General features: G+C 46.5%; 2 protein-coding genes across 2 annotated transcripts; one reads left to right on the top strand and one right to left on the bottom strand.

Annotated features, from left to right (window-relative positions):
• Window positions 1-21,304: 21,304 nt before the first annotated feature.
• PCBD1 (pterin-4 alpha-carbinolamine dehydratase 1) lies at window positions 21,305-27,016 on the top strand. The gene is made up of 4 exons (XM_071438467.1): window positions 21,305-21,571; window positions 24,865-24,996; window positions 25,324-25,404; window positions 25,914-27,016. The coding sequence occupies exons 1-4, from the start codon at window positions 21,569-21,571 to the stop codon at window positions 26,010-26,012; spliced, it is 315 nt and encodes a 104-aa protein (XP_071294568.1). The 5' UTR covers window positions 21,305-21,568; the 3' UTR covers window positions 26,013-27,016.
• A 694-nt stretch (window positions 27,017-27,710) lies between these two features.
• SGPL1 (sphingosine-1-phosphate lyase 1) lies at window positions 27,711-60,703 on the bottom strand. Its single transcript, XM_071438466.1, has 14 exons — window positions 60,568-60,703; window positions 50,496-50,661; window positions 48,059-48,126; window positions 45,816-45,963; window positions 44,466-44,545; window positions 42,994-43,122; window positions 35,812-35,900; window positions 35,019-35,124; window positions 34,493-34,591; window positions 33,603-33,752; window positions 32,403-32,641; window positions 31,747-31,893; window positions 30,772-30,892; window positions 27,711-30,688 (listed from the first exon to the last, which is right to left on the bottom strand). The coding sequence occupies exons 1-14, from the start codon at window positions 60,595-60,597 to the stop codon at window positions 30,548-30,550; spliced, it is 1,713 nt and encodes a 570-aa protein (XP_071294567.1). The 5' UTR covers window positions 60,598-60,703; the 3' UTR covers window positions 27,711-30,547.
• Between the last annotated feature and the right edge of the window lie 5,254 nt (window positions 60,704-65,957).

Raw genomic sequence — 65,957 nt, forward strand, 5'->3', positions numbered from 1 at the left:
TCTGTGATAAATGCAGAAGCACATCTGATGGAATCATAAAATATCCAGAGCTGGAAGGGGCCCACAAGGATTATCAAGGATTATTAGCTGGATTATCAAATCCTGCACAGACACCCCAACAATCCCACCCCATGCCTGAGAGCATTGCCCAAATGCTCCTTGAACTTTGGCAGGTTTGGGGCCATGACCATTCCCTGGGCAGCCTGTTCAGTCTCTGACCACCTCAATTCTGGACACAAACATTTTGCAGAATAGCCTGAACTCCTCTGTACTATCAACATAATCCAAAATATGGACCAAAGTGGAGCTGTAGCAAAGGAGCAGCACCACAGAAACACACGTGGTTTACTTCTCAGCTGCCCTCATGCAGATAAATTTAAATCCTTGCAAGTGCCTTAGAGACAAGGGGTGGAGGAAATGGCAGCATCAGGATCCTGGGTTGAAAACATTTACTGCTGGCTTAGGCTGGAAGGTGTGGCTGGGGGTGTGGGTTCTATCCCCATCTGTCAGAGCTGGGGCAGTTCTCTGCTGGTCATGGGGCAGTTTTCTTTATCTCTCCCACAGCCAATCCTCCCTCCAGGAGATCTCTGCTGTCTATGGGCCATTAATTATTAATTATCTCTGTCCATGGCCACTGAGTGTCCCTGCATGGCTGATCCAATTCCATCATCCCATGGGGAGATGCTCCGCCCAGGGGAGGAGCCAAGCATTCCTACCTGGATCCAATCTGAGGTGCTGGGACACCCCAGCAGCCTTTGCCCAGGGCATTGCCAGAGGAGCAGCTTCTGCTGCCCTGCATTGCCAGAGGGAGCCCAGGCCCATCTGCAGCAGCCCTGGAGCTGCAGAGGAAAACTCCCCCCTTGTGCAGGATCCCTGCTCCAGCAGAGCCACAGCTGGCACTGCAGGAGGGCTGAGCCCCCATGGGATGGGGCTGTGCCACCCCCCTGACACACAGGGGGACAGGGCCTATGATGACTCTGGCAGGGCTGGTTTGTGCTATTGCATTTGTACTTTTAGTTTTCTTAATAAATAGCTGTTATTGCTACTCCCATATCTTTGCCTGAGAGCCCCTTAATTTCAAATTTATAACAATTCAGAGGGAGGGGGGTTTACAATTTCCATTCCAGGGGAGGCTCCTGCCTTCCTTAGCAGACACCTGTCTGTTCAAACCATCCAATGGGACATGGCCCTTTTCTTAGGGATGCACCCATGCTTTGGGGAGTGGAAAAAAGGCCTGAAGGTTTTAAGTTCATAAGAGCACTCTACGCCTCCACACACACCAGCCCAAAGCTCAGGATGATGCCAAACCATCCAGCCCGCTCTGTTCCCCTGGTGACCTCCAAACTACAAAACCTGAGGCTGTGCCAACCCCCCAGCTGTGAGCCCTGGCAGCCCCAGGACAGGAGCACAGAGCCCTGGGAAGGGGAGGCCTCCCCCAGTGCCCCAGCCCAGGGCTGAGTGCTGAGCAAAGGGGGTGTCTCTGCCCCTCCCTTTCAGAAACAAGAAGTAGAAAAGAGGACAAGGCTGCCATTATTATTGTTATTATTGAGGTTTCAGAACCAGGAGGGATGGGGGAGGCTGGAAAATGTCACAGGCTTCTTGGGGACGTGACACAGGCTGGCTTGTGGGCAAATTAACACGACCAGAGAACTGGCTCAGGCTCATCAGGGTAATGAAATGTGATATCCACTGGAGGAAGCAGGGGCAGGCACAGCTCCACTCTGCTGCAGCAGCGATGCCCCTTAGACAAAAGACTCCCTGGTGAAATGCAAAACAACTCTTGGACAGAGTGTATTCAAACAGGATCCAAGGACTGCAAACCCAAAACCTCCCCTAAGCAGATCCCTTCTGTTTATTTCTGGGCTGCACCAGGATGTGCCTGAGAGTGTTTGGGGAGCAGGCACTCAGCAAACCTGCCATTTTCCCTTTCTCCTCCCTAACTGTCCTGTTGTTTAGGGTCCAGACCAAAAGGTCTCACCCCAAAAATCCTTGCTGACTGCACAGGTACAGGCCACGTTCATCAGCCACAGGTTCTTTAAGACTGACTTACAGCCACTGCTGCACCACTCAGGGAGGCAAATCCACCTGGCAAACAACTCTGCCCATCCAGACACTTGTTTCCTCCTCCAGATCAACCCAAACCTCATTTCCTGTGAGGACAGACAAATTTCAGCTGCTTTTACACTCTCCTGTTCAAGACCACTGATTGTTAGGATGGTCTGTGTCATCTCAAGACCAGCAAGGAAATATTCCTTGCTAACAACTGGGACTGCCACTCCCACCTCTTCAGAAATGCTTTTTGGTGCTGTCCCTGCCTCTGATCCCATGGCACATCCTTCAAACAGCTCCCAGCCCTTGTGGCTCTCTCCAGGCTTGCAGAGGAACGCTTGTCTTTTGAGCAATTGCAGTTTTTCTGTAATTCAACCTTCTCTCAGGGCCCTCTGCCTTGCCCTTTCCTCCCCCCATCTTCTGTCATTACAACCAGGTTAATTTTTCTAGGAGCGGGATTCCTGGAAAACACTTCCAGAGGAACTTCAAGGAGATCCTAGGAAAGGTTCTCCAAAACAGATCTATTCTTGCCCTAACATGGCTTGAGCATTGTACACACACAGAGAGAAGGAAAATTCCCACTATCCTATGGATAACATCACCTGAGAGCTCCTCTGCCAGTCTGCTGCAGCTCTGAGTAAAAGGGGAGAGGGAAGAGAAACAGGGATCACAGCTTTATCTTCACTTTTCACACTTTCCTTCACAGAGGAAATGCTGCATTAAGGTGTTGGGTGGAGGATAACACATCCCACACTCCCCCTCTCAGCTCAAAACGTGAAGCCCTCTGTTCCAAAACCCCAAATTGCTGCACTCGGGCTGGTGAATAATTTGTTAAATCATTTCTTTGGTGCTGCCTGGACTTGAATGAATTTTAGTGAATCCATATCCAAAGATGCCAACCCTTGTCCCTGAAAGCCTGAACTGCTGTGACATTCTGTTTGCCTCAAAACCACGTCCTGCCTGGGCCTTGATACCAGCAACACACAGGTATTTGCTTCTCCACACAGCTTGTTTTGGGGTTTTTTTAGGGCTTTAAATAAGCTGTTGCAAAAACGTTGACTTTGCAAACAAAGTTTCCACACGGAGCAATTTGTCTGCTGCGTGGCACCTTAATTTGGATGTGTGTTTTGAGGAGGGTTCAGCAGGCAGCAGCAGCCAGGCTTTGGGAGGTTACATAAATCAGTGCATTATTCACGTCTGTGTGTGCTAACAAGGAATGAATGCCTCCCTCCCTCCCTTCCAGTTAACATTTGTGTGTGTCACAGGCACTTCTCCCTCTTCAGGATCTGAGCACAGGAATTGTCACATGGAATTACACTGATAAACCACCCAGTTCGGTGCCCTCTCTCCTGTCACACCCCACACCAGCTGCCGGGGATTTAACTGATTTAAATTGACAATGATGGAACAGCACCACCACCAGGGACAGATTTCCTTTGCATTAGGGGCCCCCTCCTTTCTTTCTGTGTTTTGTCATGTGGATTTTCCTCCTGCCTCACATACCTGGGAATGCTGTACATTGAGAACATTTGCTGTGGTTTTTTGGGAGGGACATAGCAGTACCAGCCATAAAGATGTTCTGAGGGCTGGAGCACCTCTGCCACGAAGATATCTGAGATTGTTCAGTCTGGAGAAGACTTCAGGGAGACCCAAGAGCCCCTTCTTGTGCCTAAATGTGGTTGTATAAAAAGGAGGGAGAGTAACTTTTTACATGGGCTGATAGTGACAGGACGAGGGGCAATGGTTTTAAACTGACAGAGGGAGCTTTAGATGGGATATTAGAAAGAAACTCTTCCCCATGAGGGTGGGCAGGCCCTGGCACAGGGTGCCCAGAGAAGCTGGGGCTGCTCCTGGATCCCTGAAAGTGTCCAAGGCCAGGCTGGACAGGGCTTGGAGCAACCTGGGATAGTGGAAGGTGTCCTTGCCCATGGCATGGGGTGACACTGGATGAGCTTCAAGGTCCCTTCCAACCCAAACCATTCCATGATTCTATAAAAGAGAAGATCTGAAAGAGGGTTCAGATTCTCCCTATTTCCTTTGCTCGTTCCTTTCCCTCAGTTGTACAATGCATCTACTTGGTTTCCTGCTGGAAAAAAAAAATTAAAACATGACCTGGGATAGCGGAAGGCACCCCTGCCCATGGCAGGAGGGTGAAACAAGATGGTCCTTAATGTCCCTTTCAACCCAAACCATTCTGTGACTTTGGAGTTCTGCAGTCTGGCACATGAACTGAGCGAACAGCTCTTGATTCCTGCACTGCCCCTCAGCTGCAGGTGACCATCACCTAAACCTCCCAAAAAGAGCTACCAGTGACTTGAGCACCTCAATTACTGTTCTGTCTCTTCTGCAAATGAAATTTGTCTGGCTCTGCATCCCCAAGACGCATCACTGATGGGAATTCTCCATCCCACTGACAAAACCTTTCCTTGATGTCATGGTGCTTCCTCATTGCTTGGAAACCTGCATGTGTTTTGCCCTCCTAATCAATTTTTATCAGTGGCTTAGTGCCATTTGCCCTCCCCTGATGCTCCCAAAAAAAGCCATTCCCTCCAAGCTGGGCAGTGCTGTCCTGAACTTTTGAGGACACAAAAGTTCTCCATCCAGATCCCCAGAACTATACATACTTGGTGTGCTCTGTTCCTTGCAAATAAGGAAAACATCTTGCTGGGCTGGATCAAGCATTTCCCAGCAGAAGAGTCCTTGTGTCACATTCACATTCTCTGGAAAAATCCCTTCGCCCAGGATTTTTCTCCTGGGAAGCTGAGAAGCCTCAGAGAAAAAGGAAAACCATAATTATCTGATTTGCTTCTCCTGTGTTTTGCTCATGTGGAATGTGTTTGGAGATTGTTTCGTTGGATTCTGCTGTGAGTTGTTTTCATTCTTTGGCCAATCAGGGCCAAGCTGTGTCAGGACTCTGGAGAGAGTCAGGAGTTTTCATTATTATCTTTTTAGCCTTCTGTAAGTATCCTTTCTGTATTCTTTAATATAGTTTAGTATAGTATTATTTAATATAATATAGTATAATAAAGTAATAAATTAGCCTTCTAAGAACATGGAGTCAGATTGATCATTCCTTCCTTCATTGGGGCACCCCACAAATACAATATCCTTGCAAGTAAAGCAAGCTGAGGAAGGACAATTAGGAAGTGGGATGCTTGCTGTGGCAGGGAAGCCTTCCCTTGCCTCTGAACACGGTCAGAGCCTATCTCCCCAACATTCTGTCAGTGCTGGATCTCACTCCCTGCCTGCTGGAGGGCTCCAGGCAAGGCACCAGCTCCCACAGACACATCCAAGGCAAGGAAAGAATTCCAGGCTCAGCCCAGCTGGAATTCTTCCTCCTGTGCACCAGGCATGCACACAGCCCTGTGACCCAGGTGAACAAACCCCACAATTTGGATGTTGCAGGGATCCCACAGCAAGGAGGGGATGGGGATGGGGTTGGGCTGCCTTGCAGAGTTCAGCTTTCTCCCTCAGCCAGGAAATTTGCAGCGTAATTAAAATGAAATGTTGGTGTCTGTGTTGCACGTTGAAATATTGATGGAGGGAGGCATAAAGCATTTTATGAAGGGAGGCTTCCATTCTGTGATTTACTGCCCCCAAACACAGCTTTCACAGAACCTACTTGGGAGGAAAAGGGGAGAGATGAAAGAGCAATAGGGGTTTTATCACTGCAGGAAATGGGAAGGGAATTGGGCAAAGTTAAATATGATGGATTGAGATAGTCTTTGGCTCTGAGCTTCACACACAGCAGGGGCTCACTCACACCTGGAAAAGGTCCTCTGAAATCTGTGGATATCTTTCCCCCTTTCCTTGTGCCATAGCAATGCTGGGAAGGGGCTACACTGCTTTTAGCTACAGTGAAGAAGAGGTCAAGCCCTGTTTGTAATGAGATTTGCAGTGAAGTACTCACAGCTGGGTGGGAAGGCACAGGAAGGGCTCCCCATCACCTTTACCTGCCACTCTCTCATTATTCCTCAGCCCACCAAGCACAGCCAAAGGGACTGTGGCTCCATCCTTGCTTCAAAAAGGGGAGGAGGAGATATTTAGAGAGTATTTAATTAATGACCTAATTACAACACAGGCTAAGACAGAGGCCTTTGCTGTAGCAACAGCAGCAGCTAGCACTACCTGACATGTATTTGCCACATAAATGAGTGATAAATTTGCTTCCAGGGTGAGAGAAACCCCAAATCTGAGTCCAAGATGAGACATGCACAGAAGCAAGTTGAGTCTGTGGGTTGTGGCACCCACGCTCCCCAGTGCCAGGCACTGTCAGGCCCAGCTGAGGTCATGCACAGAGCCTGGAGGAGCAGCTCAGCACACCCAGGTGTGACATAAGGTGCCCAAATGCTTCACGTCAAGGGTCTGGGCTGGTTTGGGCTCAGCCCAGCTCCCCCAACTGCAATATTCTCTTGCTACTCAATGCAGGAATAACCTTGTCTCATCAGTTTTAATGCCCATTTCTTCCCAAAATGAAGTTCATTAGACTTCAGCTTTACATTTTCTACCTATGCTACTTTCAAGTTCCATTTCCTCTGCTAAGCTGAAGACCTTGGCTCTCTGAGCTGACTTTAAACCATTGAATTTTGACCATACCTTTGAATCCAAGTGTTTACAGGTACAGTTTTGAACCCCTGGCACAAAGCAACCGTTGTCCCACAAGCTGAGGCAGAAGAGGAAAAAAACAGAAGCAAAACCAATCAGGTTGAATATTCAAAGCTGGCTGGGTGGAAGAGCCTTTACTAAGTACCCATCTTGTGAAAATACATTCCATTTTAAGGTTTCAGCCTGTTTTAACATAGAGGTGGGATTCATCCAACAGGGCAACTTCCTTGCAAGATGAATTTTTATATTCCATGCTCCCTTTACAAGTAATTCACTCAGAGCCATGCAACAAAACACTTTATGAAGCCCCTGGATTTACTGGCTCCTCAGCAGAAAATATCAGTGAGAGGTCTGTGGAAAATTAAATATATGCACATATTGAGAAAAACAGTAAGTGATAGATACCACTCAATGAAGTTTTATGTGACCAATTGCTGTTGGTGGATGGGTGATTTAAAGGTTGCATTAAATATCTGAAGCTTTAACTAATCACTGTATAAATAACTTACAGTGGTGGCTCCAGGAAAACCACTGATTTTCATCTTCTCAGCAGACCCACATCAACAGAGGTGGATTCAAACTAAGATCTACAGGAGGATGGAAAAAAAATAATAATTCCAGGAATGCGACTGGAAAACCAGAGAGCAAAGCTGAGTACAGCAGCCTTCAAGGAGCAAAAATAAATTTTTTGTTCATCTCCAACAGCCAGAGTGCCACAGGGAGCAAGGCCCAGAAGGTCTGAGAGAGACAGGGAAATTCTGCACTGCACAATCCCTCCCTGGCTCATCCATGGGATTGTTACCAGGAGACAAATCCACCACCCCAGGACATTCATGGGGGATTGGAGGATCACACTGCATAACCCAAGGGCAGGAGACAAATTCAACATCTCAGAAGGCCCCACTGAGTCCTTTCAGCTCTTCAATTTGAATAATTTTAATCTGACAAAAAGAGGAATTGCTTCAGGGCAGATTCACCTGGCAGGAAGGAAATGACACAACTTCCCAACATGACCAAGTATTTGCTGTGTTGCAGGAACATTCAGGAAATAACCTCATGGATGAGCAAGGACAGCAATTCCCTCTGGTTTTGGGGAGCAAGGGTGAGCACGCAGCCATGGCTTCCCAGGAGAACACCAGATGTTTGCCTGGGTCAGGAAACACTTCCAAAAAGCGTAACTCCTCCTTCCTGGTGTTGAGGTTGTGCAGAGCTTTGGAGAATTTAGGGGTACCTGTGTGCAGATGTGGCTCCACCACTGGCCAAGTTAATTGTTAGGGGTAGGAAGGTAATTGGGACATGGATAAATATTCATCCTCACTTTCCCTCCTTCGTGGCCCCAGAGACATTCTTGGATTCCTTACAAATAATCATACATTATTTACCACCTTTAAAGAGCATCCTGTCTCCTTTTTCCCCCAAGGAGGGTCACTTGGGATGAGGAGAGGAGCTGAAGCTCCTGCCTGCCTTCTCCTTCAACCACCACACAGGGGCAGGGAGGGGAAGAAAGAAAAATATCATAACCTTGTCTCAATAATTTTAATTCCCATTTCTTCCCAAAATTATGTTCATTAGACTTCAGCTTTACATTTTCTACCTATGCTACTTTCAAGTTCCATTTCTTCTGCTAAGCTGAAGAACTTGGCTCTCTGAGCTGACTTTAAACCATTAAATGTTGACCATACCTTTGAATTCAAGTGTTTACAGGTACAGTTTTGAACCCCTGGCTAAGGAGAGGATATCCCTGGATAAGGAGAGGAGCCAAAGCTCCTGCCCACCTTCTCCTTCAACCACCACACAAGGGGCAGGGATGGGAAAAAAGAAAAATATCATCAAGGTCAGTTTTCACAGGGATGAGGAAGAACAGTGCCCTTTCACTGTCCCTTTTTGGCTCCTGCTCCTGATGCTGAAATCCAAGAGCTAATGAAGATAGATGGGTTCATCCATACTGGTGGGGTCTGGATACTAATGAATATTATTTAATGGTCAAGGGCTGTCACGGGGCACATTGATTAATTAGCAGAGTTAGGAGGAGAGTGACTCCAGCAGCACATCAGCTGCTAAGAATAGAACCCAAATCAGCCAGGATGCAGAGCCAAAAGGATGAGGCAACTGCAGGCTCACAGCTCACCTTCACCACCAGAAACAAAGGCAAAAACTCTTCCAGGTGGGTTTTGTGCACCTCCCACTGTGACCATGTTCACAGGGGTCCAAGGATGAGGGAAGAGATGAGGATCTGACTCCACGTTTCAGAGGCTTGATTTATTATTTTATGATATAAATTATATTAAAACTATACTAAAAGAATAGAAGAAAGGATTTCATCAGAAGGCTAGCTAAGAAAAGAAAAGGAATGGAATGATAACAAAGGCTTGTGTCTTGGACAGAGAGTCCAAGCCAGCTGACTGTGATTGGCCATTAATTAGAAACAACTAAAATGAGCCAATTCCAGATGCACCTGTTGCATTCCACAGCAGCAGATAACCATTGGTTACATTTTGTTCTGAGGCCTCTCAGCTTCTCAGGAGAAAAAATCCTAGGGAAAGGATTTTTCATACAATATCATGGCCACACTCCCAGCTCCTGCTAGGAGATGTGCTGTTGCAGGGCCAGGTGTCCCCAGGGAAGTGGAGGTGACTGACCCATGACTGTGGTTGTGGGAGGTTGTCCTGGATTGCCAAGCAGGTTGTGTTCTATTTGCCATCTGTATGGCAGCTGTCTTCTGTTCAGGGGGCAGCTTTCCTTATCTCTTCAATAACTGGGGACACATCTGCTGATAACAGCTATGGAATGTCCCTTCATGGCTGATAAGAACTACAGCATCCCATTGGGAGATGTGAGCCCAGAGGGAGGAGCCAAGCATTCCTACCTGGATAGAATCTGGAGATTCTGGAACACCAGCACAGCTTTTCCACTGGATTTCCCAGAGGAATAGCAGCTGCCTCTTGCCCTGGATCTTCAGAGGCAGAGACTGCACCTTTCTACAGGATCCCTGCACCAGCAGAACCACCCCTGGCACTGCAGGAGGGCTGAGCCACATTTCCAATGGGACTGCTGCCAACACCCTGACCCACAGGGTGTCAGGCTGGGTTCTGACTCTGTCAGTGTTGGTTTGGTTTACTGCATTGTTTATTTTATCTTTTTATTTTCTTCCCTATTAAAGAACTGTTATTCCTATTCCAATATCTTTGCCTGAGAGTCTCTTAATTTAAAATTTATAACAGTTTGGAGGGAGAGGGTTCACATTCTCCATTTCAGGGGAGGCTCCTGCCTTCCTCAGCATACTCCTGGCTTTCCAAACCAAGACAGAGGTCAGGGAAGAGATGCTCCTTTCCCAAAGGATCTGCTGCTCTCCTTTTCTGCCAGGGCATCTACACCCTTTTCAGACCTGACAAGGGACCTCAGCACAGCCCCTCTTTGTATCCTCACAAGGTAGGTAGTTGTAAAGTTTTACTCAGAACTGAGTCTTAAACACTCTAAGGTCTCAATTTCTCTTTGCTTCAGCTCCCTGCCTCTACAAAGAAACCTCCCCCACATCAATTTCAAGCATAATCTACTCAAAACATGAAATCTTTTTCCCTGTGTGGCTACACAGCCTAGGAAAAAAACACAAGCAACAACCCCACATAACAAGCAGCCTGTTATAGAAGTTTTCTACGCTACTGGAAAACAAACCAAGAAACAAATTTACAAAAGTGACCCCTGGGAGAGGAGAGCTGCACTTAAGAGAAGCTTCCCAGGTGTCTGGAGGAGTGCAGGGAATGATGAGGAAACAGCTCTATCACACGTACACACATTTGTTAGAGCACACACTGACACAGCTGGGAGACACTGACAGCTCTGCGGAGTAAGACTAATTTCTAAGCACTGAAAATCATCTTGGTGGAAGGCTTGGGAGTAAAAATTATCCAGCCAATCTGACAGAGTGGTCATAATTTTGGCACCTAACATCTCAGTCATGCCTGAGCCACAAATTATCTTTCTGCCTCAGCAAAAAGCAGAGCTCTGCATGGTTTTTGTTAACATGGCAGACTTGACTGCTTGCTACAGAGGCTTGGAAAGTAAGACAAGTGGGTTTTGCACTGTGCTTACTGCCAGCAAAGACAGAGGCAAAGAGGGGAAAGATCCTGGCCTGTTCCCCACTTTGCTGGTTTCCCACGAGCTCTAAAACAGCCTTTCTGAAGCTCTGTAAGGAAAAACCACAATTCCATGCTCTAAAGCACAGCTAAATCTCCCACCAGTGTAAACAGAAGCAAGTGAAATAAAAGCCAATCCCTTAAATAAACCTGGAGTATATCTCAAGCTGTCCCTCAAATTTTATCAGAAGATGGTGCCACAAAGACAGCAAAAAAACTTCTCCCCAACTCCTCCCTCCTTCTGGCAATGAACACCCAAAACATGGCCCAGAACCACAGCACCTACAGTGACATTTTTCTGCTTTGTAGCCCAGAGAGCAGCAGCTTTGCAGCAGGTATTTTACAGCATCAATTAATAAAAGCTATGCACCACTAATCAAAACAGGAGCCTGCTGCTGCAGTCCACACCTGAGCTCCAGACACAGCAATTCAGATCCCAAATTTTGCTGTGCTGATGAGGTGGGCTCTCACTCCTTCCCTCTCTGTGAGCCCCACCTGTGCACAGGAGAACTCCAGTGGCACCAGGAGGGTGCCCAAAACTGAAACTTATTGAAAAGCCACTGCATTTCAAGCCAAGCTGGATTTGCCCACAAAAGCCAGGCTGAATTTCCAAGGAGCTCCTGGGGTGAGACACTCTCCAGTGTCATGGATCAGTCACACAAACCCTCAGTTACCTGCTTGAGAAGGCAGAGCAGCTGCAGACAGCAGGCTGGAGTGGATCAGAAGAGACAGCTGAGTTATTGCAGAGCTCCCTGTGGCCTCAGGCTCTGCAGCACCTGTATTTATTTTCATGCTGGGCATTTGTTGCAAACTGCTGATCAATACCTAGAGAAAACCCTTCCTTTGCTGAATGATGCTGCTGCTACTGCCCAGAGGTTGCTTTTGGATCCTTGCTGCCATGGTGGTCAATATCACATCTCCCACTTGCCCTGGAGCTGTTCATCCTTTTTGTTATCACAACAGGAGCAGGAGTTTGGGGAGTTCCTGTGTTTTGTTCTCCCTCTTCTTCTGCCCTTGGCCACTGGGTCTGTTCCTTCTTTGCTTTGCAGGCAGTTTGTCCAAAGGCACTGATGATACATTAGAGGTGGGTTCCCTGGAATGGGCTCCCAGTGGAAACCCTCCCATGCCATGAACAAACCTGTCTGCCCTGTGGGACACACTCCCCCTCCTCTCCTTCCCTTTGTGGGGACCTCTCCAAGGACAAGCACCTTCTGAGGGGCTCAGGGCAGAGAGAAATCCTACAAGACACAGAACCCCAGCATGGTTGGGCTTAGAAAGGACCTTAAAGCCCTTTAAGCCATGAGCAGGGACACCTCCCACTATCACAGGTTGCTCCAAGCCCTGTCCAAGCTGGCCTGGGACACTTCCAGGGATGGGACAGCCACAGCTTCTCTGGGAATCAGTGTCCCCACCTGTCACAGACATTCTTTATGGAAAATCCTTTCCTTAGGATTGTTCCTCCTGGGAAGCTGAGAAGCCTCAGGAACAAAATGCAAACAATGGTTATCTGCTGCTGTGGAATGCAACAGGTGCATCTGGGATTGGGCTCATGTGGTTGTTTCTAATTAATGGCCAATCACAGCCCAGCTGGCTCGGACAGAGAGCCGAGCCACAAACCTTTGTTATCATTCTTTGCTATTCTATTCTTAGCCAGCCTTCTGATGAAACCTTTTCTTCTATTCTTTTAGTATAGTTTTCATGTAATATATATCATAAAATAATAAATCAGCCTTCTGAAACATGGAGTCAGATCCTCATCTCTTCCCTCATCCAAGAACCCCTGTGAACACCGTCACACCCACACTCAGAACAATTTCTTCCTAAAATCCCATTTAAATCTTCCTAACATGTAAATTTCCCCCTTGCAGAAAGCAGCCAGCTCTGTCCCAGCACTGTGACCACCCTCCCTCCCTCCCTCCCCACGGTGCCAGGGGCAGCAGCAGCTCCCTGTGAGAGCTCTCTCTGAGATGCTGACCCAGGACAGCTGGTGCCACACAGCCCCAGGAGCTCCCAGCACGGGGGATTTTCTGCTCTGGGTCAGAAACAGCCACCTCCCTTTCTCCTTCCTCCCCTCCAGCTCCAGCACTTGGGCTTTGCAAGGTCATGAACACTGAGGAGTCATTTCCACTGCTCAGACAACCTCCAGCAGCCCTTCAGAGGGATGTCAGCAGAAGCCCAAGAGCTGGAACAATCCACCACGAGTGACAGGTGCCTCCTTTTGATCCCAAAACCCTTCCAAGCAGGACACAGCTGTCACAGGGGGCAGCAGGGCTGGCTGGACTCACTCACAGCTCCATTTTGGCTGGCCCTGGCTGTGAAGCAATGACACTTTGTAGTATTTCATCTCTCCCTCCTCACCATGCCTGCCTCAGGAATTCTTTATCCCAGATTTTGAAGCCAGCTGCTCTGTTATCTAATTTGCTACCCCCAGCAGGTGAGGCACGGTGGCTTTTTGGGTTCTCAGGATTGCCACTGCACAATTTTCCCATTAATTTTGATCCTGCTTTGAACAAAGAGTGCAGACAGCATGGTCCAGTGGTCCTTGCCACTAATAGCAAGAACAAGCAGAGCACAAGGATTCAGTCTGTGAGAAGCAGCACAAAGCTCATTAGGCTGGGGAGGAAGAGAGGAGGTAATGTAAATAAGAGAGTAACCTCATCAAAAGAGTATGTTTAATGCTAACAAAGAAAAAAAAAAAATCAGTGCTGCACCTGACATGAATACCATGAGCTTCCAGTAGCAGGTTCTGCGTTAGGAAAAATGCAAAATTTGCCAGTGTGTCTGCAGCAGCTCCACATCCACCACACTCCATGCCTGGGTACTTCCAGCAGGGCACTTCCACACCTCCCCTGCTCACCTCCCACCCTCCTGGGCTGGCTACAGATGAAGCTGAGCACCCAAGCACAGTCCCACAGACAATCTGGGAGAGACAGGCACACCCCCAGCCACCAGCCCACCATTTATCACCAAAAACCCCACTCTGCCTGCTCTCTCAGCCTTGATTGGAGGGGAAAAAAAACTACTATGAAAACCACCCTAAGGCAGATTTAGGAAATAAAATCCACAACTCCACCATATAGCAAAGCTCCTGGAGTTGGCTCCTATCCCTTCTAGCACCTCATCATGTGCCATGCCCATAAACCGCTCTTCTCTCTCCAAAGAAATCTCTGCCTCAGCAAATCTTTTCTCCTCTCACCTTCTCCTGGGTGTTACAGTCACTCTTTCCTTCTAAACCATCCCCAGGTGTTAAATACCTCTGGAATCTCTGAGCAACTCTCCTCACCTGGCTTTGCAGCCTGACATTTCTGGTTCTGATCAGAGGGCTTGTTTGCCCAAAAGCTTCCCTGCCTTCTCTAATCCTACCCCATAAAACATTTGCACAGACAGATCTCACCTTTACATCCACACCCAGGGCCCCTCTCCTGTCCCCTGACTGCTTTTGTCCTGCAATTACAAAGTTGGGAATAAAACCCCAGGACTTGAAAACAGAAATGGCAGCCAAATGATCTGGGGACAAGCCTTGAGCAAATAGAGACCTGCAAGCTGAACAGGGTCTCTTCATCAGCAACTGCAGTGATAGGACCAAGGGGAATGGTTTTGTGAAAAATATGTATTTTATGATTGGCCTTTCGCAAATATTAAAAATGAATATTGTATGTGTTGTGTTAGAAAGTGATGCTGTGTTAATTCTTTTAAGTGGTGTGTTCAATATAGTTTTAGGTTATAACAAAATGTTAAAATAGGAACTATGTATGTGGGATATTTTTTTAAAAGAAAGGAATGAGGTACTCCCACCAGATAGCAGCCACAGGACACCCAAATCTTTCAGAGAAAGAGAATTTATTGCTCCATTATCGAGTTCTTCCTGCCTCACTCAGCCCTGAAGACTCAGTCAGGATTCAGAGGAAGAAGCTGACACTGCCCAGACAGAATCCTGGGTTTGAATGGAATTTATGCATCATGGATGAGGTGTATGAATATGCAACAGGCTGTTGCTTTTAAGGGTTAATCCTCTGTTAATGTGGTCCTTTTTCGGGCTTATTTTGCCCAGAAAGAGGCACCTGGACTGTCTGTAACTCTTTGTTTCTATTGTCTCATATTGTCCTAAATCCTAATTGTCCAAATTTTTATTACTCTAATTATATTACTATTTTTATAACCATCTTATTACTATTAAACTTTCAAAATTCTAAAAACAAGTGATTGGCATTTTTCACAGTTTTAAACTGAAAGAGATTTCGAAGGGACATTGGGAATAAATTCTTCTGTATGAGGCTGGAGAGGGACTAGAACAGGGTGCCCAGAGCAGCTGTGGCTGATCCATCCCTGGCAGTGCCCAAGGCCAGGCTGGACAGGGCTTGGAGCACCCTGGGACAGTGGAAGGTGTCCCTGCCATGGCAGGGGTGGCACTGGATGGGCTTTAAGGTCTCTCCCCACCCAAACCATTCCATGATCCTCAGAGCCACCCTCAATGCAAGCGTGTCCCAGCAACACCAGCGATGTTCCAATGGCTTTGGGACACCCCAAAGGCTCTGGAAACGCCTCTAGTGGGAAACGATCCCGAAGGTGCAGCTGAAGAGCTGCTCCACAGAGCACTCCACGCTTTCCCAGGGCTGCCAGAGCCAGGAACCTCTCCTGGTTTTTGGAACCAGGTGGGATTCTGAGAGCTCTCACTCACCCTGTGCCTGTGTTTCAGGAACATCTCCTGCATTTTCCAGCATTTTCCTGACCCCTAGTGACAGGACGTGGCTGTACAGCAGCTGCTTAACACGCAGTGCCAAACCCTCCCTGGATAAACAAGGAACAAAACTCAACATGGGAAAACGCTTTCCAGATCTGTCAAGATACTCACTGTGAAAAATGTGTATTTTCTGATTGGCTTTCCACAAATATTCAAATGAATATTATATGTGTAATGTTAGAAAGTGATGCTGTATTAATTTTGAAGTAGTGTATTCAATATAGTTTTAGGTTATAACATAAGGTTAAAATAGAAACCATGTATGTGGGATATTTTTTTTAAGAAAGGAATGAGGTAGCAGCCACAGGACACCTGAATCTCTCAGAGAAAGAGAATTTATTGCTCCATTATCGAGTTCTTCCCGCCTCACTCAGCCCTGAAGACTCAGTCAGGATTCAGAGGAAGAAGCTGACACTGCCCAGACAGAATCCTGGGTTTGAATGGAATTTATGCATCATGGATGAGGTGTATGAATTTGCAACAGGCTGTTGTTTTTAAGGGTTAATCCTCTGTTAACGTGGGTCCTTTTTTGGGCTTATTTTTCCCAGAAAGAGGTACCCAGACTGTCCATAACTCTTTATTTCTATTGTCTCATATTGTCCTAATCCAAATTGTCCACATTTTTATTACTCTATATTACTATTTTTATAACCATCTTATTACTATTAAACTTTTAAAATTCTAAAAACAAGTGATTGGCATTTTTCACACTCACTCACCCTCTGCCACCCCTGCAAATTTGCCAGAAAACCCAACCTGTTCAACAAAGAAATTTGGGCTGAAAGTCAGGAAAGGAGCTGAATGCATACAAGGAGCTTCTTCCCTCGAGCTGGGCTCAGCTGTGCCCAGGGAAGCAGGGAGTTCCAGGCCTAACCCACCAGCAAACCAGGCCAGACAAGGCAGTTTGGATGGGCTCCCTTCCCCTGGGACAAACACATCCTGTTGCAGGACCTGGGTGACCTTGGCAAGGCCACAAACTCTGTGATCTCAGACCATGGGGCAGCCTCCTGGGAAGCAGAAAGCCCTGTGGCACAGGGAACATCACCTGCCAGAGCCCTCGTGTTTGGCTTCGAGAGCAAACACAGAATGCAAACAGGATTGTTCTGTCCCGCTCTGAGCTTCCTATTCTAAGCCATTCCAGAACTGGCTTGGAATGGGAGGTGACTTCCAGCACCAGTTTGACACAGGAGAAGGGATTGTTAGGAAAATTAATCCACAAACATCAGAGGTTTATGTCCAAAAAGGACACAGAGGAGTCCTGTAACTTTATATGAATAAAGGGAGAGGCCATGGGGCATTCCCTGGGGTCTCTCAAGTTTTTGCAGGACACAGCCTCCTTTTTATCCCAATTTCCCAGCCACATTTCCCTTCTCTCTTTCCCCATTGGCTGAGGTACTTGGAAGGTACAGACTTCCCAAAACACCTGATACCAAAGATATCCCTCTAATGTATAACCCTCCCTTTTAATTTTTAATTCCTATGGAATTTAGGGGGTTTTTTTCCCCATTGTTTCTTTCATCTTTCAATGTCTAATTTCATTGATCAGCAAACCTAAAGTTTATTTGTAAAAGCAAATATCTTTTTCCATTCATCAATCAGTGGAATCCTTCCCATTGTTTCTTTTATCTCCCAATGCTGGTTTTATCTACCAGCAGACCCACAGCTTGTTTGGAAAGACAAATCTGCCATTCCTCTCAGTATCCATGGCAAAGCACTCTTGGATACCTGGGACTCAGGTTTCCATCATCATCCTCCTCTGGGAAACCTCAGAAACAGTCATGAATATGGTGAATCACATTTCTTTGTCACTTGTCCCTGTGAATTCAGACAGTCTTAGGAAAATCAAAACAAAATGTGCTCGGTTCTGAATTATTGCTGTTCTGATGTAAAGGCAGGATCACATTTCATTGTTACACAGGAGTTGCATGGATTTAAGAGCTTCCCAAATACCAGATAATTCATGAGACATCCCATTAAAATGAGTATCCCAATTAGCACAGGGAATAGGAAGTGAAATTAAGCAATTTATCCAAAGCCACTTGTAAACTGTAGCAAAACTCAGATTTGGCACAGAATTCACAGAATGACTGGGTTGGAAGAGACCTCCAAGAGCATCTGTGTCCATCCCAGCCCCAACACCTCAGCTAAACCCTGGCACCCAGTGCCACATCCAGGCTGTTTTTAAACACATCCCTGGGCAGACATTCCAGAACTTTATCACCCTTTCTGGAAAAAACTGTTTCCTAATATCCAACCAAGACCTCCCTTCAATGAAACACTGCTCTCTCCTATATGCTCTGATATTCCTGCAAGCAGGAATGTCAGAAAGCACCTCACCTCCCCCTTTGGGACTCGTGTGTTTGACATATTAGAAGTGGTTATGCCATTTTATTGCTGTTTTTTCCATCTTATTTTCCATGCAGGGTACTCTGCCTGAGACAAAAGAAAGACCTTAGCCTGGTACACAGTGTGAGCAGAGCAAAGCCCCAGTTTCTGCCAGCCTCCAATTTATTTTGATCATTGCTCTGAGAGCCTCACTGGTTTAGATAAAACACTGCTACAAGAGGAAATCTTGCACACAATTAATTAATGATTCATTTCTGTTTATTGGGCCCTTTTGTCAACTTAAACTTGTCACACCTGCCATAAATCCCCTCCAGTGCTAAACAAGCTCTTTAATTAAATCTATTTTGCCATGAGAGCAATGTTTCAGATTGCAGGTGATGAAAGAGTTTGGGCCACCCTGGTTTAAAACACGCTTTGAGGCTCAGCCTCTCTGGGCAGCCTGTGCCAGGGCCTGCCCACACTCACAGGGAAGAATTTCTTCCCAACATCCCATCTACCCCTGCAAAAGCAAACTTTGAGATTGGAGACAGAATACTGCTCACAAGCAAAGCAGCTGTCAAGGTCAGGTATGTTTTGTTAACTTACTGACAAAATAAGAATTTCAGTAGTGAGTGATATGTGACCTCCCTCCAAATATGCAGAGTCCTGTTCACATGTGGGGTTAGCTGCCACCAAAAGCAGCACAGCTGTCAAACAGACAAAAAGGAGAGGGGGAAAGAGCAAAAATCTGTTCCCAGTAAACAGGTTCACCCCTTGCACAGGCTGCAAACTGCTCTGAGCAAACACCTTGCCCAACACCCCCCAATTAATCATTAAACACACACCTAAAGGGTCCCATTTCAGAAGGGGAAATGAAAACTGTGCAGAAGGGGAACTTAGAGACTCAGGAGGTGGAGTCAGCCAGGGGATTCCCCTGGACACAATCCCACAGAATTGTGGGATTGTAGAGTGAGCAAAACCTCAACTGCCCTGTTGTTGTTTTTTAGGACCACACCATCCCTCTGCAAGAGACCCTCCCATGAACTTGGCACTTCAGGCTGGATTTATCACCCAGGAGAGAAAATGCCAGTACAAAGGAGCTGAGCAATCAGAGGGCAGGACAAGGAATCCTTTTTCTCCTGGTGTTCTGCACCTCCAGGGAGCTGAGGTGGCCAGCAGTGGCTCTGCACTGGCAGCACACGTGTTGCCAAGGGAAATAGGATCAGTTAACAAAATCCAGTGAAAGCAAAGCCAGATAACATGAGGGATTTGCTTCCTGCCCATCTCCTGATCAATGGGGAGGCAAACAGAGGCACTGCCACCTGCCCACTGCTCAAACTATTTTATTTACAGGGGCTCTTCTGCTGGGCTGTGGTGAAACTGCCAATCCTGCATGTCCAGCTCAGGCCAAGAAAATATTCTGCTGTCCTTTCCCAGCCCTATGGGCAGCCCATCCTCCTGATTTCATTGCTGGAAACCTCAGAGAACACCTCCTGCTGCCTTCCACAGAAAAGCTTCCAGCCCCAAATCTGCACACAGTTATTTTCTTCTGAGGTGCTTCATTGCTCTCCAAGTCTTTTCTCCCTGGATAGACACTCAGGATACAAAAGTTGGTCATTTTTCCTTTTCATTACCCTGGCAAACAAACCTACAGAGGGAAAAAGTTTAAAAATTTAAAATTAAAAAAAAAAAAAGAATAGAAGTATTTGCTTCCCTCTAACTTGCCTGCTGGAAAAACAAATCATCTCTGCAGAACCCACAATCCCTTACAGCAGAAAACAAAATGTGCACAAGAGTATATACAAGGGATGTATATCATGCTGCACTAAAAAAAAAATTAAATAAATAGCTCTGGAATTAGTTGCTTCAGAGGTGAAGAAAGCCATGAGGGAATAGCAGGGGGCTGAATTTCTGTCTGCCACGTACAGCAGCACAGTAAAAAATGGTCAGCACTGGAAAACTGCCCATCATATGAGTGGGCTGAGCAGACAATGAGCTGCAGGACACGGGCACAAATCCATCTGGCCTGGAGAGGAAAATGCCAGGGAGCAGCACTCAGCATCCATGAACTCACCATTCCCTGAGCAATGGCAGAAAATGCCTTAAAAACGCTGGGAAATGTTGTGTGGGGCATTGCTCCTTCTTCTGCTCCATTTGCAGGGCTCTCAGTCAATACAACCCGGGCTAACCCGGACAGGCAGACGGTGATTAGCAATATAATTAGAGTAATACAAACTTGGACAATACGAGATAATAGAAACAACGAGTTACAGACAGTCCAGGTACCTTTTCTGGGCAAAATAAGCCCGAAAAAGGACCCACGTTAACAAAGGATTAACCCTTAAAAGCAACAGCCTGTTGCATATTCAGACACCTCATCCATGATGCATAAATTCCATTCAAACCCAGGATTCTGTCTGGGCAGTGTCAGCTTCTTCCTCTGAATCCTGACTGAGTCTTCAGGGCTGAGTGAGGCAGGAAGAACTCGATAATGGAGCAATAAATTCTCTTTCTCTGAAAGATTTGGGTGTCCTGTGGCTGCTATCTTGGTGTGAGTCCTTTCTTTAAAAAACTATCTTACATAGCACAGTTTCTATTTTAACCTTATGTTATAACCTAAAACTGTATTTAACATGCTACTTAAGAGAATGAATACAGCATAACTTTCAAACATAACACATATAATATGTATAGGTCTATGTATACATATAATATATTTATACACATATATACACATATAATATATGTATACACATATACATATATTATATGTGTATATACATATAATATATGCATATACATATATATACACATATAATATTTATATACACATATAATATATGCATATACATATATACACGTATAATATATGCATATACAGATATATATATAATATATGCATATACAGATATATACACGTATAATATATGCATATACACACATATAAAATATGCATATACATATATACACATATAATATATGCATATACAGATATATACACGTATAATATATGCATATAGAGATATATATACATATAATATATGCATATACATATATACACGTATAATATATGCATATACAGATATATACACGTATAATATATGCATATACACGCATATAAAATATGCATATACATATATACACATATAATATATGCATATACAAATATATACACATATTATATGCATATACATAAATACACATAGAATATATGTATATACAGATATATACACATATAAAATATGCATATACATATATATACACATATATATGTATATACATATATTCTATGTGTATATATATAATATATGTGTGTATATATATACAATATGTGCAAATATGTGTGTGTATATGTATATATTTATTAATTTACACATATAAAATGTATAATTCATTTGAATATTTGCAAAAAGCCAACCATAAAATATACATTTTTCACATGAAGGGAGCGACCCTCAGGAGCGGGCTGCGCGGCTCGGGGGCAAAACCCATCGCGGCTTTGTGGTGCAGGGCTCCCAGAGCCCCCGTCCGGCCATGCCCCGGTGCCCGAGAGGCCCCACAGGCAGGTGGCCGGGGCTGGGGGTGGACCCGGTGGCCTCGCCCCGCCTCCGGCGGCCCGGAGGAGCCGCGGCCCCGGCGGGATCCGGCGCGGCGGGAGCGTCCATCCCCCGGCGGGCACGGAGCGTGCAGCATCACCCCGCGGGCACCGGGAGCCATGGTGAGTGGCTGCTGGGCAAGCCGGCTGTTCGCTGTGCCTTGGCCGAGGCAGAAATGCGCCAGCGGCAGCTGGAGGGTGCGAGGGGAGGCAGGAGGAAGGGGAAAGGAGCGAGCGCTGTGGTTAATCAGTAACGCGGCAGCTCCGCCGGCTCCTGCTGCTTTTGCAAAGGCAGCGCTCGCTCTCCAGGCTCTTCGAAGGGGGAGGGAAAGGATCGGCCAGGAATGACCCCCTCCTCACATTCTGTAGGGCAAGGACGACCCCCGCGTGTGCTCCATCTGCACAGCCCCACAACACGCCCCGGCCGGCTGGAAATCGGCTTTTCCACCGCAGCTAAAGAGCCTCGTGGAATACAGCATTCCAGGGCTGCCCCGTGTGCCTTCTCCTAGGTGGAAATTCTACCTTTCATTGGGGACAAATTGTTCCCTGCGAGGGTGGGCAGGCCCTGGCACACGGTGCCCAGAGAAGCTGTGGCTGCCCCTGGATCTCTGGAAGTGCCCAGGGCCAGGTTGGACAGGGCTTGGAGCCTCTTGGGATAGTGGAAGGTGTCCCTGCTATGGCAGGAGGCAGAACTGGATGGGATTTAAGGTCCCTTCCCACCCAAACCACTGCACGATTTGATAAAAGGGAAGATTTTAGAGCAAAGAGGGCCCAAGGGCAGGTTGGACAGGGCTTGGAGCCACCTGGGATAGTGGAAGGTGTCCCTGCCCATGAACTGGATGATCTTTAAGGTCCCTTCCCACCCAAACCATTCCATGGTTCTTTAAAAGGGAAGATTTTAGAGCAAAGAGGGTTCAGATTCTCCCAATTTCCCTTGCTGGTTCCTTTCCCCCAGTTGAACAATGCATCTACTTGGTTTCCCGCTGGCAAAAAAAAAAAAAAAAAAAACCAAAAATTAAAATCCCAGCTTTTTGGCAGTTGAGAACCAGCAGAGGAAAACAAAATAATTTCATTTCCCTAACGAGAAGAGTGTGTTTTTAAGGAGTGAGAGCACATGAAAGCATTGACATGCCCTCCTGACAAAAGCAGCAGGCTGGCCCATGTCCTGGGCTGGAGAGGGATGGATTGGAGCAGGATGGAGGCAGGGGGTGCTCCAGGCAGTGGGTTTGCCCTCTGACACAGCCAGAGGAGTTGGCTCTGGGTGCTCTGGGTGCCAAACCTCCCGCTGGTGCTGGGAGGAGCTGGGCTGGAAAAAGCCCCGGGGGCCATCCTCCCACAGAGTCACGACAGAGAAAAAGAACAATTACACCAAGTCCCTTTGTTGCTGTGCCCGGGGAAGGCTGGTTTGGAACCCAGCCCCCTGCATCCATACCCCTCTGCTCCAAGCTACAGCCCTCCAGCTTTTACCTTTCCTCTTTTTAGCATTGATATGGAGAAGTTTGAGCCCCGATCCCAAATCCTGGTACAGCCCTTGCCCTGCTCCCTTCAGAGCCCCCGCGGGTGGCTCCCTGCCAGCAGAGCCATCCTCTGTCCCCACCTTATCCAGTTGCTAAGCTACCTGTGCCCGGCTTATCTCACCATCAGCAGGGAAGGGCAACGGCTCCGGGTTTATTGAGCTCAGTCCTGTTTGCTCACTGCCTTCCCTGCCAGCACAGCGTTGACATTTGGGGGGTGGGGAGGGGGTGACAGAGCCAGGGCTGCCAGGGGCTCATCCAAAATATGCAGAGGCAAGGAACACCCTCCCCAAAACTCCTGCAGCTGGACAGGAAGCATCCCAGCCCCAGTGACTCTGGCACTCTCCATTCCATGCAGGGATACACAGGTAGGTAGGCACCCACACAGCCACGGGAATGGGGTGCCATCATTCCAGTCTTCCCCAAAACATGCAAGAGCCACCCACAAAACCATCAGTTTCACAGCTGGTGCTTTGGTTTTGTGCAGCCTGTGAGCAGGGAAAGCACAGGAGAGGATGATTTGCCTCAGTTGCCCAATGCCATTTCTGAGCATTGATGCCCAAGCAAAGCATCTCAAGGGGCTGCTGATCAAATACCCACCAAAATACTGAGCCAGATTTCTCAGGACTCATCTCCAACTTGCCACACTTGGCTCTACAGCACACAAAGGAAAATAAATTGCAAGGAGCTCTTTATCATCACCAGCTGGAAAGATCAACTCACCCAAACCTGCCAGGGCTCAAGGAGTGTTTGGACAATGCTCTCAGGCACATGGTGAGATTCTTGGGGCTGTCCTGTGCAGGGCCAGGAGCTGGAGTTTGATGATCCTTGTGAGTCCCTTCCAACTCAGAACAATCTGTGATTCTGTGAAAGAATTTTAATTGCCAGAACATGACATTTCAGAGAGCAGTGCCCCTTTGCACTCACTCCTGCCTTCCCACTGAGCCAGAGCAGAGCTGGCTCAGGCAGCCCCCATCCCCAAGAGCTTCATTTTAGTTTCATCTCTGCCTATAAACACTCCTCAAAGCCTGAGGAGTGCTGCTTCCCCACTACCACCCCTTAAAAAATAAGTACCAGCAGCTCTGCCCAAGGCAGAGCTCAACCACAATCCCTCCCTCTGCCCTTTGTTCCTCACAGGCTGAAACAGCCTCTTAAAATCCATTGTAATATAAAGGAGAGGGGGGAAAAGGAGCTGAACTGCAGCTTAGTGTGACTCATCTCTGATCCACAGCACTTCTTTCTCCTCAAAAGCAAGCTCCCAATAGAGAGAGGAAGAGAGAGGGAAAGAGAGGGAAAGAAAGAGAGGGAAAGAAAAAAAGAGAGAGAAAAAAAGAGAAAAAGAGAGAGAGAAAAAAAGAGAGAGAAAAAAGAGAGAGAAAAAGAGAGAGAGAAAAAGAGAGAGAGAAAAAGAGAGAGAGAAAAAGAGAGAGAGAAAAAGAGAGAGAGAAAAAGAGAGAGAGAAAAAGAGAGAGAGAAAAAAAAGAGAGAGAAAAAAAAGAGAGAGAGAGAAAAAGGCCCTCCTACTTCAGGAACTCTAAAGCAACTCTCAGATCAAGAAATGATCACAAGAGCTTCTGCTTTTTAAGCTGTTGATTGTTTTTCTTTTTTCCCCTGAAGATTATATGTAAAAGAAAATGTATTTTGGAGTTTAACTTCATCAGGTATCATTTTTTAGTACCTCAGGCACTGTGGGAGGTGTTGCAGGTGAGAGGACAGAAGGGGCCAGCTGGACTTTGTTGGTACATGCAGGATGTACTCCAGGCAGGGGGCAGAGGACACTGATATTCCATCCCTCCCACCCACTCTGCAGCTGCAACTCCACAATCCATGGATGCCTCATTGCTCTCAACATCTGCTTCATCCCTTTTCTGCCACACTGACCTGCTCCTCTTCCCTTTCCAGGCAGGCAAAGCCCACAGGCTGAGCACAGAGGAGAGGGAGCAGCTGCTGCCAAACCTGAGAGCTGTGGGGTGGAACGAGGTGGAAGGCAGAGATGCCATCTTCAAAGAGTTCCACTTCAAGGACTTCAACCGGGTATGAACATCAGGGGCACAGAGTTCTGCACACTGGGAGTCCCCTCTGCAAAGCTCAGCCAAAGAAAGCCCTCTGTGTCTCTCCTGAAATGGAATGGCTGAGCAAAATAACCTCCCCAAGACACCAAAGGGCTCAACCCAGCACAGTTTGTCTGAGAAACACTCCTCAGGAAGAGGAAAACCCACAGAAAACTCCCAGAATAGCCCAGGCCTTGCATTTGGTTGGGTTATGAAGCCACAGGGAGTGTAAAGTTATTAGTAATGGGAGTGAAAACCAGTATGTTGCAGGGTAAATGGTTCTGAATTCACTTTCCTTCTTACCCTGCAGGCCTTTGGCTTCATGACCAGAGTGGCTCTACAGGCAGAAAAACTGGATCACCATCCTGAGTGGTTCAATGTGTACAACAAGGTAAGGAACACGATGGTGAGGACAAAGCAGAGCACTTCAGGGAGCAGCTCCCTCTTCTGAGGGATAAAACAGGAGCAGCAAGTGCTGTTCTCATCAGCAGGACCTTTTCCCTCAGATGCTATTCCCATATCACAGCCAGCCTTCAGCTACTACAGATCCTTTCCTCCTCCTTTTATCCCGTCCAGCTGAGCAGTAGCTGCCAAAGGCTGGCACCAGCACTGCTTATTAAAATCTGTATCAAGCAGCAGCCACAGGAAAAGCTTCTGGGGAAAAGAGTGAGTTGAAAATGAGCACAGGTGGCTGCTGTGACCAAGGCAGGGGTGGCAGTGACAGCTTGTGGCCAGCACGAGCTGCAGAGAGGAGAAAAACCAGGCAAAGTGCCAGAGCGCCTCTGCCAGCGCAGGGAATTTTGCTAACAAGTTTGGAGCTACTGCCTCATCAGATGCAGCACTGAGGGAAGCAGCCCTGCTGTTTCTGTCCACAACTTTGAGCCTGTCTGTCTGCCTTAGGTTCACATCACCTTGAGCACCCACGACTGCGGGGGTTTGTCGGAGCGAGACATCAACCTGGCCAGCTTCATCGAGCAGGTGGCAGCTTCCCTCTCCTGAGCAGGGATCCACCAGCCAAAACCCCACTGTGCCACTGTGTCCTGCACCCAAAGCCTTTTCCCACTTCCAAGCTAGATCCTGGATCCAGCCAGCCTGACACCTCGGCAGCCCCCCCAGCGCAGCTCGGATGGATGGAGGCACTGCTCAGGGTGCACGTGTCCATCTCTGATCTTGCACATTCCATCCTCAAACCCTTCCTTAGCCATGTGATCCCACAGCCCCAGCTGCTGAGCCTCTTATCTGAGCCTCTGTGATATGACAGTCATATCAGAGAGTCACGGGATGGTTTGGGTTGGACAGGACCTTAAAGATCACCTCATTCCACCCTTGCCATGGCCAGGGACACCTTCCACCATCCCAGGCTGCTCCAAGCCCCATCCAACCCAGCCTTGGACACTGCCAGAAATCCAGGGGCAGCCACAGCTTCTCTGGGCACCCTGTGCCAGGGCCTCACCACTCTCACAGCGATTTCTTTCCAATATCCCATCTAAACCTATTCTGTGTGAATCATTTCCCCTTGTCCTGTTACTACGTGCTCTTGTAGAAAATCCTTCTCCGTGTTTCTTGTCGGTTCCTTCAGGCACTGGAAGGCTGCAATGAGGTCACCCCAAAGCTGCTTTTCTCTGGGCTGAACAATCCCAATTCTCTCAGCCTTTGCTCATAGCAGAGGTGCTCCATCCCCTCTGATCATCCTGGTACCTCCCCTGGTACAGGTCCAACAGGTTGATGTCCTTCCAGAGTCAAGTTACACCAGTAAATCTGTCCAGAGCCTGCCCCCATCCTGCCCCTGTTGTTGCTCCTTACCTCCTGGAATGTGCTTAAAACTCATTTTGTGACCCCTTTGGCTTGTCTGTGGCCAAGCAGCAAGGTGCTGTGCAGTTTGTCATTGCTGTAGCCCCTCTCCAGCAGTATTACATCAGGCACGTGGTCTCACCCCGACTGGAGCCAGCCTTTCCTGGGATACCAACTGAAAATGTTTACAATAAACATCTCATTGAACCTGGTGGCTCTTTGCAGAGAGGCCTCACTGACCAAATGACACCAACAGGTTTCCCTGACTGCTCTAAAGAAAGGTGCTGCTGCCACAAAAAACCTTCACACAGAAATGCAGGTGCCTTCACATCAGAGTGACTGGGGTCTGAAAGACTGAGAGAGGATCAAAGCCAGGGCAGGTAAAAACTGCTTGTGTAAAATCACAGCCAAGGCACAAACACAGGGAAAGGACAACCAAAAGGCACAAAAGCAGCATGGCACCAGGGCAAGGGCTGCTTAGGGTGGAATACTTCCCAAAATGGGGTTGTGGGTGGATTTGGTGGGGCAGGATCTCCATGCTAAAATGAACAATTTCATGTGAAACCAACAGCATTTGATTTCAGCACCACAGTCTGGGGAAAAACACTACAAACACCCAGTTCAAGTCTCTTTTTCTTTTCTTTTTTAAACCCTTTTAAGTTCTACAAAGTATTAATAGAAAATCCATAGCTCTTAACTTCCAGCATCCTTGAACATCACACACAAGATGCAGACACGGACACCACCTTCATTTTGACAGAAGGACAGAGCAGCCCTCAGGCAGAGTTAGTAAGATTCATAAACCATCCTCCCTGCCACAGACCAGGCTGTGCATGAGCAAATTCCAGGTTCACATTCATTCAAACAAGCACTGAAGCAGGAAAATAAGAGCTCAGTGAGCCTAAATAGCTAAATGCACCGTTTTAATACAAACCAGGGCCATTTTCACCAGCTCTCCAGCTATTTCAGCCTCCAGTTCAACCAGGGGCAAATCAGAGCAAAGCAGAAAACTGCCATCAGATCAACTCATCTCATTTGTCCATTAAAAAGTCCTTGTGGATTTATTGGGCAAGGTATTATTGTGTTGTACGCAACCCTTCCGCTCCCCTCTCCCCCAAGTCATCAGAAAAGTGCAGATGAAATCCATGGCATGAAGACACACATCTCTTCTTGGTCCATCCCATTGGATATTCTTCATTCTAGTACCTAAAAACAGGTGAATCCCTTGGGAGTGCTTTGTACAAGCAACAAATTGAGTGTCCCGCTTGGAAAAGCAGGAAATCCTGCAGGAATTCACAGTGGCAAGGATCCCTCCAGGTCTAAAAGTACCGTCCAGTTTCAGATCATAATCCAGTTCATCAAATTCTTCTCTTTTTTGTCTTTAAAACAACCACACAGCCTGTAAATCTCTTTTTCCAGGACCATTTGGCATGATAAAGTGGATGCAGATTACATGTTAGGTGACAAGGATGAATAAAAACTACACACCAGGGAATTACAGTGGCCTACTCCTGACCACAGGATTACATTTACAGTATAGGACAAATACACATGGAACAATTAAACCCACAAATATTATTAATGAGCAAAGCCCAGAATAGAATACATTGACTTACAAATAACATCTTCAAATACATCCAAAAGTGTGAAATGGAGCACTGATCTGTTAGATCCACCTACTTCCTGGGAGGAAAATGCAACCAGGGAAGGAAGAGAAGGGAGTTTTGCTCTCCTTCAGCCCACCCCAATCCACCCCTTCTTTCTTTTAAAGCAGAAACAAAAAGAGTACCTCCGTTTTTTTTTTATTTTGTTCTGTTAAATCTCGGTTCCAAAGAGAACCATCACAGTAGCCAGACACTGAAGACTGTCTCCAAACTCAGAGATACAGTAATGGTCACATTGGCAAGACCTTGAGAGAATAAATAGGTCCAATACAAACTGCCAGAGCTGATATCACCATCAAGAGACTCTCAGGCAATTCAATGATTTGAAAAGGGCTCAGAGACTTGCATGAAGTCATCAAGCTCAGGGCAGATGGCCAAAATGCTTGTGTCTCCTAGCACAGGGAATAAAGCTGTTGGAAAGCCAGGATCCTTCCCACAGTGCCTGGGCTGGTTTGTGCAAGAGCTGGTCAGTGACCTTCTCATTCCTTTAAATTCCTGTGCTGCAGCCAGGGCCAGCTTCAGGCTAACAGGCTGGAGCAGAGAGATGCCTTCAGATGCCCCGCACAGGACTGTGCAGACACAGCATGAAGTCTTCACCCACATGTGGGATTCTGCCTGGGAAACTCTGCTCCATGCAAAAAGCTGAGAGGAAACATGGGAAAGCCCTGCAGGAGTAACTCCAAGGCTACTTGAGAGATTCTGGCTTGTCCTTGAGGCCACAAGGCTGTGCTGGGAAAACCCTCTCATCCTAAAAACAGCGGGGAAAAATACAAAGGCTGAGCCACGTGCCCAAGGCTGGAACAGCTCTGACTTGCTGCATCCTTTCCCCTGTTTCTCCCAGCATCTTTGTAATACTGTGAAGGGACTTGGCTCATTACAACTACTATCCTACCTAACAGGCAAGGGTGCTTCTTCCTCTGAGGCCAGCCTGCCTTTGAGGTTTGTATTCAGAATTAGTACCATGAAGAAACGACCACAACCAAGGTCACGGTCAAACAGCTGAACCCTCCAACCCTCCCTGGCCTGCCATAAAAAAAAAAGCCAGAGAAGCATCAAGGCACAATGGTGAATGCCCTTTTGAGAATGTGCCTTAAAAGAATCAGTGCAAAGAGCTGAGATTACTGCTATTACAAAAGTCACCTTTTGATACTAAAAGACCGTGGATAAAAAAACTGTCTGCGCACAACGTCCCTGGCTGTGACAGGGGCCAGGGCTGGCTGGCTCTGCTACAGCATCCTGAGGGGACAGTGTAAAACCTTCAAGTTCTGAACAGTGAAATGAGCTTTGCACCTCCCTCCAGATTTGTGCAAGGGAAAACAGCACTCCTGGGTGGTCAATGCATGTCTTCTACAAGAGGCAGGGGAGCAGAACAGCCACAGTGTACCCGGGGCTTTCAGTACCTTCCAGTTCCTCTCCCTGTGCCACCTGCTTGGTTTCTACTTCTGCTGTTGTTCAAGAGATTCCAGAAAAGGAGTTTGTGTTGTCTTTTTCTCCCCCTCAGCAGATATTGATTGCAGTCTCACTCAGATTTCAAAGGGAGGCCATGACTACCTTCCCTCTGCCAATTTATCAGTTCTGCATTACACAGATATAAGGCTCCCAGCAAGGTCTGTTAAATGCAGCAGCTTACAGCAATACTCAAGAGAAAACAAAATTTCCAATTTACTGTCTGCCATTAGCTTCCAGGAAGATTGGAGCCGTGGAACACAATGTGAGAACTCAAATTTAACACTTGGCTGGACACTGGCTGAACACCAGGTCTGAGGAGGAGAGACAACATGGAATGAAGGGACACGCAGGATACCTGAGGAATTCGGAGCTGTGGAATGGACATTCAATTCACCATCAACAGCCATGATGAAAACAGGCAGGGGGGAGGGAGGAAAAGCCCTAAAACTGAAATTGGGCATGAAAACAATGCAGATTTCAGAAGAGACTAAGACAGGGAAGGAATTCTTCCAGATCAAGCCACCCTCAGACCTGCAATTGTAGGAACAAAGGAACTGCAATCTCTTTCCCTAGGAAACCTTTGGAACCACCCCAGTGCTGGCTGGCAAGGCACAGATTGTTGCACTACAGTCAGTGGTGGCTGGGAGAGCCATTCATGTGCTTTTCAGTGCTGAGAACATCCGTGCTGTAGAGGCCATCCAGGTAGGCCTGGGAAATCTCTGCCACCAGGCTCCTGTCTGGGACGGACTGTGCCATTCCATAGATGGCTCCCTAAGCAGAGAAGAGAAGCTGTTACACAGGAGAAACACCCTCAGCCCAAACACCCCCTCCTCACTGTGTGCTGGCCTCCTCACCATGCCCGTGGTCTTGGCATTGAGGTCCTTCATGATGTCCTGGATGCTGTCCCTGACGTCCTTCAGGAACTGCTCAGCCACGCCGGGCTTGGTGTGCAGCTGCGTGATGCAGAGATGGATGCTGGGCAGGCAGGGCAGAGGGCACACATTAACCACCTCCAGTACACACAGCTCCCTCTTTTCTGAGCCCCCAACAGCAGCTGAGCCCTTCTGTGGCCAGTGATAACTGGGTATCTCCTTGAAACAGCATTCCCACTAAGGGTAATCCCTGCAAAATGCTTGCTAGAACCAGCTCCTTCTTCCTTCCTGACTTCACAATTAGGTTAAAGTTTCTCACCTCATTCCAGGTACCTCTGGTGAGAAAAATGCAGCTGCCTGCAAGCACAGGGACCCCTGCCATCATTTCCCTCTCCTTCCTCCTCAGCTTCTAACCCATCACCAGAAGGAAGCACCCACCTCTGAGCTATCACCTCAGGCTCTCTGGACTTTGCTTCACATGGTCACTCACAATTTTTTTTGGGACCACTGGCCCCTTCCGCCCACAAAAGCCCAATTTCCCACTTAAGGAAAGTCTCTGACAAAGATTAATTTTACATTGAAAATGATCAGCCATTGACTGTTGTTTTGATTTCCTTCACCTTCAGCGGGCAGGAGGAAGACAGCAAAAAATCAATAAATCAATCTACAAACCCTCAGTTAACTAAACATCAGATAGAGCCTTGGTTATTTACATTTTTCTGCTTGTATTAGACAGAGGTAAATAGAAAGTCCTCTGCCAGGCTCATTAAAATTACTATTACTTTATCTCCACTGCTGTATCATGGCAATTACAAGAATGATTCCTGCTCTGCAGAGGAAAATTCTACATACAATTTAGCAGCTATGGACAACAGTACTTGGTAAATCACAAGAGCTACACGGCCTGAAGTTAAGCATCTTGCTAAATACATCACTCCCTGATCTTCACACACTCACCTTGGTGGGAACTGTAGGACATTCAAGTTCCATCCTTTTGCAGCTAAAAAATTAGATAATCGATAGATGTCAAAAGTGTCTGAGCCAATGGACAGGACAGACACCTCTGGCTTCCCAAAAATGAAGATGCTGTCGATTTTTCTCAGCCTTGAAAAGAAAGAGGAGAAAAGAAATGACTGATCAATGTTACAGTATTCAGCCATTCTGTCCACCCAGCTGGAGCCTTAAAGGAAAAGCTACAAGAGGGAAGAGATGGCAGCACATTCCCACCCAAAAATCATGCACCCAGCCCATGCCATTGGGGCTTGCCAGAGGAGCTGGGTTATTACACACCCTAAAGTCAAGTAAACCCAGGAAACAATTGAAAAGAGAGAAGACAGAAAAGCAAGGGAAGACAGAAAATCAGCTTCTCTTACATAGCCACCCAAGCACCCCAACAAGGAGAAGTACAACCCTTCTTTTGTCCTCCCTCCAGATTCCCCTTCAGCCACGGCTGAGGCAAAAGGAATTCTCAAAGCCAAGCTGAATGAAGGTGCCTGCACCCCTCAGCTATCTGGGCACAAATAAATGTTCTCCAGAACTGCCCAGCAGGTATCAGGGAAAAACAAACCAAAAGCAGTTTGGGAGGAGGGGTCCAGCAGGATCCAAACCCTTACTCTGACTCCAGGAATCGAGCTGTTTTAATGATCCTCTTCGTGGCCTCAACGTAGCCCGACTCTCCAATGTGCAGCAGGGTTGCCCAACATGCAGCTATGATCCCACCAGGCCTGGAGCCTGCCACGGAGGGGGAGGCATAAATTCCTCCTTGCCAGTCAGGGGCTATGAAGAACTGGTACTTCCTGTACTCCTTGTCACTGTAGAGCACCACCGAGGAGCCCTTGGGAGCGTAGCCATACTGCAAGGGGCACAGAAAGGGTTAGAAAGCAGCAAGAGGGCACAGGAATGCATCCAGGTCCTCACCAAGATCCCATTTGTTGATGTGCTGGAGAGCAGAAGGCTCTGCAGAGGGCTTGGGACAGGCTGGATCCATGGGCAGAGGTTCAGCAAGGCAAAGTGCAAGGTCCTGTCCTTGGGTCACAGCAAGCCCTTGCAGCTCCAGGCTGGAGCAGAGGGGCTGGAAAACTGGAAAGGGCCTTGGGGTGCTGGTGACAGTGGCTGTACATGAGCCACCATGTGCCCATGTGGCAATGGCACCTGGCCTGGATCAGGAATAGTGTGACCAGCAGGATCAGGGCAGTGATTGTCCCTCTGTGCTGGGGGCCCTTGAGGCCTGTGTCCAGTTCTGGGCCCTCCCAGCCAGAGAGCCCTGGAGGGGCTGGAGCATGTCCAGGGAAGGGAACAGAGCTGGAGCCCCAGGAGGGGCTGAGGGAGCTGGAAAGGGGCTCAGCCTGGAGCAAAGGAGGTTCAGGCTCTGCACAAAGGATCTTCTGGCTCTGCACAACTCCCTGCCAGGAGGGGACAGCCAGGGGGGGTCAGGTTCTGCTCAGAGAAAACAAGTGACAGGACAAGAGAAAACAGCTTCAAGTTGTGCCAGGGGAGGTTAAGGTTGGAAATCTGGAGAAGTTTCTTTGTGGAAGGGGAAAAAGGGGCTGTCAGGGTTGAAGGGGCTGCCCAGGAAGGTGGTGGAGTCTCCATGCATGGAGGTGTTCATGGAATGACTGGATGTGGCACTCAGTGCTCTGCTCTGGTTGATAAGGTGGGGACTTTGGCACATGCACAAAGCACATGAACAGAGCAGCCCCTACCCCTGCACCTCAGTGCTCCTCCACACACCAGGGAAGAAATGCCTGAAGGCCAGGATGGCAAACAGGAATCACAGCTCAAAACTGAAAGCCCTGGAAGACCCTTGTCCTCACCTTGTGGGTGTCAGCAGAAATGCTGGTCACACCTTCCACACGGAAGTCAAAGGGACGCTTGAGGGGGAACCCTGCCTTGTCCATGAAAGCAATGAGGAATCCACCCAGGCAGGCATCCACATGGAAGGGGATTTTGTACTTCACTGCAAGCTGTGTGGGAACAAGAGATCAAAATGATGTGGCTGGAGCAGCCAAACTCCAGTCACCAAAACATATTTGGTATTTCACAGTCAAAGGTTCACTGAACCCTTTGAGAACATCACACCACTCTCAAGTTGTGGAGGACAGGAGATGTGGAAGGGCTGGCTGTTTGTGAGATGCCTTCTCCTGCCTTCCACACACAAGAAAAACAATTGGCAAACACAGCAAGCTACCAAAATGCCACAAGGAATGTAACAACATTGTCTGAAAAGAGTATCCACAATAAAATAAAAGGGTGTGAGCCAAATGAACAGAATGTCAGAGGCCCTGGCTGGTCACATACAAAATAAATAACTGGAGCACAGAGAGGAAAGAAATCAAGAGGTGTGTTCAGAAAATAAGATCCCAGCCCTTTGACTCCTTCTCCCTCAGCAGCAATTTTGCTACAACCAGCAGGTCATAAATCAAAGCCTTTTCACCAGGTGAGCCATTTAGGTGTTCTTTCCTTTCAGGTAGCAAAGAATTGAGAACTTCTGGTTGGTCTCACAGTCACACACTCCCCCTCAGTCCCAACTGCATCCTACATACCCTGCTGCTGGCAAACAGCTCATTTGAGGACAGTAATACCTTTCCAGCCAGTGGGATCCCCCCACCAAATTCACTGCTCAGCATCCTGGAACCCCTCCACCCTTCTTGTGCTGGTTTTACTGCTACAACACACAGGTTCTTACAGGTAGGGGTAACCCTACCTCTGCCACCTCTTCAATGGGGTCCATAATTCCATGTGGGAACTGGGGAGCAGAACAGACCAGCATGGCTGTGTTCCTTGAGATGGCTCTCCTCATTGCCTGAAGATTTAAAGAGAGAAGATGCTCACATTCCATTTTACCAAGTGCCATCCTGCCAAAAAAGATAAAGAGTGAGAACATGCAGAGTTCAAGGCATACAAGAGTACAGAGAGGAAAGCAATGAGCTACAACCGCTCATCCACTGGGAAATGCCATCATATTTTTGTTCACCTTTCTCTGAAATCTGGGGCTATTTAAGAAATACATAAATTACCTGAGTCTAAATGAATCCCACAGGACAAAGGGATAACATCCAGTTATTTCAAATACAACTCCATCTGCAATGACACTTACTCATGCTGGTTTTCACTGTTTCCACAAAGCATTCCTGCCTCTTTATCCACTGACTCGATACCTGGGCAGGCAGATTTCTTGCCTAGCAGCTGTGCAATGTTAACTTCCTCATAGAGAGAGACTAAAATGATACCTGAACATCCACTTCCATAGCCTTGGTCAGAGGTATTTGGATCAGCTTCATCCCAAAGTAGTGTGCTGCCTTGTCAAAGGCAGCGTGGGCACTCACTGGGACCAACCTGGAGAAGGAACAGATCAAATGAATGCAACATTTGCTGTCTCCCATCTCCAGTGGCAGTGGCTGAACAGCCTCAATTAACCCTGTTTTCTGAGGCCTCCCATCATTATCAGAACCTTAAATGCTAGAGAGGGAAGAAAAGAACCACCAGTGTTTTGTTTCCTTTAACATTTTCCCCTCAAAGCAATTAACCAGAGAAATATTTCCCATGCACCATCAAGAAAAGAGACAGCACATTAGAGACAGCAAATCCTCTATTAGCAGTGTAATGATTAGCACAATTCCTCATTTGAGCTCCAACCAGCCCAACTCTCAAGCCTCAGAGTTTTCACACTAAGCCTTCTTTGATGTGAATAAATCAAAACCCTTGAATACTTCAAAGGGCCTGACAATCTCTGCTGGAAAGCAGAGCTGATCCAAGCAGGCTGTCTGGAGCAGCAGACAGGTATTGCCAAAATACAGCTGCCCCAGCAACATCTGTGCCCCCCAGGCCACTTGCTTTAAAATTTCTGTGCTTTTGAACTCTTCTTTTCACCCAGGTTTCTCTCCTCCAGACAGAGATGGACAAGGAAGAGATGGCAATGAGCTATGAAAGGAAGGATTATTGAGGTCCAGCACCATCTCAGCTCAAGGGGACAGGAAATCCCACAGGCCCCCCAAAGGAAAAAGCTGTGGTGGCACCACTCACATTTCTGGCTGCTTGATGCCTCTCTCATAAGCCAGGTCTCTGTATGCCTTGCAGGCCATCAGGATGCTCTCAGTGCCCCCAGATGTCATCTGTCACCAGAAAAGAAGTAAACAGGAAAAGTAACAATGGGTGTTGCAGGAGGGAAAAGCAAAAAGAGGATGCAGAACAGCATTTCTTGACTCTGCTTCAAAGTGCACAGGACAACTCAGGGCTTAAAGGGCAGCAGAAGCCACTGAACAGCAGGAGGCAGCTTTCTGACATTCAGCTTGAAAATGCACATTAAAATGCCAAATCCTCTGTTTAAATGGGATGAGGGAAAGGGAAAACAAACAAAAAGTATAGAATTCCAGAGCCCAGCAGGAGGGAACCACATTGCACAGTCACCTCACCTCACAAAACTCCTGGTACTTAAGCTCTTGATTACCTGGGGATTGTTTATCTGCATTACAGATTAATTATGCCACGTACACAGAAACAACAAAGTTGACTCTGTGTTAAGTCAGCTGCAGTCCAGCAGGGTTTATTAGGTCTGGAGCAGTGCCACACTGAGGCACAGAGTCAGCTCAGGGTTGGCAGCACTCCTCAGCTACAAAACCTTCCCAGAACCTGGAATGCTGCAGGACTTGGAACTGTCCCACCCTCCTCTGCTGAGACCAGCCTAGCTCTGCTCAATACCAGAGCTTCTAAGCCCTCAGGGACACAAGGAATTTTACACCAGGAGGAATTTGTGCATTCCTCTCCCCAGCCAGTGCAGTCAGTACCCACACCACCCACTAAGGCTGCTGTCCCAGCCCTCTTCACCCTGACCACAGGGTTTGCATCAGAAGGTGGAGGAGAGGAAGGCACACACAGGTTTACTATTGCACACTTGAACTCAAGAGCTGCTGCAAATACACAAATTAAACTCTTCACAGGAAGGAATTCCTCAAGTGGAAGGTCTCTTGTAGGTCAGCTTCTATGAGTTCTGGCATGCAGGGGACACTGGGTACAACCTTCCCCAGTAAAATTTTAACCTGGGAAAATGTGAGGTTGGTTTTTCGAGCAGCCTGAAGGACTGACTTACTGGGTGAGCCAAAAACTGAGGATATGGAGTAGCTGGGACAGTTATACAGAGGTTCACATAAATGAGGAATCAAAATTTACTTATACTGCTTATGGGGGGGCTAATTTTGCTCCTCAAACCTCCTGAACCAACTGCAACTTCCCCTTTTAACCTCCTCCCCCTCAAAAATAAACATAAAAAGGAGCCAATCACATTTGTATGCCTTATGACATTTAGGTTTTCCGTAGGTTTTCCCCTGCTGACATGGCTGCAAACCCTGAAAATGCCAAGAAGTGTGACTGTGTGACAATGACTACACATGAAGTACAGAGATAAGGAACAAAGTTCAGAGCCTGCCAGGATTTGTTCCTGACACAATCCAAGCCAGCAGCAGCTGCTGCCACAGGCAGTGTAGAAGCAACTGTCACACCACAGACAATTTCTGCTTTTTGGGGGAAGTTTAAAAGCAACAGCTGTCAGAGATAAAACCTAACAGAGCTTCTCACTGGATAAAGACATCTCTGCATTAATTGTGGAGCAAATGGATGGCAGCAGGAACAATGTTTTAAGTGTTTTATGGGCTGTGCCACTCACTTCTCAATACCCTTTACGAATAAAGATCTGTCAGGTTGTGATTACCTTTGGGGAAAAAATAAAACCAGCTGGTGATAGACTGCCTTCCTACTGGGTGAGAGAAGAGGAATGGGATTATTGCATACTTGCACCTATCCTTGCAACACTGCTTAGGATAATGATTGTGACAACTTTGCTAGGAAGGACGTGGGGATCTTGGGATTCGTGTTACTGAACACCTGCTCCTTGTTGGGCAGCATTCCCTATGCTCACCTAGATAATCTGCTCTTGGAAAAGGAGCCTCTGTACAGTCTTATTCCCATTTCAATCCTAACACCAAAACACCAACATCTTGCCTTCATATGTAACAAGCCTTTCCTCAAAGTCTGCCTTTATCCCCTGCATGGGAATGCTGAGCCACACACAGTTTTTGGCAGGTCAGAGCCAGCACTTGTCAGCAGCCAGTCACATGCAGGGTAAGGAAGAGCATCCAGGATCAATCTTCTCCCAGACACCCAGACTGGCAGATGACCACACAGAAAGCTTGTTCAGACAGCTGAAAATCCACCCAAAAAAGCTGAAATTCAGCCAGCTCAGCTTTCTAAATTGGCCCACAATCAGCACATCCAGAGTCTCCAGCACGGAGAAGTGCTCGAGTCTGGAACAGCACCTTCAGCCCAGCACATCTGCAACACCAAAATCCTCTTGTGCTCCACATGGATGATACCTGTGCATGGAGGCTGCTCCTTTACAGGAGGCTTTGTCAGCTCAGCCACTGACAGCAAACTCGTTCTGCTGCAGCCAGAGCCTGAATCACTGTCACAGGATCCAACTTCCCCAGTGCCTGAGGCGCCCGGCCAAGGCGCGGTGATTCAGCACCCGCCCAGGGCTCACACACATTCTCCTCTCCCCTCAATGAACCCCCAGGCTTTTCCATGCCATGGGAAAAGGAGCTGGAAAATGGCATTGTTTAGGCAGCTCTGCAGCCCTGCACTATCTTCAAAGGCAAGGCAAAGTGTGGAGGAAAAAGAAAAGTAAACAGACATTTTGTGTTCTTGATTTATTTGTTGTTTTGCAAATGGGAGGGGAGAGGAGAGAGCAGAGGGAATAAATATCCCTCCTGCTTTCCAAACTCAGTTTATCACTTCCATTGCTCCAAATCCCAGTGCTCTGGAACCTCAACATTACAACAGCAATAAAAGATACGGTCCCTATTCCAAGGATTCCTTTGGCCATGTCACTGCCAAACTGTCAGACATTAAAGAACCACTTTGGTTCATGGTCTCTGAAGTTTTGCTTCCATTTTCACCTAAAAACACGTCCATTCAGACCCTGGAGACAAAGCTAACCAGGAGTTTCACTGAGCTGAACCACCCCATGAATTAAAAAAAAAAAAAAAAGGCAAACAACAATTTATTCCTAGGGTAACAGAGTAAAAACCACACCACAATCCTCTGCATGGTCATAACATTGTGGCAGCCTTCCATAAAACCCCTGGAAACCTGCAGATTGTAAATTCCACAACTTGTGTCTCTCAAGGTGACCTGCTCATCATTACAGAAAAAATCTGACAGATCTGCACAGTTTAAGCCCCCCTCAAGACACATCACTCACATCTTCCTACTTCAAATGTGCAGCCAAAGTTTGGAAGCCACAGAATTTGGGGAGAAGAGACAAAATGGGTTTCTACAGGAAGCTTAGGCTTGCATCTGGTGATTTTGCCTTCTCTCTCCTGTCCTCAGCTGTAGGGTAAGTGGAAGAAGAATTCCCAGAGAGATCCACATCAAATACTCACGTCTCACACACACACACAGAATTTTTCCCTACACTTCAAAGCTGCCCTTTCTTTATAAAGTTCAAAAAGCTACTTAGAAACAAAAATACTGCAGCTTGCATAAAAGTGCTGATTTCTCCCCAAATTACAGGGGAAATCCACACAGCTAATACTGCAAAAACAAAGCACCCTGTGAACATGAACACATGAGACAAGAACAAACTCCCCTGTTCCTCTTCTATGTGCTGAGCTTAATTAGTCCTTCCAAATCACTGCAGGAATGTGATTAGAATCTTCCAGGCACCCCAACTCACTGATCCCTGTCTCTCTGCTCTTGCAGAACACAATTAAAGTAAGAACAATAGTAGTAATTAGTGAGAAATAGGAAACATCCATCCATTGCTGAAAACGATTACTTTTAAAACTGCTTAGAAACTTGAAACATCTCCCAGAGCAAATTTAAGACAAAGGCATGCTGAACCTCCCCAACCACCAGGGCACTGTTAGAGCTTTTATGGCCATGTCAACAAAGGAGAATTACAGCCCACATGGCTCAGCTAAAGGCAAAATAACACAAGCTGCTTGTCTGATTTAACGTTCAGAAGTGTAAATAAGACAGTGTTTTATGGAACACACCAAAAAGATTCAAAGAGGAAGCTCCCCAGAGAGGGACGTGTCCACATGACAGAGGGCAGGACCACACAGAGATCCCAGGCTGCTGAAAACCTTGGGAGCAGCATGGATGTGTCACTGGGCAGCTTCTCCCAGGCTGAGCAGCAGTGTTACTGCCACAAAATGCTGTTCTGCAATGTGCTATGGAAATCAAGCACAAAGGAAGTGAAACTGCCTCACTGAGAAGTCCAGACAGAAACTTTTTGGAGCTTTCCATGCAGCACAGATGCAGACACCCTCTCCAGAAACACCAACAAGTTCCACTGACTTCAGGGACCACCAACAAAGTGGCCAAGCAGTCCCTGCTTCTAAATCAGGTTAGGAAATCCAGTGGACAAGGACCAGGCACTACAACACTCTGCCTCTCAGAGGTGGCAGGGAGGGAGTTCAGGGGGGAAAAAAGCAGCTGTTCTAAATTTCAACACTGCACAAGTTTAATCAAGTAAACCCAGAGGCCTTCTCAGTAGAATGAGCCAGCAGACCCTCTTGAAGAGATTAGTTTAAAAATAAAGATAACTCAGAGCATTGCACCTCTCCTGGTTTAGCATTAAAACCTCTCTGCTTTACAGCCTCACCAGTTCTAGAAGTGTAACTGCAGCACTGAGGCAGCAGCTGCAGCAGGGCTTTCCCAAGACAGAAAGCAAATCATCAGTTTGAAAAAAATCCTCTTTTTAATTGAGTTTGCAACTGTCCAAGCCTCCAGAAATTATTCTGAAATGTTAATTCAGTTCTGGGGAGAAGAAAAGAAAAGAAGAGAAGTCTTTGAGCCCAGCTACTCAAAGAGCATGTGACCTCCATATACCCACCCACATCTCTCCATCAGTGATCAGCAACTCTGGAGGTCACAGCCATATTTTCTGAAAAATCCCCTGTCCCAGGATTTTTCTCCTGGGAAGCTGAGAAGCCTCAGAAAAAAGGAAAACAATTCTTATCTCATTTGCTTCTCCTGTGTTTTGCTCACATGTGGAATGTGTTTGGAGATTGTTTACCCACAGGTGATTGTTTCATTGGATTCTGCTGTGAGTTGTTTTCACTCTTTGGCCAACTGGGGCCAAGCTGTGCTGGGACTCTGGAAAGAGTTTTCATTATTATCTTTTAGCATTCTAAGTATCCTTTCTGTATTCTTTAGTATATTTTACTGTAGCATTCTTTAATATAATAAAGTATCTTAAAATACTGCCAAGGGGGCTGTTCAAGCAGCTGGGACAGAACCCCAGAGCAGGCTGTGCCCTTTCTTTGCTGTGTGGCACCATCCTCAGAAGGAGAGCACAGAAGGAAAAGCAGGATTCCCCAGAGTATATTCATGCAGGTCTCACTTTGGCTGTGCAGTTTTTACCAGCTCTGACCTTCTCTTAGGCAATCCCACTTTTCCATTTCAGTGGGAGAGCACCCAAGGCCAAGGCTGACACTTTTGCATCGTGTTTAACATAACAAAACCCCAAGGTTCCCCGTGCAGGCTTCAGCAAGCAAAGTTCCCCAAGCAGCCACCAGGGGCACAGAGCTCTCTGCCTGCTGGGCCAGCTGATGTCCCAACTGCTGACAGAAACCAGTCCCAGCAGCTGCATCCCCAGCCCTTGCCCCACTCCAGGGATAATCTCAGCTCTGCAAGCCAGGAAGCAGCTGAGGTGAGGTGAAATGGGTTTTGTAAGCAAAGACACACGTTCCTCCTCTAAAGCTTGTGAAAAATGCGTATTTTATGATTGGATTTTCACAAATATTCAAATGAATATTATATGTGTTGTGTTAGGAAGTTATGCTGTATTAATTCTCTTAAGTGGTGTGTTAAGTATAGTTTTAGGTTATAACATAAAGTTAAAATAGAAACTATGTATGTGGGATATTTTTTTTAAGAAAGGAATGAGGTAGCAGCCACAGGACACCCGAATCTCTCAGAGAAAGAGAATTTATTGCTCCCTTAGCAGAAGAAACAAACTTCTTCCTGCCTCACTCAGCCCTGAAGACTCAGTCAGGATTCAGAGGAAGAAGCTGACACTGCCCAGACAGAATCCTGGGTTTGAATGGAATTTATGCATCATGCATGGGGTGTATGAATATGCAACAGGCTGTTGCTTTTAAGGGTTAATCCTCTGTTAATGTGGGTCCCTTTTCGGGTTTATTTTGCCCAGAAAAGGTACCTGGACTGTCTGTAACTCTTTTTTTTTTATTGTCTCATATTGTCCTAAATCTTAATTGTCCAAATTTTTATTACTCTAATTATATTGCTATTTTTATAACCATTTTATTACTATTCAACTTTTAGAATTCTAAAAACAAGTGATTGGCATTTTTCACAAGCTAAAGGTGGTACAAGGAACACAGTCCTGAGAAGAAAAGTCAGGTCAGAGGGTGTCACCTCCTCCTCCTCCTCCTCTCAACACAATCACATCTTTCACTCCCACACAGCTGAGTTCATCTTCAATCCCACTGGGAGTCTGATCCCAACTACACCTTGTACAAAGCTACTCCAGTACTCAACTCCTCACCACAAGCAACCCTCCAGCTGACAGGGAGAGCCCACTCAAGGCCAGTTCAGCTTTTGTGTCAACACTGCCCTCCATCAGCTTCAGAACACACATTTGGACTCTTGCTGGGAATTTTATCAAGACTGTACAACTGGTTAGCACAGGAAGGCCACATGAGCCTGGAAATGCAGCTTTCCAGCTGGACAGCTGACAATCCATGCCATGCCTGCTTGTTGGTGGGTAGCCAGGCAGCCAGCTGGCCTTGCCCTGGAGCTCAGCAATCTGGCAGGCTCACACATCTCCAGCTCAGAGAGTAAAACTGAGGGGAGCCTCTCAGAGTGACACTTCTCTGTTCACAGCTCCCCACTGACACCCAGCCAGGCTGCATTACACCAGTTCTCCTTTCCAACTGCCATCAAGCCTGTGTTACTTAAGAGGGGGGGAAAAAAAGCTGAAGTAAATGGTCACGTTTAGCAAACTGTTTCTCTGAGTGAAATTGTCTGTCTCAAGAAGAGGAATTAAGCAACCTCCACATAGCTGGCATGGAATACACCAAAATGAGCTTACCCTCATGCCCCTCTGGAGAGCACAAGGTGCATTTGCACTTATCAAAGTCAAAAATACCCAAAATGTTCAGGAGGCAAAGACAGGTTACTTACAGCACCACAAGATTTGGGGCCCCCATGGAAGAGCGTGCAGGCAATCCTCACTACCTCTGCTTCCATCTTCCTCAGACCAGGGAATATATCTGGATGGAGAGGATTACTCCAGGCAAACTCTTCATACACCTTCAGAAAACAAAGAGAGAAAAGTTAAGACTTGCAGCTGAGGCTTTAAGAACTCCCCATGTGCACTCTAGAAGCAAATTAGCTGCATTTTACCCTAAAAATATTACAGGACTTAACTGCTCCTGCAAGTAAATGCCACAAGCTGGGAAGCTGAGGAGTAAAATAAAGAAAAAATAAATGTTTTTCTAAGGCATTCAGACCCCTGCAGTGGATTCTACAGCACAGCAATATCTCTTGTTGTAAGAACAGATCTAATAATTTTGCTGTTTTTAAAGAACACAAGATACATCCTGCAATTGCTTTACACAAATCAGGGAAAAAAGTGACTTAGCAGAACTTGTTCTCAAGTTTACTGTTAAGAGGGGGTTCTGGAGCAGGCAGTAAAGCACAAATGCCCACCCACACCACAAGGAAAGTGGCTGTGGAAACCAGTATTTCTGCTCATTCCACAACTGTGGACTCAGAGGATAAAAGGCTGGAACAGGCCAGCCCCAACCTCCTGCAGTCCAGATCAAAAAGCAACTGCAGGGATGTTAAATAAAATACAGCAAAACAAACCAGTGAATAATCAGCACAAACAAAGGCAATGTTTCCACAAAGTGATCCAAGCCGAGGCCCCTCCAGAAAGGCTGCTCTGAGCTTTGTTTCTCCAAAAGTGCCACAGAAAATGTCAACATGAGGAAGAAAAGAGCAATAGGAACCACCAAACAGAGCCTGCTACAAAAACTGTTCCCAGGAACAAGAGGGCCAGACTTCCCTTTCTAGCAAAACAACTCTGGAAGGAGATGTACTTGAAAATAAACCTTGAGGCTGTTTAGGTTATTTTCCAGCCTTCTCAAAGGGAGGAGTTCCTGAGCAGGTAAACAGACATCACAGAAACACTGCTGAAGCATGCCAGTGCTCCATTGTCTAAGTGCTCCACTGCACTTGGACACTGTGACACTGATTCAGTGCTCCACTGCTCAAAAAACCATCTCCCAAAACTTCTCTTTTGCTCAAACCAAGAGGAGTTTAGTTTTGCTCCAAACAGTGAAAAGTTTCGTTTTGCTCAAAACAGTAAAAGCTCAGAACAGTGAAAGCTGTTCCAGTAGCAGTTTCCAGTTCACCTGTAATTACTAATTAATTTTCTCACTCAACACCTCATCTGATTAGATCCCAGTTATCTCTACAAGGTGCTCCCACAGGGACAGTTCCCTGGCTAGAGTCACACTGGCCAAATTGCCACTAATTCCCCTTCCCAGACTTAAATTTTAGATCTTCCCTATTTACTCTGGGATGCTGGAACAGCTCTGAGGGGTTTCTGGTCACCCTGAAGATGCAAAGTTGGCCTGCTTGCACCTTACCTTGACCAGCAGGTGGGTGAGTTTCTCTTCACCACTGTACACAGTCCCTGAGACTTTGCCATCCTGCCAGCGTACATCTCCTGCAAGACAGAGAAAGGGACACTGCTCACAAACTCAGCCATTCCCAAGCAGGGTGGAAAAGCACATGGAAAATCCCCTCAGCTCCACAGAGCAGGACTCAGCTTTTGAGACTTCCCAGGGAGAGCTGTGTGTGAAGCTGAGCCCCTGGCACTGTGTGAAGTTAGCAAACAGCAAGTCAATGATGACTGAAGAGTCAGCACATAACCAACATGTAGCTGGAGCAAGCAGTTATATTAATAAATAATCCACTTAATCCCCAGCAGTCTCCCCAAACTGCTGTTCAACCAACTGGACACTCAATTAAAGCCACTTTCAAAGAGCACCCACCACCACAGTAAGCTGGGAAGAGATGGAAAAGCCAAGTTTGTAGTGCTAAAATCCACAGTGCTGGCACCTCAATTAAATTTCACCTAAACTGGGACTTCCAGGCAACTTCCAAAGGGGTGGGGGGCAAAAATGGGGGGAGGACTTTAGGAAAAAAAAAATGAACCCAGTGAAGGAAGGAAATAAAAATTTAAGAGAAAACAGAGACAGAAACAACATTAGCAATACACAGCAGTAGAAAAGAAGGAAGTTGTTCCAGGATACTGCATAATGAAATTGTGTGTTTCTGAATTTGGAGCAGATGCACTGTTCTAGCAGAAAATTCAAGGCATTCCTCGAATTTGGGATAGGAGCAGGGCAGTTGTATCTTCTCCCCTGGACAGGAAATCACCCAGATTTCCTCATTAGGAGTAAGAGGCACACAGATCAGGGGGAACACGTTTACATGAGAGAGGCAATCAGATGAAGTGTCAGACACTGCTTGGGTGGGCTCAAGCCAGGAGAACATCATCATCACTCTTCCTTAAAAGGCTTTTTCAAGACACAAACCATTGTCTCTCTTAACTGAGGTCACAGTCTTGGAAATTCCCTAACAATCCTACTTGGAAATTGCCTTTTTTTTTTTGATTGTGAGTATTTTCTGTGGCTTCACATTTCTGGTAGAACCAAACATCAATGCAGCTGCTCAGCAATGCAATCCAAAAAGAGAACTTCCTCCTTATTTCTCCTCTCCTCAGCTCTCCCATCTGCCTAGAATTCTGGTAGAAGGAACAGAATTTCAATGTAAAGCATTAAAATTCATGAATCTCAGTCACATCCAGAAGAAAAACAGACAACAACTTGCAAGGGGACAAAATATTTAAGCTGAAATCACGAGTAGGAGTCCCTGAGATTCATTTAAGAGAGGAAGTGTCATGTGTGGTGTCTGCTGCAGTACAGACTCACCTTTTGAGCTGTACTCTTTCATCTTCTGCAGCACTTCAGGCTGGCTCATGCCTTGTTCTGGCAGTGCTTTGATATATTCCCTTTCATCTTTCAGGAAGGATAAACTGGAAGTGACATCATTCAAGGCTTCATCAATCTTCTTTTGAATCTAAAAAGCAAGAAAAAAGCCTATCAAACTATGGCACTGGTCAAATTCTGAATAATTGGTGAGTGTGTGCAGGACAGGACCTGCTGCCTGTATCTGTGGTGCTGATGGAGCAGACAGGAACTGCTCCACTGGGAGCTTTGATCCCTTTCCTTAGTGTTTGAGAAAATAAACCTCAAGGAAAAAAATGCATTTTTATCCAGCAAACCTTTTCAAGTCACAGTTTTTAATTTGTAGTGGTCTTCAGGAGCATTGGTTTGTACTTTGCCTCCTCTACCCCCACACACAGGGTTTAGAAACTCACAAAAATGGAGACATAATAAAGAAATCTCATTAAAGATTTTCTTTCTTCCCACCCACACCCTGCACTCAGGAAACCCCAGACTTCTCTCAACACATTCCAAAACCAAGATCCTTCTTCCAGGCAACACAGGTGTTGGGATATTGACTTTTGGACATTGGAATGCCTCAAAGCCAAGGCCTCTTGTGAGCACCTGATAAGTTATCAGGTATCAACCTAGGAACAAGCAGGAAGAGGACACAGATATGACACAGCAGGAGTGCTCTGGTACAGGGGAGCAGGGCCAGCCCTGGGAAGGGAAGTCTGGACACAACAGGGGTTGTATAAAGTGTCCTTTTCTAACAGGCAGGCAAGGAACAAGCAGAGAATTTGCTTGATCAAGGACTACTCAGGTTAGGAGGTGAAAGCTGGGGCACTTAGCAGGTCAGGGAGGGGATTTAGTCCCTTCCAGAGGGATATGGGAGAAACTGGAGAACTCCTATCTCCACAGGAAAAGAAAAAAAATCCTCTGTGTCACAGTCACATTTGCTGAAAAATCTGAAAAATCCCAGGATTTTCTCCTGGGAAGCAGAGAAGCCTCAGAGAAAAAGGAAGACAAATTCTTATCTCATTTGCTTCTCCTGTGTTGTGCTCATATGTGGAATGTGTTTGAAGATTGTTTCACTGGTTTCCTGTGAATTGTTTTGGCTTATTGGCCAATCAGTGCCAAGCTGTGTCAGGACTCTGGAAGGAGTCACAAGTTTTCATTATTACCTTTTTAGCCTTCTATATTCTTTAGTATAGTTTAGTATTCTTTAATATAATATAGTATCATAAAATAATAAATTAGCCTTCTGAGAACATGGAGTCAGACCCATCATTGCTCCCTTCATCTGGGAACCCCACAAATACAATTTCTCTGTGCTACTCTTTGGATAAAGTTGTCTGGAAGAGATGTGAACCCTGGAATCAAGGTGTAAACACACCAGCCCAGCAAGCAGCAGGAAGTGCAATCGAGTGTGATACCGTGGTTTACGAGGTGAAATAAACCCAGCTGTGCATTTCTTCAGCCCCAGTCCTTAACCTGCTAAAACATGCTGAGACTTGTGGTTTCAAGTTTTTATGAGGGGAAAAGAAAAGAAAACAAAACAAAAAATACCACCAAAAAAAAAAAACCCTAAACAACAACAACAAAAATACCCCACAAAACCCCAAAAAAAACCCCAAAACAAAGCAAAAACCCAAAAAAAACCAAAAACCAAACACCAGCTCCCAAACACTAAAGGTCCTGGGTCATTTTAATGATTACACAAAGTGCTGATATCCTGCTGCTAACTTTTCTAATAGTTATCTGAGCCTTGAACAAATCATGGCCAGTTGCTTGATTAAAATAAATACACATTGCACAACAATGTGGAATTGCTATCAATGTGACAATTGCTGTCACCCACTCCACACTGCTTCAGAAGAAGAATTCCAGTTCAATCCTGAACCTTCTTCCAGAATTAAAATCATTTCCTTAAAATCTAAAACCAAGGAAACGTTACTGGAGAATTCACTCAATCTTGGTTAATATAAATAGCTCAAAAATTAAAAAGAGCTGGAACCCCCTTATTGTGGGAGTGATGCTATGACATAAAGATTGGGTAGAAATTCTATCTGTCATTAGACCAGAGGCAGCAGAAGACATTCCAGATGTATGTCCTGGGTCATTAGGATCACTGTGCATGACAACAAAGATGCACTGAACTGTATATTTTCCAAAAGAGGTGAAAAAAGGACCTGGAATAGTCCTATAATACTTGTTCAAATACTTACTATAGCCCCAACAAATGGCATTTTTCTCAGCAGTTTAAAGAACTGTTTTTTAGTTCGGGATGTCAAACCTGAAAGACAAAAAGCAGAAAGGAACTTAAGAAACAAAAAAAAAAAAAAACAAAATAGAAACTTCTGATGCAGCTCATGATCCAAGCTCAGCATTCCTGATCCAAGCTGAAATAACAGAGGGTGAGACAGATGAGTGGATCCAAGAGCAAGGTTTTCATGGATGGACCATGCCATGGAAACATCTGGACTGCAGGAATCAGTTATTTGTTTCTCACACATATGTGTGGAATTTTACAGGAAAAAGAGGGATTTCAGGGTTTGCTACAGGTAAGGAATTATTAACATTTCCTGCCTCTTCAAAGCAGAATAGTTACTTAAAAACAAAACCACTGAGCAGTGTGGAACAGGCTCCCAGGCCAAAGGAGGGAACAGGGACATTTGTGCCAATGGATTTGCCCTGTTTGATGCACTGGGAGGTGACTCAGGGAAAGGGGATGGACAGAGGGAGGAGCAGAAATTCCACCCCAGCACAGAGACTCAAATGAGAGAAGCCACTGATGACAAGCACTGGAAAACTCCTCGGGAAGCTCCAAAGGCAGGAATGAAATCTGGATGACACAGATGCTTTACAACCACCAAAAATGCCTTCTCAGTCCTACCTGCACAGGAGCAGTTACAGGACAAACCAAAAAATAACCAAATAAAGTTTAAAAATCAACCATATGAAGACTCTGCAATTTTATCTACAGTTCATATACATTTCACTTCATAGATACAATTTGGAAAGCTACCAAGGACACTAATTGGCACATTCTGTAGTAAATTCTTGTTAGTGCCCTGGTAATGACATTTCTGCTGCACATCTCAGTGTGCACTCTGTTCCATCAATAAATTGCACAGCAAGAAAAGACTGCAAACTCCTGAAAAATCTGACAATCTAATCAGATCTTCTAAGAGCCACTCCATACTTAAACAAAATGCATTGTGCAACAGTACAAATACTAGCTAGGGAGATAACTGTCCTGAACAGAAGGTTCATAGCAATTTGTTCCTTATAGACATTCCCACTGCTTCAGAAAGAGAAAGGGCTGCTTCAGAGACAGAGGAGGAGAATCAGGTTAAAAACTTGGCTGTTTTTAACAAGCTGCCACCAGAGTGCAACCCCAAGGCCTGTGGGAACTGAAATGCACCTCAGAGGGTATGGCAGTGACTTCAGGCCATCACACAGCCAGAGAAAACTGCAGGTTCTGCAGAACTCAGCTCCACTGAAGAGCTGCCAGTACCAGAAACCACTCAAAACAGGAAGGTACTCCGGAAATATATTTAAAAAAAAAAATTACAAGAAGAAAATTTCTTCACACTATCACATGCAGTTGTATCTCAAATATTTTGAGGATGAAATGTGCCCCCAACATGGCATCAAGACCACATCTCCTCCCCAGCAGGAAGGGAAACAGCCAGGGTGATCCAGACACTGTGCAGCAGTGACTAAGTTCTCAGGAACCCAGGTCTCCATAAATCCCCCCAGGGTTTGGGCAAGAAGAGTGTGTTGTGACAAGCAGAGGGTTTAGCCAAAGGAAAAAGGGAGGGAAGGGAAAGGGAAGGGGACAGAAGAACATTCCATGCACCCTCTGACAGAATGGGGGAGAGCTTCATTTACCAGGCAGGCCTTGACCTTAATTCTGAACATCTGGTAAGTATTAGGTGACAGCAGAAAGTCTTGTGAAAAACACCAATCACTTGGTTTTAATATTTTAAAAGTTGAATAGTAATAAAATGGTTATAAAAATAGTAATATAATTAGAGTAATAATAATTTGGACAATATGAGATAATAGAAGCAAAGAGTTACAGACAGTCCAGGTACCTCTTTCTGGGCAAAATAAGCCCCAAAAAGGACCCACGTTAACAGAGGATTAACCCTTAAAAGCAACAGCCTGTTGCATATTCCTACACCTCATCCATGAGGCATAAATTCCATTCAAACCCAGGATTCTGGCTGGGCAGTGTCAGCTTCTTCCTCTGAATCCTGACTGAGTCTTCAGGGCTGAGTGAGGCAGGAAGAACTCGATAATGGAGCAATAAATTCTCTTTCTCTGAAAGATTCAGGTGGCCTGTGGCTGCTATCTCACTGTGAGTCCTCTCTTTAAAAACAAAGTACCTTACATAGAATAGTTTCAATTCCAACATTATTTATAACCTAAAACTGTATTTAACTACTTAAGAAAATTAGTACAGCATAACTTTCTAACACAACACATATAACATTCATTTGAGTATTTGTGAAAAGCCAATCATAAAATATCCACTTTTCACAGTCTGTTTTAATGAGAGTTTGGCCTTGTTCCACCCTCTTTCCTTCCACTGCCCAGGAACACCTCAGGATCACCTCTCCTCCCTGCAAAGGTAAGAAAATGTCCAATACTTACTCTCAGGCTGGCAGAGGAAGCCATGCAGCCACACACTTGCAAGGGTGGAAGAAAAAGTCAGCCCAATGAGCTGCCAGGGCTCCAGCCCATCACAGCGGGCGTTCACAAATCCTGTCACCTTCTCCCAGTACATCTGCAGGATCTCCTTGTAGGGAGTAATGGCATCCTGTGCAAAGTCAAGGAAAACACAAATGAAAACAAGTAGGGCATCAAAAAGCCAACTGAGATTTAAAAGGGGCTTTCTGGTATGCAGACCCCATGCTTTCCTTAATTGCCACAAAAATTAGTTTGAGTTCTAGAAGTGTGTGTCCTAGAGATACATTACAACTAAACTGGGCATCTTCTCCTTTTTCTTCAAGTAAGGAAATATTCTATTTGCCTTTGAAAGAAATCAAATTATTCCAGCCATTTTTTGGAGTGGTAGATGATCTGAGCTTTCTAAATCAGTGCTATGGATCCTAGATACACTGTTTAGTTCTTTCTAGAAATAATTTTAAGCAAATTTTTTTTTAGCTGTTTATTTCTGAAAATTGCAATTTTGTCAGAGAGGGTTTCATTTTTTGGAAGTTGTATTTTGGATCACTGTGGTACAAATTTAGAGAACAGATCTATAAAGTCAAGCAGTCTGCCCATGTGAGATTTGAGATGAAGAGGAAGAGGCAAGTGTCCCACTCTGTGAGGAATCAGGATTTTGCTATCTGAGCTGCCTAAGGCCATTTGTGAGCTGTGGACCTCATTGAAGGATCTGTGACATAAAAAGCAGAGGTAGGAGATAGTTTTTATTCCCTTCCACTCAAGAGTCACAGATAAAAGCACAAACCTTCAAAACACTGAGAGAGAAGCACCAAGAGCAGATGAGGAATGCAAGGTTCTCTGCACAGTCCCAAGAACCACCACCAGATCTTACCACTGCCCAAAGAAGGAACTGTGATAATTTTTTTCCAAGGAATTCTCAGGTGGTGAGTGAAGGCACCACCAAAACAGGTCTATTAAGTACCTCGGGCTGGATTTTCAATGAAGATGGAAGCACTCAGCAAGTCCTTAATTTAAAGATCTAATTAGCATGTTACACACCGAGGGGGAATGGGAGAGGAAAACACTGCTGCTGCCAAAATAACCCCCAGAAAATGGTGATGCAAGCACATCAAAGCAGGAATTACAGTCGGGACACAGCCCAAATTCCTAATCAATAGCTTCAAAGCAGATGCTCTTCAAGAGCCTCACAAAAACTGCATGTGCACAGGAGAGAAAGGACATTTCCCTCTGAACAAGGTCTTCCATCCAATTCTGAGCAAGGGTTTCTAGAGGGAAGAAGAAGAAGCAAGAACAGAGCCCTGTTCAAATCCCTTTTCCCTTTTAACCAGCTCAGTTTAACTGGGGAGATCTCCAGCACTTGAGAGCTTCACCCTCCAATCAACAGGGAAAATATGTGGGGCTTTTCAAACAAACCACAGGGAAAACATGTGGGGCTTTTCAAAACATTTGTAACTAAACTTTGGAAGGAATAAATCCTTGATTCCTGTGCTGTAGGATTTCACTTGGGAATAGAGCAGTTTTTTCAACAAGCACTAAATTAAAAACTTCCCTTCTCAGGATCCTTCACAGGTCTCACTTCTGGGTCAAGCCAGCAACAGAAGCATCATTAAATTAACTTTTTTTAGGGGGTAATGTGTCATTCCAATACAACTGGAGAGGCTACTAAGAGTATTTCTAAAAAGCCAAGTGTTTTTCTAATAACCAAAGGAGGAAGGCAGGTTTCCTTATCGAAAAGCAACAGTGATGAACACTCACTACATTGGAAAAGCAGTAAAATGCATATAACATGGCAGAGTTTGAAAGTATTTAAGCAACCCAAACATAATTTTAATCAATAAATAAAGTCTACCATTAAATAAAATAATTAATAATTATTAATTAATAAGTAAGTAAATAAATAAACTTTAAAACAGAATTATCAGCGTTTACCCTTAACAGAGGAGGGTTTTTACCCATGTCCCAGCACAGGCTGAAGGGACAGGGACTGAATTGGGCAAAAGCAGGCAGCCCTGAGCTCTGAGAAGGCAAATTAGCACCTATTCACTCGGCAAAGGGCAATTTAAAAACACAGCAGAGCCGCTTCGGACTCCAAACCAAGGCGGCCACACAAACCGCTGCAATTAGGCAAAGTCCCATTAATGAACGCCCCGTCCTCCGAGCCACTCAGCACAAAGGCGATTTAACCCCAGAACTGCACAAGAGCCACCTTTTCCAGCTCACCGGAGGTGCTACTTAAGTTTCAGCGAGTTTGCACAATCTTCACTGGCAAAGCCCTGGAAATGAGCGTTTAACCAGCAGCCATGACTTTGGCTCTTGGCCTAGGATGGAATTCCAGGACATCATTCTGGTTTGGAGCTGCACTTAAAGGATGGAAATGGAGCCACTAATGGGCTGCTGCCTCAATAGCTGTTCTCAACTCATGACAAGAAAATGCTGCAGCATCAAATATAAAGTGGGCTGTGCCCTTTTTCTTTTTTTTTTTTCCCTGAAGATGGAGGACACAGCCTCGAGTCAAAATGGAACATGACCTTCTTGACAGAAGTCACTCCAGTCAATGGCCGAGCCAAAATAAATAAATCTGGCAAGAGATTGACCTCACTCTTGGAGAAAGCTCTGGACAGAAGAGCCCAGCTGTCTGCACATTTTGTTGTCACTAAAACCCCTGAGAAATTACAAACAGGAACTCAATGGTATATCCAAATTGTGAACAAATGAGAGGAGATTTTCACTATGTTCATGAGACATTGAAGAATTTCTTTCCCTTTCCTGCTTTAAAAAAACCCAATCTGAAATCAATCCACAAGCAGTACAGTTTCACCAGATAAAGTTCTCTATATTTCTCCCTTTCCTTCTTCACTCATTTCATACTTAGATGAGTGTGAAGGATGAGGCTGATCCATTTAGGAGGATATAAAAACTGGGATTTAAAAACCCAGTGAAAATTGGCATGGAAGAGGAGTTAGCAGTGAATTACAACCTCTCATCTCCCTGGCTTAGTTTTTCCCAAATGCTCCTTCCCCTGAAAGTATCCAGCAAGACACGAGAGACCTTTACATTCTGAATTATTCACTTAATCCCACAGAAACCAAAGGAGATTTAGAAGGCTGCACTCAAATTTGTCTTTATTACACCCAGGAACCCGCTGGGTTAAAAGGGAGCTTATAAAAAAAGAGACAGAGTGACTTTTTACAGGAGCAGAATGACAGGACCAGGGTGTGTGGCTCCCCATGGACAGAGGGATGGATGTCAGGAAGGAATCCTTGCCTCTGGGCTGCCCCTGCATCCCTGGCAGTGTCCAAGCCCAGGCTGGATGGGGCTCAGAACAAGCTGGTCCAGTAGAAGGTGCCTGGCACTGGATGATTTCCAAGGTCCCAAGAACCCAAACCATTCTGGGATTCTCCAAGATTGCAGTCCCACAGCACTGGCTCGTTTTACAGGGGAATAAAGGGTAATACTCAGCCTCTGGGTAGCCCAGCCACCAGAATCCCCTGCCCTGCAGCCCTGGAGGTGCTGCTCAGAGTGAATGAACTCTTCCTGCTTCCCCAGCTGGGAACAGGCTGACCTGATTTTAAACCTGTCTACAGGACAGAATTTCATGGAAGACAATAAACTGCTTATTTGTGAAGGCATCAAAAAATAAAGGTTTCCCTTCCCATTAGAAGAGAGTAGATAAGCTGCTTTTATTTCTTTAAGAGAACCTTCTCCACATAAAAGCTTCACAAGCCACAGGATTATTTCAGAAGCAGTTTAAAAACCTGACTTATGAGCACACTAAAGTGCAGGGAGGAAAAAAAAGCCTCCACTGGAGGATTTGATTTTATTCTTAGAGCAGTAAAACAGACCCAGGTATCAGATAAAATACTAATTGCTATCATTAGGACTTGCAGTGCTCATTTGTACTGATATTAATGCACTCAGCTACCTAAGCAGTTTACATATTGAATTTTTAGCTGCACAGATTAGGAATACATCCTTAGTACTTTGTTTCTAAAAGTCATTAGCTAGCTGAGCTGGTTCCAGGGATAGCACTTATGCCACTACAAAAGAGCACAAATTAACTGCAGTAATGCTCTTCTGTCCCAGATGATGGAAAAGGGAGGGGGGAGGAATGCCAAAGCTAATGAGAGCACATTTTGCATTTCTGCCAGAACAGCATTTCCTCAGCTGCGAGCTGTGGGACACAAAAAAAGCTTAAAAAAAAAAAAAAAAAAAAAACAAAACAAAACTGAGAAACAGAATGGCAATAAACTGGAGAACCTCAGGCTTTCATTACAAGTGCCTTCTGTGGAAATTGAAACACTGTCTGAGCTTACCTGTGGGAAAAACAGGAAGAAGGTTCAGCTGCTAAAAATCTTTCTTCCTCCAGAAGAACATTTAAAGTGGGTTTAAAATGGGGCCACAGAATAAAAGTAGTTTTTAAAGCAAGCTTATGCTATGCAATACCATGAGGCTGACTGTGCAGGGAGGAAGTGCTAAGATCAAAGAATCACAGAAAGGCTCAGGCCAGAAAAGACCTTAAAGCTCATCTTGTTCCAAACCCCTGCCATGGGCAGGGACACCTTCCACTATCCCAGGTGGCTCCAAGCCTTACCCAGCCTGGCCTGGGACATTTCCAGGGATCCAGGGACACCTTCCACTATCCCAGGTGGCTCCAAGCCTTACCCAGCCTGGCCTGGGACACTTCCAGGGATCCAGGGACACCTTCCACTATCCCAGGTGGCTCCAAGCCCCACCCAGCCTGGCCTGGGACACTTCCAGGGATCCATTCTATTTGCCTTTCAAAGTAATCAAGTTATTCCACCCGTTTTTTGGAGTGGTAGATGATCTTAACTTTCTAAATCAGTGCTAAGATCCTAGATACACAGTTCAGTTCTTGGAAGGGACAGTTTAGTTCTTAGAAGGGACACCTTCCACTATCCCAGGTGGCTCCAAGCCCCACCCAACCTGGCCTTGGACCCTGTGGGGCAGCCACAGCCTCTCTGGGCACCCTGTGTCTCCACCCTCTCAGGGAAGAATTTCTTCCCAATATCCAATCTAAACCTACTCTCTGTCAGTTTATACCACATCCTCAGCTTTCACCTGAATCCACACGTATTCCCAAAGTAGGGATCCTCTGACCACTTCCCCACACACCCTAACCTGAACATCTTTGTATGCCACCAGCTTCCCTCACGTCCCCAGAGCTGAGAGGCAGGAGGTGGCTGTCACACAGTCAATCCAGGCCAAGGGAGAAGGCTCCAAGAGCCCGAGTCAGGTCAGCTCCGATTACGGGAGCAGGCAGAACACCAGGGCTGCCACTGTAATTAAGGGCTCTGCTCCAACACAACGAGTTCTAACCAGGAGAAGCTTCCTGACTGAAAACAAACCACACCAAGCCAGCAAGGACACGGCAGCCTCATTTATTTATTCTGCTCCTAAGTGGAAGGAAGACTCCAATTAGCCCTGCCTTCTCTGACACCTCATTGCCTGCACGTGTGCTGGCCACAAATCTGACTGGAGTAACCAGCCTGGACTGGGGGCCACCATCCTGCCCAATTCCTGCTGGAGAGGCAGCCAGGGGACTGAACAACAGCAGCCCAGCCTCAGAGCCACCATCCTGCCCAATTCCTGCCGGAGAGGCAGCCAGGGGACTGAACAACAGCAGCCCAGCCTCAGAGCCACCATCCTGCCCAATTCCTGCCGGAGAGGCAGCCAGGGGACTGAACAACAGCAGCCCAGCCTCAGAGCCACCATCCTGCCCAATTCCTGCTGCAGAGGCAGCCATGGCATTGAGCAAGAGCAGCCCAGCCTCAGAGCCACCATCCTGCCCAATTCCTGATGGAGAGCCTGCAATGGGACTGAGCAAGAGCAGCCCAGCCTCAGAGCCACCATCCTGCCCAATTCCTGCCGGAGAGGCAGCCATGGGACTGAGCAAGAGCAGCCTCAGAGCCACCATCCTGCCCAATTCCTGCCGGAGAGGCAGCCATGGCATTGAGCAAGAGCAGCCCAGCCTCAGAGCCACCATCCTGCCCAATTCCTGATGGAGAGCCTGCAATGGGACTGAGCAAGAGCAGCCCAGCCTCAGAGCCACCATCCTGCCCAACTCCTGCCAGAGAGGCAGCCATGGCATTGAGCAAGAGCAGCCCAGCCTCAGAGCCACCATCCTGCCCAACTCCTGCCAGAGAGGCAGCCATGGCATTGAGCAAGAGCAGCCTCAGAGCCACCATCCTGCCCAACTCCTGCCAGAGAGGCAGCCATGGCATTGAGCAAGAGCAGCCCAGCCTCCTCAGGAGCGCTGGTTGCTGCCTGTGCCTGCGGTGTTTTGGTTCGCACCCCGGTAATGACTCTGCTCCTCCGGCCCTCCCTGCCAGCCCCAGCCTGACAAACACCTTTGCATAAGCAGCAGGCAGGGAATATTTGTTAGTCAGCTCCTAATTACAGCTCCAGGTTTGGGCCACGTGCTGCCCAGCAGGACCAAAGGATGTGGGCAGACAGAGCGACACCAGATGCGTGATGGCGCAGAAATCAAAAATCGCGAGCTTTTGAAAGTATGGGCTGAAGTGAAATGAAAAACACATTCAGGCCACACTCATTTACCACAGCTCCCCAATAGCACCAGTTTCATCTGCATTGCATTTGTTTCCACCACTGCCATACTGAAACTTTTTCTCTTTCTAGAATGACAGCAGCTGGGGGGAGGTTTGCCACGTACAGCATCTGCAAAATGAATGTACACATACTGTACCACCAGCCCTGAGAGCTCCAGGGGAGGGGCCAAACAATGGCTAATTATAGCTTCAGCACAAAAACAAACAAGGCAGCAAGGCAGAGTAAGCACAGCAGCATTCTAGCTTCCATTGCAGAGATGGAATGCAAAACTACCAAAACAAAATGGGAAAAGACTGATTGGCGGCTCAAAAAAAAAAAGTACAATTTTACAGGAGCCCAAAGGACTCCAAAAATCAAATTCAAATTTCATTTAACCCAAAATACACACAAGGTGTCATGTTCACATTGCTCCCTTAGGCAAACCAATTTATAGAAGGTTCTGCAAACACTCCAGGCAGCACAGACCTCACAAGAGACAGGATCCACCCATTGGTGAGCTCACCATGGATCTCTGTGGGTCACCAGCTCCAAGAATGTGCAAGGATACATCCTCTGCTGCCACCCACAATAATTAGGGTAAAAGAAGTGCCCAGCTCCCTGCATGTGGGGCTCATCTGGACACATTTCATTCCTCCACGCCTCAGACATCCCAGAGAATAAAATGGGCATTTCCTGGAAATATTTAGTGAGCACCTGGGTGCCACCAAGAGGTACCCCCAGCACTGAGGCCTTGTTAGGAGCTGTCTGGAAGCAGAGGCCAGCCTGGCAATTGTTCTGGGGGCAGGCATCCATGAACAAAGGCAGCAGGGAGCCCTGGCACAGCTCCCCAGCAGGGTTATGCAAGCCTGGGACAAAGCCCCCAGTATCAGCACAATCTGAATGCTGCTATTCTACATGAAGGGCCCTGCTCCTGGGCAGGTCCAACCATAGGGCAGGATCCTCAAAAATTATCTTATCAACACCCACACACAGAGCCCTTTGAGCCCTGCAATGTCTATCACATGCCCTTCCTGATATGGCATGGATAAATCCTGATGAGCAAAGAGAGGCAAAGGAGACAGAACACAAAGGATTCTGAGGCACTTCTACATGCAGATTTCTAGGAAATATAAATTTTTTCCTAACACAGAAAACTGTATCACAGTCACCACGGCAAATAGACCAGGACACCTGCTGCTACATCAATTGTAGAATCCTAAATCTCAGTAGAATCCTAAATAGAATCCTAAATAGGTAGAATCCTGAATCTCAGCTCATGCTCTAAGAGCAGGACTAAAGCATGCACTAGGCCTGGGATGCAAAAAATAAGAGTAACAGAATAGCAAAATCACAGACCCATTTGGAAGAGACCTGGAAGATCATGTCATTCCACCCCCCTGCCATGGGCAGGGACACTTGACACTGTCCCAGGTGGCTCCAAACTCCTCCAGCCTGGCCTGGGACACTTCCAGGGATGGAGCAGCCACAGCTTCCCTGGGTTCCCTGTGCCAGGGTCTCACCACCCTCACTGGGCAAAATTATTTCCTCACATCTAACCTAAACCTGACATTCTGTCAGCTGGAGCCATTCCCCCTTGTCTGTTGCAAATAGCCTCCCTCTATCTTGTCAGCCCTTCATGCACTGGAAGGCCACAATTTGGTCACCCCAAATCCTCTCTTCTCCAGGCTCAACAATCCCATCCCTCCCAGCAGAGCTGCTCCATCCCTCTGCCCATCCTGGTGCCCCCCCTGGGCTCTGTGCAGCAGCTCCAGGTCCCTCCTGTGCTGGGGCAGCTCTGCAGGTGGGGTCTCAGCTGAGCACAGGGGCAGAGTCCCCCCCATCCCCTGCTGGGGCTCAGGGCATGGCCTCAACACCCCCAAGTCCTTCTCAGCAGCTCTGTGGTGGAATCAGCTGGAGCAGGAGAAGATGGAAACATCTTTTTATTGGCAAAGTCGTGTATTGGGAAAAAAAAGAGATGAGCAGAACCCCAAAATCCTTCCTGAGAAAGGGGCACAGGAATCACAGCCAGGCTGTGATTGCTGCCACACCACACACAATAAACGCTGGGATTGGGGTTATCTCCACAGCACCCAGCACTGCTGGAGAAACCCCAGGCAGGAAGTGAGCGAGGCAGCACCTCAGCAAACCCTCCCCTGCTCATTCAGACACAACTTCTCAGGGCAGGAAGAGTGTGAGAAACTCTGAGTAGGCTGGACATGAGCAGAACACGGAAAAAGAAAGATTTTACCCTGTCTAGGTAAGAAAGAAAGAGACTGGACATGAGCAGAACACGGAAAAACAAATATTTCACCCTGTCTAGGTAAGAAAGAAAGAGGCTAGACGTGAGCAGAACACGGAAAAACAAAGATTTTACCCCGTCTAGGTAAGAAAATTTCCAGTGCTTCGCACTACCTTTTGCTAAGGTCACAGGAAGGATGCCAGAGTGAAACCACAGCTCAGGGAAAATGTTGTCTGTCAGTGTTTCTCCTCCTTCCCCGAGTACAAAGCAAACTTCCCAAGCTTTCCAGCAGCCAGGAATCCCGTGCCATAGCTACTGCCCAATCCGGTGAATAAAGAGCCGACCTGAGCAGGTCTTTCAGGTGCAATAAGCAGCAATTTCCTCCGCAAAGCTTTGGCACAGAAGGGGCTGAGGTGAGAGCAGCCTGAGCACACAGCAGGGCCCCAGCAGCCCCAGCCCAGTCTGGACAAGCAGCCAAGGATTTACCCAGTGCCAAATTTTGGCAGCTGAAAGCAACTCCAACACAAGCTGTGCTGGGCTCTGGGCGCTGTCCCATGGCTGCTCCAGCAGCACTTGGAGCTTGGGAATGCCAGAACTAAGCGGGACAAAGGAGTGGGACAAAGATAATGCAGCTTCATTGATCACTCAGCAGCTGTGATTTCAATTCCCCTTGCTGACAGGGGAAAAAAAAAAAACCCAACCAAACAATCAAGATAAGTAGTGGCCCTTCCAGGTTTGAGGAATTGCGAGATTCATGCCGTGCCAGTGTGGGCTATATTCCAAGCAAGCCCGAAGTTTGCTTCCAGCTAAAAAAATACCAGCCAATTAGCAAACAGCGTCTCTAAAAAAACAACAATCAATCAGCAGACACGATTTCTCTCAGCCAGATCGGCACCTTCAGCAAAATCACAAGGAAAACATCACTGTGCCCCACCCAGGGAAATTAACCCAGACAGCCGAAAACACCGTTCCTAATCCTCTCTGCCCCGAAACCAGGGAATTGTGGAAAAGCAGTGTGTGGATAAAAGGATATATTTAGGCTCAGGAGAAGGGTATGGGCCCCGGATGGCGGACAAAGTGAGGACCTGACCACAAACCCTGGGCCAGGCATCCCCTGAGGCGCGTCCGGGACCCCTCAGCCGCGCCGGACGAGGCCCGGGCCTGGCCGCCTCACAGGCCGCGCCGGGACACCGCTCCCCGGCCCGCACCGGCCCCGCAGCCCCCACTCACCATCGCTCCTGCGGCCGCCAGCTCCTTCATTCCGTCCGCCCTTCTTTTCTTCTTCCCCGCTCCTCCTCCTCCTCCTCCTCCTCCCGCTCCCCGCGGGGTCCCGGCCCGGCCCGGCCCCGCCCCGATGGCCACGCCCACCGCGCGGGGAGGTCACGCCCACATCGTGTTGAGGCCACGCCCCATGATTACAAGCCACGCCCCCTCCGGCGGCGGCGGGAGAGCAGCGCCCTCACCTGGAGGGAGGCGGTAAAACATTACGGACGGAATTTTTTGTTAAAATACCAAAAAAACCCAAATTTTTTGTTAAAATAGCAAAAAAAAAAACCAGAAAAAAAAAAAGCCACCCCAGAAACAGACGACAACAAACAGTTTGTAAACCCGTCCTGGTTATTAATTATCTAGGGATGGAGCCTCTCTGCTTTGTTTCTGGCCTGGGAGAGCTCAGGATGTCCACCTGGAGAAGAGAAGTCACCAGGGAGCTGAGATCTTAGAGCCCCTGCCAGTGCCTGAACAGGCTCCAGGCGGGCTGGAGAGGGATTTGGGACAAGAGGGAATGGTTAGGTGGGATATTAGGAAGAAATACTTTGCTGAAAGGATAGAGATACCCTGGCACAGTGTGAAAAATGCTATTTTATGATTGGCTTTTCACAAATATTCAAATGAATATTGTATGTGTTATGTTAGAAAGCTATGCCATATTAATTCTCTTAAGTGGTGTGTTAAATATAGTTTTAGGTTATAAAAAATGTTAAAATAGAAACTATGCTATGTAAGATAATTTTCTTCTAAAGAAAGGACTTGCTGTGAGATAGCAGCCACAGGACACCTGAATCTCTCAGAGAAAGAGAATTTATTGCTCCATTATCGAGTTCTTCCTGCCTCCCTCAGCCCTGAAGACTCAGTCAGGATTCAGAGGAAGAAGCTGACACTGCCCAGCCAGAATCCTGGGTTTGAATGGAATTTATGCACCATGGATGAGGTGTCGGAATATGCAACAGGCTGTTGCTTTTAAGGGTTAATCCTGTGTTAATGTGGGTCCTTTTTCGGGCTTATTTTGCCCAGAAAAGGTACCTGGACTGTCTGTAACTCTTTGTTTCTATTGTCTCGTACTGTCCTAATCCTAATTGTCCAAATTTTTATAATTAACTATAAAATTTTTATAATTTAATTATATTGCTATTTTTATAACCATTTTATTACTATTCAACTCTTAAAATCTTAACACTCTTAAAATTTTCTACACTCTTTTGAAGCAGACACAGCAGCCAGCATCAGCTCCTGGCATTTGGAATTTGCTGTGTTACAGGTGGTGGCTGTTTGTCTGCTGTCACCGTGCCACCCGAGCTGTCACCTCTCACAAGGTGACACCTGCAGTCACTGCTTTCATCTAGAGCACACTGCCCTCCTGGCATGGTTTTTAGAGCTGTGCCCAGACATCAGATGCTCTTTTTAGCAGAAAAAAAGGAACAAACAGGTCTGTTAGTGACCCAAAACCAGTCTCACAAAGTTGTTCTTCCTACATCCTTGCCAAGACAGAAATCATCTGCCCAAGAGAACCCCAGAGGAGCTGGGATTTCCCTCTACAAAAACCTCTGCAAACTCCAGTGACCCCAGCCTTCAAGAAAAAATGGCCTTAAAACGCACATTTGTGTGTTCTAAGTGACATCTTGCCCTCGAGGGGGTGAGAGGAAATCTTGTTTGTTCCTCCAAGCCTGAAAAGAGTCTCTTCAGGGGCATCACTGCTGATCTTCACAGATTAGCAGCAAGGAAAGAAAGAGTTTGGTGTGTTTATGGTGGCTGAAAAGCACAGGTAGAAGGGAATATCTTGCTATGAACATCTGGGTGGAGAGGAAAAGCCACACCAGGGAAGGACAGGAGCCATTTGAGTGAGGGGACAGTGGTGGCACAAGAGCAAATGGGTGTAGGTTGGCCCTTGAACCCATTCCCACTTTAATTTGGTCTGACACACAGCCCAGGTAGGAACTGGTTTTCTCACTATTCAGATGGATTTTAAAGATATCAGAGCAGCTTGGCTTCTCCTCACAGGTGGCAGGATTGGTGCTGAGGCTGTGCCACAGAAGGCAGCTGCCCTTCCCATGCTAAAACTCCCACACCTCCTTTAAAGGACGGCTTTGGACAGGGCTGGAGAGAGAAAAATCCAGATGATTCATGGTTTTGCAATACTCCAAAATCCTCTGGGGTGTTGGCATTACCCTGTGCATTGTTATGTGTATATGAGAGAGGAACTGTCATGGAGACCAATCCAGCAGAACCAAGCAGGTCATGCTCTGATGCAAAAGGCGAGTCTGAGAGCAGTCAAATTTGGAAAAAAGGAGGGCTTTTTCCTCTCTCCACAAAGAAATGGGAGGGGGAATTATAACCACTCTCTGGATGGAACAAACCCCTGTTTCTTCCTCTCCCTTGCTTCGGCCAAATCCCACTGTGAGCCCGGGGTGCCTGTCTGTGAAGGATGGCTCTTTTCTGGGAAGGGTGTCACTCAAAATGCCTTGGGGACAGCCTGGGAGGCCAAGGCCAGCCAGAGCTGTCCCTCTTTTTGTCTGGGAGCAATCCTTCAACATCCCTGGGCTTCCTGGGAGGATCCTGGAAGGTCCTAAGGCATCCCAGGATGTCCCAGAAAGGTCTGGGGAGGGGGCACCACGGGGGTCCCAGGGGTTTCAGAGGTCCTGAAAGGTCCAAAGGGGGGTCCTGGAATTTCCTGGGGGGTCCTAGAGAGGGTCCCATGGGGACCTTCCAGGATCCAGGAATCCCCATGGAACCCACCCAGAGACTGCCCCAGGATCCCTGGGATCATCTGGGAGTGCCCAGGGAGGGGGGCCTGGAGGGGGTGGATTTGGGTTGGAGGGAGGTGACTTTGAGATGGAGAGGGGTGTTGTTATTATTATTACTGTCATTTTGTTATTGTTGTTATTGTTGTTTTGTTGTTAATGTTAATGTTACAAAATAATGATGATGATGATGATGATGACGATGATGATGATGATGATAATAACAACAGTACAGCAACTGAGGCCTTGAGAGGCTACATGGAACAGCAGCTAGACAGAGTTAAAGAATAAAGTAGAGATTTATTAAAAGTCCTCAATGGATGCACCTTGGGCAGTACGAGAGCCCAGCCAGGATGGACAGCATGTCACGAGTTTTCAGACTTTTACAAAATTTCTGGTCCATTTCCATCTTGGGGTTCATTGTCCAATCACAGCTCCAGGTGATGCTCCCAGTTTGTTCTCCTCAATTCCCTGTTTTTTGAACTTTTTGGGCCTGAAGCTGCAGCAGTGTCCTTGGTTCTGGGGCTGGAAAAGGATTGTGTGACTGAGCTGTGAGGAGAACTTGGTGACACTGTATGAAGTTCAGGGTCACACACTAATGCAGTACACAATCTGGAAAATAGGAAAGATAATAATAATAATAATAATAATTATTATTATTATTATTATTATTATTAGAATTAGAATTAGAATTAGAATTAGAATTAATAATAAGACATCACAACTTCCCCCCTCCTGCCTGGATTCCCGCATTCACTTCCCCACCCTGTGCTCCTTCCCCCTCAGGAATCACCCTGGGATGGGTTCCAAGATTTCCCCTCCCCACCCTGTGCTCCTTCCCCCTCGGGAATCACCCCGGGATGGGTCCCAGGAGAGGCCAAGAGTTCACCTGGGGGAGCAGCCACTGCCCCAGGCAGTTGTAACCTTCCCGACCTGTTGTAAATCCCGTGGAGGTGCTGGTACAACTCCAATACACCTTCGTGGCTCCCGGGCTCTTGTGCTGCCCGAGGTGTATCCTCTGAGGACTTTTAATAAATCCCAACTTTATTCTTTAACTCTGTCTAGCTGCTGTTCCACGTAGCCTCTCAAGGCATCTGGAAGTGGTTTATTGTTGTTGTTGTTGTTGTTGTTGTTGTTATTGCTGTATTTACATTTATATTTACATTTATATTTACATTTATATTTTATAATTATATCTTTATATATTTATATTTATATTTATATTTATATTTATTTTAATTTTAGTTTTATTTTTATTTTTATTTATTTATATTTATATTTATATTTATAATTACATTTATATTTATAATTATATCTTTATATATTTACATTTATATTTATATTTATATTTATATTTATATTTATATTTATATTTATATTTATATTTATTCATATTTATATTAATATTAACGTTTATAAAAATAAATAAATAATATTATCTAATGTTGTATTAATATTAATGTTAATTCTATTTATATTCATATTTTAATATATTTTTGAGATATTAGTAATATATTCATATACTATACTATATCAATGTATTATGGTATATTAATAACTATATTAATATTAATTATTTATTAAAATATCGATATTGTTAAATATTATAATAATTATTATAATAATTATCTGGTTTCTATTCTTATTTGTTTATTTATTTAATAAAATTTCTAATAATTATAATAGTAATTATGATTATAATAATAATTATAATAACACACCCCCCTCTCCCAGCCTCCTGCCCGCAGGGTCCCCAGCTACGTCCCCATCCCTCTCCAAACCCTTCTGTGACCCCCAACGCTCCCAGTGCCACCTGGGCTCCCCTTTGCGACCCCCACCCAGTCTCCGGCCACGCCCGCACCCCCAAATATCGGGGGGGGGGGGGGGCGCAGCGGACAGGACCCCCCCGGTCCCTGCACCCGCAGAGCCCCGCTTGTCCCCTCGCTCTAACAGCCCTCGGGGACGCGGGGGTGGTGGCTCTGCCTTGGGGACACGGGGGAGGCGACAGGAAGCCAGAGCATCTCTGCCCGCTGGGGCTGGCCCGGTGTGGGCCGGAGCTTCCTGCCCCAGCCCGACCGGGACTTACACCGGGGAGGGACCGGGGACAGCGGGGATTTGTCTCCTCTGGTCTGGTTTCCTCTCCAGGCAATGGAAAACCGGCACGCGGGGCTGCTGCCCACGGGGGAAAGGACAGGGAGCTACCACGAGAGGGAAAAAATAACCCTCTGCCCCCTAAAATGGAAAAAAGAAAAGATCACAGTGCTCGTCCTGATGTCTGAAGGATGAGGGTCGATAAATTGCCGCTGGAAGAGGCATAAAAGGTCAGGAATTAATCCATGAAATGGAACAAATGGAATGGAGGGGATCCCCCTCCGAATGTGGGGACCTCTCCAAAAGGTGGGGGGAAAACCCCAAAAGTAGGGAGACCCTCTGGAAAAAAGTGGGAATCCCCAAAAAAACTCCTCAAACTGGGGATCCCCACCCAAAAGCAAAGCAGCATGTTGTCCCACGTAACATCGCTTGGGACTGGGCTCCAGGCAGGGCAGAAGTTGGCAAAATCCTCGGGTTTGGGCCCCCAGAGGGGTCTGGAAAAGAATATTTAAT

The sequence above is a fragment of the Agelaius tricolor genome, unplaced genomic scaffold, assembly GCF_023055355.1.
Source record: "Agelaius tricolor isolate 1412-34295 unplaced genomic scaffold, bAgeTri1.0.p SCAF_13, whole genome shotgun sequence".
NCBI classification, from domain to species: domain Eukaryota; kingdom Metazoa; phylum Chordata; class Aves; order Passeriformes; family Icteridae; genus Agelaius; species Agelaius tricolor.

Coding starts and splice junctions, on each gene's coding strand:
- PCBD1 (XM_071438467.1), top strand. Junction 24,997..25,323: donor ACTTCAAGGACTTCAACCGG/GTATGAACATCA, acceptor CTTACCCTGCAG/GCCTTTGGCTTCATGACCAG. Junction 25,405..25,913: donor GGTTCAATGTGTACAACAAG/GTAAGGAACACG, acceptor TGTCTGCCTTAG/GTTCACATCACCTTGAGCAC.
- SGPL1 (XM_071438466.1), bottom strand. CDS start 60,597: ATGAAGGAGCTGGCGGCCGCAGGAGCGATG. Junction 50,662..60,567: donor TGGCGGCCGCAGGAGCGATG/GTGAGTGGGGGC, acceptor GACTTTGCACAG/GATGCCATTACTCCCTACAA. Junction 33,753..34,492: donor CCATTGAAGAGGTGGCAGAG/GTAGGGTTACCC, acceptor GTTCCCACACAG/CTTGCAGTGAAGTACAAAAT.